The sequence below is a fragment of the Lissotriton vulgaris genome, chromosome 4_1 (genome assembly GCF_964263255.1).
Source record: "Lissotriton vulgaris chromosome 4_1, aLisVul1.2, whole genome shotgun sequence".
NCBI classification, from domain to species: domain Eukaryota; kingdom Metazoa; phylum Chordata; class Amphibia; order Caudata; family Salamandridae; genus Lissotriton; species Lissotriton vulgaris.
The window spans coordinates 887,323,297-887,395,385 of record NC_141691.1 but is presented as its reverse complement, the minus strand read 5'-3'; positions in this window follow the sequence as shown (position 1 = coordinate 887,395,385).

Genomic DNA, 72,089 nt, shown 5'->3' with positions numbered 1-72,089 from the left:
TTGTCATTTGGAGTCTAGGGTCTATAGGAAGAAAACAGCGGGCAACAGCATTTTACATGCAGCTAGCGCGCACCCGATTCACCTCATCTCCAGTATCCCATACGGGGAAATGCTGCGGTTAAGACGCATATGCAGCAACCCCGTGGAACTGGAACAGGCACAAAAGGAGAGTAGGGAGAGATTCCTCGAAAGGGGATACTCCGCAAAAGTGTTAGACAGAGCTGTGCAAAAATCCTTATCAATAAGCAGGGATGAACTCCTAATTAGAAAAGCTGATAGAGAGCCGCCCAATCAGGCCGAAACCAGATTAGATGCAGTTGAGCCTAAATGTTTTAGATTAATAACAGGATTCACTAGACAACACCTGCAAATAAAGAAAATAGTGAATAAACATTGGCCCATTGTGCTAAGAGATAATGTTATAGGCGAGAGCCTGCCCAAGACTATCTCCATGACCTACAGCAAAGCCCCCTCCTTAAGGGACCATATAGTCCAAACTAATCCGGATCCCTTTACAAGAACTGAGTGGTGGCAAAGGAATAAGGGGTTCTACAACTGCAAAATCTGCAAAGCGTGCACGCATGGTGAGAACACCAAAACCTATAGGGATGGATTCACTGAGAAGGAATATGTTATCAATCAAGTACTAACATGCAAGACAGAATATGCTATATATGTCTTGCGCTGTCCTTGTGGCCTGCAGTATGTTGGCAGCACCAGGAATGCTGTCCATAAACGCATTTTGCAACATCTGCGAGCGATTACAAACATGGACAGCACATACCCTGTTGAGCGCCATTTTAAGGACCACCACCAAAGCAACAATAGTGGTCTAAAATACTGGGTTATTGATTCTGTCATTAACACTAAAAGAGGCGGAGACAGGGAGACCAGGCTTAGAAAGCTTGAGACAAAATACATCCTACTACTTAATACCAAGGTGCCTCATGGGTTGAATGTGACTGAAGATCTTCACACTTGCTTGCTCTAGTAGACTTAAGATATTAGAACTGTGTGCTCTCCCCCACGTGGATAATGTCCGCGGTACTCACCCAGCTGGGAGACGACCGGGACAGATCCCGTGGGGGCTGCGAGCAGTCACAGTCCTTATGAAACAATACTGAAAGAATAAATGCTGCTATTGAACACAATGATAATCTATTTATTATTATTTTTCACTGTGCACGTTTTTAGCAACCAGGTCAAGAACCATTGTATTATAATGAAAACGTATAGGATCTTTTCCATTAGATTGCTTGTTTATATATTTTTTTGAATTAGTTTGGGTTATGGGCTTCGGACCCTTTATGGGCCTGATTTATTTATTTATGTTAACTCGTTTTAGCACTTGAAAAAAAGCTTTTTAAACATAGTAATAAAGTGCATCTATAGAGGAAGTCTTCTTTAATATGGAATTGTATGACTGTTGTAATAGAAAATCTACCCGTAAAGTAATGAAAGCCTTAGCGAAACAATTTGCAAGAAATATTGTAGAGAATAGAAGTAATTACATCTTTTCCCTTTTTTGAGCAATGGGTTTATGTGTAGACATATTTTGTATACAAGTGAACTGAATCAGGAACTTGGTATTCTGTAATATGCGCATTTGCACTATGCTAATTTTGCACACATTAATGCACTTTTTGAAGCACTATTGGCACTTTAAAAAGTAAGCACATAGCACTTTATATGGATTGAACTCTGGTACCGAAGTTTCCTGAGGCAGTGAAAAGAAAAATTGGAATTCATGTTTACAGATATTTATACATGAGGCACAGGGGATTTACATATGTTTTTTATTCTTGTAAATAGGGCTTTTAATACGGATTTGATCAATTAATAAGTGTATTTTACAGTAATAATCGCTTTTAATTCTCTAGTCATACAATTTATTTAATGTGACGTTTACCTTGTTATATGAAATGGTTATAAATGTATTTTACATTCATTTGAGAAACAGACACATATAACACGAGGTTGAATTTGATGCAAAGTGTTTTTACTATGTTTATTATGAAGTTTGCACAGGTGATTTCATTTTACCACTCGCTTTCACTTTAAAAGGTGTACCTAACCAAGCAAACGCTGTCATGTGATCAAGGCTCCGCTGAGCCGAAACGTCGGTGACTCTTTCTGCTTAATAAAATCTTTTGATTGCACCTCGAGGTCCGTGTCCGGAGTCTGCTTGCTGTGTGGTACGAAGGAACGCGCAAGTTTGGTGACAAACGGTGAACAGGAGATATAGCCAGTGGGATTCGTCCTGGCTTTACACGGGACCCCCCTTGAGAATCGGTCGACGCTTTGGAATCGAATCTTTTCTCTGAACGGCGTTCAGGGAAGTTACAAACTCCGGTAGGAGAACGGCGTCTGACCCCCGGCTTCCGGTAATTGACCGGATCAAAGAGCGAAGGATTTGGGCGTCCGTAACTGTAGGCGGCTCGGGCTCGAGTCGGACGGAGGAATACAGATCGGCAAGGCGGGGGCGCCCAATCAAGTGAGCTCATCAGCAAGTGTTACAGCTGGGGAAGGGAAGAGGGCGAGACCGGAACCTTGGTTTGCTTGCCGGTTATTTGGAGAACGGCCAGCTTTAAAGGTACCGGAAGAATATACATAAATATTGCAGAAAGATGTCAGGTGACAGCGTGAGGGCACGGGAAACATTAGCTGCAACAATGTTTTCCGATGACACCCCAATCCCTGACAATATACAAGGGAGAAGAAATGCAGAAGCCAGTGGCAGCAGCAACACAACCATAATTAAGGAACTATTTAAAGTATTAGAAAAGAAGTCATTCCAGGAACAAGCTAAGTGGTGGGAGTCTAAGTCACTGCAACGTTATATTGAGGTAAATCGCATCCCACGGGGCTTGAGAATATTAACAGCCCCCACCTATGAAAACCCGAATGCCGATTTGATGAAGGAGTGGGCAGAAATTAATTTGGAAGCATCGCGACGCCAGGTGCAGGTGCTTATTAAATATGCAGATATTGACAGAGCCAAACTCCTCACGGAAATAGCTGCTCTGTATGAAGAAATAGATGGCCTGGGGGAAGAGGATGAAAAGGACAGACTTTTAAAAATCATGCAGGAACGTCTGAAAAAAGAGGAGGCAAAAATCGTGGCAAGGAAATCGTATAAGTTCCAAAGAGACAGGAATGACTACGAGTTGGGCCAGATCTTTACTTTTGCGCGAAAATTTGACACTCTTCGCAGGGGTGGAACTAAACAGCAACAACAATCTAATAGAAGGAACCCCCCAAGCCACCTCAACCCCGCAAGGAAAGAAGCAGGTGAAGCAAGTGATTCATCTAATGCCACAGTCAGTTCAGACCCAGATTCTGACTTGGAGGCAGATCGCCGTAGACAGACGGAAGCGGCAACACTACCGAAACTCACACCAGGCCAGGAGATTGTTTTTTTAGGCCAGGACAGGCGGAATACCCTGAGATCCCACACAAAAAACAGTCAGGAAAATCCAGGGCAAACTACAGGCGCCGCCAGAGGTCGCGGATGGCAAAAAAGAGGAACGCAAAAGAAAAGAGGTGGGGGGTCCGGACGGAGCAATGCCCCACAACTGGAGTGAAACCAGCCTCTAATCGCACTGTAGTCAACCTTACTGAACTAAAACTTACAGAGAAGGAGGAGAACATACTTAAACTTGGCTTGTCATATGCACCCCCCTGCGACTTTGATTATGCCAATACCAGATGCAATGTCTATAAGGCAGTGAGAAAATTGAAACTGCGTAAATTCTATGCCTTGAAAAACAAGGAAGGAACAACATTGGATGTGGAAACCCAACAATCTGAGGCATCACAAGGAACACGCATCATAAGTGAGCTTTGGGAAACAGAAGGTATGGGTTACGTAGCAACTAGCAGTACCAATGGAGCCAACAAAGGGATGGATGAGAGTGGAAACAGAATATCCACAATTACGGACTTTAGAGCACCATCTACCTTCTATCCCATCCTTCTTAGAGATAACATAGATGTTTTCCAAGAAAATGTGGTTATGGATCTGAAAAAGTTGCAGGTTAAAATTGGGAACAAAAAACACAGATATACAGCCCAGCAGCAACAATATAAAGCACTGACTGAGAAACTCAACAAAGAAAAGAATGTGGTAATCAGAAGTAGTGATAAAGGGGGCAATGTGGTCCTCATGACTAAAGCCAATTATGATAAAGAGGCCTACAGCCAGCTTAATGATTGTGATTGCTATGAGAAAATTAACAACCGTGAGCTCCTGACCATCAAGGAAGAATATCACCGAAGACTATGTAAGTGGCGATCAGCCAAACTCATTACTGACAATGAATTTGATTACCTAAAGGTTGAGCACCCTGTAACACCGATATTGTATTTTCTACCCAAAATACATAAAGACCCGATCCATCCACCAGGAAGGCCAATAATATCAGCAAGGGGGAGCCTTCTTGAACACACCTCTATCTATATAGATTACTTTTTACAAGGTTATGTTCAAAAATTGGGGTCTTACATACGTGATACAGGGGACTTCCTAAACAAAATCAAGGAAGTACAGATACAGGAAGGGGATTGGCTGATAGCCCTAGATGTAACGGCGCTATATACCAGTATAAAGCATAGTGATGGTCTTGAGGCAATACGATATTACCTAGCAAGAAGAGAACCAGGCAATGAGAAACACAGTAAAATGCTGTTGGACATGTTAGATTTCTGTTTGTCAAACAACGTGTTTCTATATAATTTCCAACTGTACCGCCAGAAACAGGGGGTGGCAATGGGGGCCAGTTTCTCCCCAAGCTACGCATGTCTGCACATGGGGGCTTGGGAGGAACTGGTCCTGGGGCTAGGTTTCCAACACATCATTAGGAACAACCTGGTAGCATGGTTCCGCTTCATTGACGATTTATTCGTCATTTGGAGAGGCAGCCAGGAAGAGGCCCTTAAATTCATTGAGAACATCAATGACAACCCCCTGAATCTCAGATTTACCGCAACACTCAGTCAAGAAGCTATCACTTTCTTAGACTCTGAGCTCTATGTCAATGGTTGTCATTTGGAGTCTAGGGTCTATAGGAAGAAAACAGCGGGCAACAGCATTTTACATGCAGCTAGCGCGCACCCGATTCACCTCATCTCCAGTATCCCATACGGGGAAATGCTGCGGTTAAGACGCATATGCAGCAACCCCGTGGAACTGGAACAGGCACAAAAGGAGAGTAGGGAGAGATTCCTCGAAAGGGGATACTCCGCAAAAGTGTTAGACAGAGCTGTGCAAAAATCCTTATCAATAAGCAGGGATGAACTCCTAATTAGAAAAGCTGATAGAGAGCCGCCCAATCAGGCCGAAACCAGATTAGATGCAGTTGAGCCTAAATGTTTTAGATTAATAACAGGATTCACTAGACAACACCTGCAAATAAAGAAAATAGTGAATAAACATTGGCCCATTGTGCTAAGAGATAATGTTATAGGCGAGAGCCTGCCCAAGACTATCTCCATGACCTACAGCAAAGCCCCCTCCTTAAGGGACCATATAGTCCAAACTAATCCGGATCCCTTTACAAGAACTGAGTGGTGGCAAAGGAATAAGGGGTTCTACAACTGCAAAATCTGCAAAGCGTGCACGCATGGTGAGAACACCAAAACCTATAGGGATGGATTCACTGAGAAGGAATATGTTATCAATCAAGTACTAACATGCAAGACAGAATATGCTATATATGTCTTGCGCTGTCCTTGTGGCCTGCAGTATGTTGGCAGCACCAGGAATGCTGTCCATAAACGCATTTTGCAACATCTGCGAGCGATTACAAACATGGACAGCACATACCCTGTTGCGCGCCATTTTAAGGACCACCACCAAAGCAACAATAGTGGTCTAAAATACTGGGTTATTGATTCTGTCATTAACACTAAAAGAGGCGGAGACAGGGAGACCAGGCTTAGAAAGCTTGAGACAAAATACATCCTACTACTTAATATCAAGGTGCCTCATGGGTTGAATGTGACTGAAGATCTTCACACTTGCTTGCTCTAGTAGACTTAAGATATTAGAACTGTGTGCTCTCCCCCACGTGGATAATGTCCGCGGTACTCACCCAGCTGGGAGACGACCGGGACAGATCCCGTGGGGGCTGCGAGCAGTCACAGTCCTTATGAAACAATACTGAAAGAATAAATGCTGCTATTGAACACAATGATAATCTATTTATTATTATTTTTCACTGTGCACGTTTTTAGCAACCAGGTCAAGAACCATTGTATTATAATGAAAACGTATAGGATCTTTTCCATTAGATTGCTTGTTTATATATTTTTTTGAATTAGTTTGGGTTATGGGCTTCGGACCCTTTATGGGCCTGATTTATTTATTTATGTTAACTCGTTTTAGCACTTGAAAAAAAGCTTTTTAAACATAGTAATAAAGTGCATCTATAGAGGAAGTCTTCTTTAATATGGAATTGTATGACTGTTGTAATAGAAAATCTACCCGTAAAGTAATGAAAGCCTTAGCGAAACAATTTGCAAGAAATATTGTAGAGAATAGAAGTAATTACATCTTTTCCCTTTTTTGAGCAATGGGTTTATGTGTAGACATATTTTGTATACAAGTGAACTGAATCAGGAACTTGGTATTCTGTAATATGCGCATTTGCACTATGCTAATTTTGCACACATTAATGCACTTTTTGAAGCACTATTGGCACTTTAAAAAGTAAGCACATAGCACTTTATATGGATTGAACTCTGGTACCGAAGTTTCCTGAGGCAGTGAAAAGAAAAATTGGAATTCATGTTTACAGATATTTATACATGAGGCACAGGGGATTTACATATGTTTTTTATTCTTGTAAATAGGGCTTTTAATACGGATTTGATCAATTAATAAGTGTATTTTACAGTAATAATCGCTTTTAATTCTCTAGTCATACAATTTATTTAATGTGACGTTTACCTTGTTATATGAAATGGTTATAAATGTATTTTACATTCATTTGAGAAACAGACACATATAACACGAGGTTGAATTTGATGCAAAGTGTTTTTACTATGTTTATTATGAAGTTTGCACAGGTGATTTCATTTTACCACTCGCTTTCACTTTAAAAGGTGTACCTAACCAAGCAAACGCTGTCATGTGATCAAGGCTCCGCTGAGCCGAAACGTCGGTGACTCTTTCTGCTTAATAAAATCTTTTGATTGCACCTCGAGGTCCGTGTCCGGAGTCTGCTTGCTGTGTGGTACGAAGGAACGCGCAAGTTTGGTGACAAACGGTGAACAGGATATATATATATATATATATATATATATATATATATATATATATATATGTATTACCTAGTGGCGGTCGCCAGTAGGTAGTTATAGTTAGGATTGGCTACCATAGGAAAACCGCAACATTCTATTGGGAATAACTCTGGCGCCGGTTGAGGAATTTGTGTGTAATTTTCCCAAATTTTGGCCAGCTCCGCTGCGCTCCTTCCCTGAAAGGTTCTGGGGGATTCATCAAGTGGGGGCTAAGAAAAAAGGGGGCTCCCAAAACGTGTTTTCCCCACATTCATTTCCATAGGACGGTCTGACAAGTCTACAGCCCGAACCGCTGAACGGAATTACGCCAAACTTGGCAAAATTGTAGGGACTAGTACGCAGATGTGCCTTTGCTATGTTTGGTGAAAATTGCTCCCGTGGTTTTTACGAAAATTAACTTCAAAAACACATATATATCTATAGGCGCGCTCTGAGCGCTCACAGGTGTGGGTACCGGGGAGCGCACCGGGCGCGCTTCGGGAGTGCGTGAGCGGAAAGCTGATTGGCTGTCGGGTGTCTGTCAACATTCTAAATGGTCCGGAGAGTCCGCCATCTTGTGTTTCTGTAAAATCGAGACACAAGAGGTGAAAAAAGAAAGGGGGGAAGATTAAAAGGGGGCAGAGTAGACACCCCCTGACCCCCTATGTTTTCTGAGAGGGGCCTAGAAGGACCTTGAAGAGCAAAAAAACTTTTATTTTTTTTTAAATTTTCGTGGGGTAAGCACTAGGTGCGCTCCCCGGTACGCTCTCCGGTACGCGCACCCTGAGCGCACCACGGGGAAAAACTGTTTTAAAAAATAGAGTAAAAAAATAATGTAAAGTTTTTAGAGGTAAGTTAGCTCTGAAAAGAGCTGTTGTGTTAAGTGGGTGTTTTTTGTACCTACAAGTAGGTACCAATGCAGAGTCTTATATTCAAGAGGAAAACTCTATTCCCCTCATATGTAAAATGCACACCATCTCTCCTATAGATGTCTTGCATGTTGTAACGCAAGTTGTTGTGGAAAATGGAACCCATACCATAGTCTCTGAGGTAAGCAGAAACAGATTTATTTACATGTTTCCTTGCTTTCTCAATCTGTGGACAAAATTGGTTGGACCAGTTCCATTTTTGCCTTTGGCATATATTAGAAAATACCAAGGCACTTTTTGGAAAAAGTGACATCAATTGTCCAAAGATGTCCTTTAAAAGCATTTCCAGACTGTTAGACCTGTCTGGCCCTTCGCGTAGTCCCTCCAATCTATTATTTATTGTGTCCCCTTTTTGCCCCTCATGCCTTTGTATTTTTTGTGTCCACTAGATTTTTATGGTGCTGGCCTGGGGGGATAGGTGCTCTTTTACCCTCATAGTTCTTCACCTTAGGCCTAGGCGCCTTTACTGACAGGAATTCACCCAGGTTTACAAAATGGTGGCTACCAACTGCCACAACTGTCACACCTGAGAACTGTCCCATAGGGTAGCATAGGGCATTCCAGAACCTTCTGGTCCCTTCTGGACCTCTGAGGGTCAGCCTATAAAAGGCGGAATGCTGGGCAACCATTTTGTCTTGCAGAGTAGGCTGGCTAGAGTGAAGGCTGTAGCATAAGGCGGGGGCTGGATCAACAGAGGGTTGACTTCCCATGATAGGGTCGCTCCTTACTGGTGCACCACCCTTCTTCCCTTGTAGTTGCTGACCTGAACCTGCCTGAGGGAAACCTGTAGACCCTGGGCACCTGTTCCCATCTGGTCCCAGAGGAGAGAGTGGGTGTGGGAGGTTACGCTGGAGTGAAATTCCTTCTACCGCCATTGAGAAAAAGGGACTTGGTGCAGATTAAGAGAGAGGGATTCCTGTGTGCCTTGATTGGAAGCCACGAGAACCGAGAGTATAGGAGGACTTACCAGACTTCCAACCGAGATTTCCCCCCCCTCTGTGGTTACCTCTGGTGTTAACTCGCCTCAAAAGGGGAAGTGGGATCTTCCTGGTTGGGGCTTAGAATCAAGTGCCTGGCGCAGTGTCGCTGAGGGAAACTGTCCGTGTGGTGAAGGGTGCCCCCATCTCTCTAAGCCTGGTAACTGAGGCGGTGAGATCGCGTTAGGAACCTCATCCCCTACTGCTCGGCGCAAAGAACTGTCCGTGTGGTGAAGGCTGCCCCATCTCGCTGTGCCCGATAATTGAGGCGGAAGGTTCGTTTGGGGAAACTTCACTTCCAGGCACTGCGCAGGTCTGGCGGACTGAACACAAGTCCCGGGGCTTGGGCGGAACCCAAGGAGGAGGTCCCGCGCAGCTGAGGAGACTCCGACCGCGAGTCACTACTCGCCCGCGCATGCCCAGTCACTCCGCTTCCCTCACGGAAGGCGGAGATTTCACCGGTGGAGGAGGCGGCCGGGAGGTAAGCATCGGCTTCTTTCCGCTTGTGTGCCCTCTTTCCCTGCATCCGCTCTAACAAGGAGGAGCGGTCTGGTGCGGGAGAGGAGGGACGAGGGGCCGCGTCAACTGCCTGGAGCGACTGGTTCCTTTTGTCTTCCCTCCCCTGACGAACGGAGACACAGGCCCAGTGGGCCCAACACAAAGGAAGTAAGGAGAGGTTGAGAGGGGGAACTTGGAGGCCATAGATTCACTTACAAGGAGCAGAGACATTTGGTTGGCCACACGAGGATTGGGCTAACACTGGGCAAAGCCCGTCAAGATTCTTGAAAAGATCATCTGAGACCTAATATTGAATGCTGATTGTACACCTTTAGTAAATATATATATATATATATATATATATACCCACCCCCCCTTGAGATAGCTCTAGAGAGGAGCTTGCATAGAGTAGTGAAGTGAGTAAGGCTAGCCAATTCTTCTGGAGACAAAGGTGGAGAGGGGGTAAATGTGTTATTCACTTACAGAGGAGTCAAGTCTAGTAAAGTTTAGAGGAGTGCAGACACTGCTCCCTGGAAACTAATGTAATGTGTTGTTAAGCGGGAAAGCTGAATAGTGAGATATTTTGGCAACTTTGAAGATCTTAATAATTTCACTGTTTGAATGTGATGTATTGAACTGTATTATCTGAAGATGAACCATAGCTAAGAGAGCAAAGAGTATTTTGGAATTGTTTGATGTTACTGCTGGGTTGTCTGCAATCTTTACACATGTGCCTCAATTAGAGATTGTCTTACCCTACCCTAGGCCAGGCTACCCTAGGTGACCTGACAACATTAGGTTCTAACAAATTGGTGTCTAGCGGTGGGTTGGTGACTGTGGTTGCGACTACTCTGCAGTAACTGAGTGTAATCCACTAACCTACACCTGGAGTTTTCTCCTAGCGGCCCTCCTAATTTTTACTTTTGCTTTTTCCAAATTTATTCCTGGTGGTGGGGTGGAGGTAGCTTCAGGTTGCCCTTGTAACTCTATTCTTTTTGCGTGGTTAACCTTGTATTGCCTTTTGCAAAATTGAATTTGCACTGGAAGAACTGGACACTTATTCTGTCGCCCAGCTAAAAGATTTCTGCCAACAAATGGGGGTGTTTTTTAAGCGTGGTGCTAAGAAGGGGGAACTCCAGACCAGTTTAAGGGCTTGGGTGGAAGCCCGCAGAGAAGGGAAGGAGGGGGATGAAGGGACAGACCGGGACACGGTCATAGAGGTAGAGGGATTATTCCACTCAGAGGTGGACAACCTCCTCCCAGGACCAGTGTCCTACTCTAGGAGGGGCAGTAGTGTCTCCGGGGAAGCTTGACCGAAGCAGAACTCACTGACAGGAGGGAAATGAGGCAACTGAAATGGGAGTTGGCCAGGCTAGAACAGGAGAGGGAAGAGCGGAGGATGGCTCATGAATTCAAACTGAAGGAGTTAGAACTCCAAGCCCTGCAACAGGGACCCTCTCCTACTCTGAATGGTGGCAGCGAATCTAGAGAACCAGCCAGGGAGTCCAGACCCTATTTGCCTAAGGACCTAATTGCTAGCTATAGTCAAGGGGATGATATAGCCAAATGGTTGGCTGCCTATGAGGTCTCCTTAAGAGCCCATGGGGTGCAGGAGAAGCACTGGGGTGGTGGGTTGTACAAGTACATGCCTCCTACCGGTCGGGACACCTTGCTAGCCTTAGAACCAGAGGAGCAGACCAACTACCCCACCATGAAGCTAGCATTGATCAGGAAGTTTGGGTTAACCCCAGAGAAGTATTGCCAGAAGTTCAGGGGGAGCCACAAGTTAAGCACCCAGAACTGGGTGGACTTCCTAGATTATGCAAGGAAGGCATTGGAGGGCTGGGTACAGGGCAGTGAGGTGAAGGATTATGAGGGGTTGTATGATCTTTTTTTGAAAGAGCATCTACTCGAGAAATGTTTTCCCGAGCTGCGCCAACACCTGGTGGACAGCAAGCTGACCAACCCCCGGAAGCTTGCAGAGGAGGCGGACATCTGGGCAAGTACCCAGGTGTCCAAAAAGGGGACTGGAGGGGATTCCCAAATAGCCGGACAGGGCGCCCCTCAGAAGAAGGAGGGGGAAGATAAAAAGCGGGAGTTCTCTAAAGGTCCCCAAAACAATTTTCAGGGAAAGGGAACAGGTTTCACCCCTAAGGCTAACCCGCCCAGAAACCCTCATCCTGGCCAAAGCCAGCAGCCAAGGGTTGTCCACTGTTTTGAGTGTGGTGGTGGTGGACATTATAAGGGAGATGTCAGATGCTCAAAGAGACCACCCCCTCCCACCGGAGGAAAAACCCCGGGAGTAGCTAGTGTAGCGCTCGGGGAGGAGTTGCCCTTAGATAAGGGGGGTGAGTGGGCGGGTGTCACCTTAGTGTCCCTGGGAGAACGGGAGATGGTTCCTAAGATCCAGGTGCCCCCAAATACTGCTAAGTATGGGCAATGGATCACCCTCAATGGCCAGAGAGGGGAGGCTCTGAGAGATACAGGAGCCAGTATGACTATGGTGAGGAGTCAACTGGTGTCTCCAGAGCAGGTGGTTCCCAATGTACTCCACCCCGCCGCGATGGCTGACGGCAGAATGGGCCACTATCCCGTGGCTGAGGTTCCCTTTGAGTGGGAAGGGGTTGCAGGTTCACTTCGAGTTGCCGTAAGCCCTGCCGTGCCAGTTGATTGTCTGCTGGGGAATGATATGGAGCACAACGCTTGGAGAGAGGTGGAATACCGGACGCACTCTGCGATGCTGGGTACACCTGACTGGGCCTGTGTGAGCACAAGGTCTGCGACTGCCCGGAGAGGGAGTTCGCCTGGGTTGAAGCCTGGAACAATGGCCCAACCCGCTGCCAAAAAGGGACAGACCCAAAGACAGGAGAAGCCTGCTTTGGCTTCCACACCCATGTGACAGATCGGCCACCTGCGGTAGTGGACCAGGAGTCCGTGGAGGGGAAAGTAGTCTCTATGGAGGACCTGCCCATCCCTGCTGAGTGGCATGTGGAGAGAGGGCCTACCAGAGAGGAGTTCTGTAAGGGCCAGAAGGAGTACCCTACCCTTGAGGGACTGAGGCGACAGGCTGAAGCCCAGGCAGCAGGGGACGTTGCGGGACACTACCACATTTACTGGGAGGATGGACTCCTCTACAGTGAACCCAAGGTACCCTTACCTGGATCATCAAGGGCTTGGTAGTCCCGCAACGATACCGAGCCTTTCTGCTGGAATTTGTTTATGCAATACCCTTGGCAGGACACTTAGGTCAGGACAAGACCTTTGCTCGGCTTGTCCCCCACTTTTACTGGCCTCAGATGAAAGTGGCGTCCAACACCTACTGTCAGACATGTGTATCCTGCCAGGGCAGTGGGAAAACAGGGGTGAAGCTGAAAGCTCCCCTGGAACCACTTCCTGTCGTTAGCACCCCCTTTGAAAGGGTGGGCATCGACATTGTAGGGCCATTGGATCCACCAACCACAGCTGGTCACAGGTTTATCCTGGTTCTGGTGGATCATGCCACACGGTACCCAGAGGCAATTCCTCTGAGGACTGTCACTGCACCTGTGGTGGCTAAGGCCCTAATGGGGATCTTCACCCGAGTGGGTTTCCCCAAAGAAGTTGTGTCTGACAGGGGGACCAACTTTATGTCAGCATACATGCGGGCAATGTGGAAAGAGTGTGGAGTGACCTACCGGTTCACCACTCCCCATCATCCCCAGTCCAATGTATGGATTGCCGAAGCACTCTAACTTGAGTATATAGATTGTTCGGTAACAATTTACAACAAATCAAACACCAATTGACAGAAGTGACAAAAGGTTCCAACAGATGAGTGAATCTTGGAGTCTTTAATGAAGAATACAGCCAGCCGACACGTGTTTCATCGCCTTCGCGATTCCTCAGGGCTGAAACAAACAAATGAGTAGCATCTAGCATATTGTTTGAGCAGATGGATTTACATACAAGACCATAGTGTATGGTCGTTACAAACAGACAATAAATGCTTCCTCCTGCAGTGAGCATACAGTGATTTTTTCAAATTTGTTTCACTAGTGCCACCACAACACATCCGTGTCGAGATTGGGTGTATACTACCGATATTCTATAAGGACGTGGATATATGTGATAGTGATTGTGATGGATATGTGCAGGCATAAAATAACAATCGTGTATCTGGAACGGCAAGCAATGACACGTGCTTTACGTCGCAGCGGAAGTGTCCTATCCGTGTGCGGCTCAGTCATCCTACATGCTAATTCCTTGTGAAACAGTGAAAACATGTGTCATTGTGAAAGCATACCTAGATGGCCGTGTCAACGTCAGAAGGTCTGCATGTTTGTTGAAAAGGAAAGACAAAACCGAAAAAATCTCATCACTAACTGTACTTTAGTGATATTCAGGCAAGATGTCACCAAGGTGAGACTGTCCGCCAAGTACGAAATGCAGACTCACCGCTCAGCTGGTGATAATTCCGACCCAGCCGGGCCCTTGACCAGTTGCACTAGTTCGAGTGCGTCCAGCAGCGGTAAATATCTTTGTTTCTGTGACAGAGTAAAAGTAATATATGTCACCTCAAATACGTGGTGTCTTAATCGTCATCACGGTGCCCTGAGATGGTCTTCCCATATGTAGTCTAATGTCACAAAGATTATCTCACTAGAGCCATTTTATTCGAAATACCAGCGAGAAACTTCCCTTCCTTTAACTGCTACAAAAATAATCCGCATTTTAAGGAATTTGGTGCGTGTCGTGTGATACCCAGAAAGGTACTACCATTCTACTTACATGAATATTGTAATCAAGAAGTATAAGTGGGGCTCGGAGATCACCGGATATAATTCACAAAGTTTTGTGAGTTCCGTTTTCGAAATAGATACTGTTAAGAAAAATTACACTTCCGTCAAAACATTGCTATAATTAGCCATTACTAGGTAAAGTTACATCCTGGAAGATCTTAGCATGATCTTACCTCTTGGAATCTTGTACGAGGATACCGGTTGCGGTTCCTGTCAAGCGTGCACCAAGCTAAAATGAGAATAAGTCATAGGGGTATTTAGACTTATGGTTGATTGCGGAGAATGATTCATCGTGTAAAATCCTAAGTTAATATATGTGGACGATCGCGTGATTCACTTACCCGTGTGTGGCTCTCCGAATGCGTCCGGCGGGTGCACCTCCTCCGAGCCCTGTTCCTGTTTGGACACGTGACTGTGTCCAAGCCGACGTGTATGCGCGTCTTGACGTGATGCGTTCTTTAGACTAGAACGCGTATGAGTACAGCAAAACCGTCCATATTGGATGGTCTCTTTTGCTACATCTATTTCACTTACGTGGTTAATATAAACAACGGTATTGTAATATTCTCCTACCGTATGAGATGAGAAAAATATATTGAACGCGAATATATTGTTATAGATATGCGATAAGTTGGTCGCTAATTTAAAATCATAAGAAACGCTCAAGCCGAGTGAATACAAGATTATATACACACAATTATGCCGGTGGGTATGTATCATTGGGAACTCGGGTATTTCCAATTGTAGATTCGTGCTAAAAAGTGCAGCGTGAAACTAGATTTTGACATAGTTTTCAATAGTGAAGTGTGCACCGTGGTTGAGTATGGTTGCTTTAAGAGTGAATAGCCCAATCATACTGTGACTTCATATCACATAAAATTGCGTACAGTATCATTTGCTAGTATTTTCGGTCTCATAACAGTATTTTTCAGTACAGGAGAGTCATCCAAGCGTTAGGAAAGATCTAAATGTCGAGAAGTCCACGTATTCACAAACACAGTTCTGCAACATTTTTAACTTTCATGACAGTCCAATGCAAATGCAATACCATAGTACCTTCATTCAATCACCCAGAAAGTACTGCATTTCTTGGTCATAATTTAATCCTAACTCCACAGATTTCAAGCGCATAATCCAGATCGCTTCAGTGCGTCTAAGTCTCAATTCTCGATTCCCACCCCTTACTGCCAAAGGTACAGTTTCTATTCCAAAAAATTGCACATTTTTGTTTCTTTGATCTTTTTGGCAGGAAGCTACGTGTAATGCTACTGGATATTTGGGGTCACAATTAACAATGGCTCTCACATGTTCCATCATTCTCTCTTTCAATTGTCTAATGGTGCTCCCCACATAATGTTTTCCGCATTCACATTCAATAATATAAATTACGAATTTGGTTGTGCAATTGATATTACTCTTGATAGTGTAACACACTCCATCAGGGCCCATGAAATTTGTTGTGCCATGTTTTGCCCATTTACACATACTGCAGAATCCGCATTTGTGGAAACCTAGACCACGTTGTGTCAACCAGTCAGCACTCCTTATGTCCCGGGGTACTGTGGGACTCAACTTGCTCCGTAATGTATTCCCTCTTCTAAAAGAGATTTGTAGTCGCTCTGTGATGTACTCGGTCAATGCTTTTTCAGATTTCAGTAGACTCCAATGCTTTGTTAAGCTTCTCCGTAAATCAGAATGGAGTGAATTGAAATCAGTGACCATTCTTATGCAATCCTTATTGTCAGTGTTTAGCTTTTGTCTGGTAGTTAGAGTGTCTATTCTCCTAACCCTTTTAATTCTTTTTTCAGCTTTTTCAATAATGTTATTTGCATAACCCCTTGTATGGAATCTTTCCTTCATGCTAGTGAGACATCTCCCGAACTCACAGTCCTCACTACAGTTCCTTCTTGCCCGAATAAATTCGCCAAAAGGTATGGCGTTAATCTGGTGTGAGGGGTGTGAGCTTGAGGCATGCAAGACTGCATTGCATGCTGTTGACTTCCTGAACAGTCTACTGTGCAGACAGTTAGAGGATATATAGAACTCAATGTCTAAGAATTCTATATTCGTTTTGCTCCACTTCATAGTGAAGCTAATCTCCCAAGTATTATCATTCAGGTATTTAAAGAAATTTTGTAGTTGTTCCTCTGAGCCTGACCAAATAAGGATGCAGTCATCAATATATCGACCCCAAAATATTATGGAGTCGATATATTGAGCACCCCTTTTGCCCCAAATTAAATCTGCCTCCAGTGCGCCCATGAATAGGTTAGCAAACGAGGGTGATATCTTAGAGCCCATGGTTCAGGTTTGTCCACTCGCCGATTAGCACCTAGGACACTCATTGTATTTAGAACTGTATGCGTATGAACTGGCAGTGCACCCATCTATAACTGATCTAAAAACCTTCTATTCCCTAGTTAATCCCCAGTCCAATGGACTTGTAGAAAGGTTCAACAAGACCTTTAAGGGCATGATCAGAAGTCTGCCTGAAGGCCTGCGGAGGAAATGGGACGTCCTCCTACCCTGTTTGCTATTTTCCTACAGGGAAGTGCCACAGAAGGGAGTGGGCTTCAGCCCCTTCGAGCTTCTGTAGGGGCACCCTGTCCGCGGTCCTTTCAGCCTGGTGAAGGATGGATGGGAAAAGTCTCCCAGAAAACCCCCCCAGGATGTGGTGAGCTATATGCTGGCCTTCAGGAGCCAAATGGCGAAGCTGTGGAAGCAAGCTTCTGACAACTTGGAGGCCAGCCAGGCAGTAATGAAGGAGTGGTATGACCACAACGCTCACCAGGTGGAATTGGAACCTGGCTAGAAAGTGTGGGTGATGGAGCCTGGAGAGCTTAGTGCCCTCCAGGATCGCTGGACAGGCCCCTTTGAGGTGTTGGAAAAGAAGGGTAAGGCCACATACCTGGTGGACCTTAAGACCGCACGACAGCCCCTGCGGGTGCTTCATGCCAACCGACTCAAACCCCACCATGAGAGGCCCGAAGTCATCTTAATGATGGTGACTGATGGGGGAGAGGAAGCGGAAAGTGAGCCTCTCCCAGACTTGTTCTCGTCTCAAGAAAAGGATGGGTCAGTGGAGGGAGTGATTCTCTCTCCCATCCTAACTCCTGAACAGCGGGAAGACTGTCGCCAGATACTGGAGCAGTACTCTACGTTGTTCTCCCTTGTCCCGGGAAGGACTCACCTGTGTACCCATGATGTGGACGGCTGTCCTACAAGGTGAAGGCCAGCATCCATGGTGAGGTTGCCAAGATGCTGGAGCTAGGAGTTATAGAACCTTCCAGCAGCCCCTGGTCTAGCCCGGTGGTTCTAGTGCCAAAAGCAGCTCCACCAGGCACCACTCCAGAACTGAGGTTCTGTGTGGATTACCGGGGACTAAACTCAGTTACAAAAACTGATGCCCATCCGATCCCCAGGGCGGATGAATTAATTGACCGGCTAGGAGATGCCCAATACCTAAGTACCTTTGACCTCACTTCAGGGTACTGGCAGATCTCCTTGACAGATGGAGCAAAGTAAAGGTCAGCCTTCTCCACGCCTGAGGGACACTTCCAATTTTGTGTGATGCCCTTTGGGCTCAAAAACGCCCCTGCCACTTTTCAGCGGCTGGTGAATCAGGTCCTCTCCGGAATGGAGGGTTTCTCCGCTGCTTATCTGGATGACATTGCTGTCTTCAGTAGCAGTTGGGAGGACCATTTGCAACATTTGCAAGCAGTTCTCCAGGCCCTGAAACAAGCTGGATTGACAATCAAGGCCAGCAAATGTCAGATTGGGCAGGGGTCGGTTGTGTACTTTGGACACTTGGTGGGTAGGGGGACAGTGCAGCCCCTGCAGGCAAAGATTGAGGCAATCATGGCCTGGGAACCCCCCAAGACACAGACTGAGGTCCGAGCTTTCCTGGGCCTCACAGGCTACTACCGTCGCTTTGTGAAGGGGTATGGCACCATTGTAGCGCCCCTCACAGAGCTTACCTCAAAGAAACAACCTCGACGGGTAGCTTGGACAGAGGCTTGTCAGCAAGCTTTTGAAAAACTGAAGCAGGCAATGTGTGCAGCACCGGTCCTGAGGGCCCCAGACTTCTCCAAGGAGTTCATTGTCCAGACAGATGCATCAGAACATGGCATTGGGGCAGTGTTATCGCAACTGAATGAAGAGGGCCTGGATCAGCCTGTAGTCTTCCTATCCAGGAGACTGCTTCCCCGGGAACAGAAGTGGAGTGCCATTGAGAGGGAAGCTTTCGCGGTGGTGTGGGCTCTGAAGAAGCTGTGGCCATACCTGTTTGGCTCGCACTTCCTGGTTCAGACTGACCACCGACCCCTTCGCTGGCTAATGCAGATGAAGGGGGAGAATCCCAAGTTGCTGAGATGGTCCATCTCCCTACAGGGAATGGACTTCCGGGTGGAACATCGGCCTGGAGTGGCCCACGCCAATGCAGACAGTCTCTCTAGGTATTTCCGCCTTAGTGATGAGGACTCCCAAGGGGTTGGGTAGCTCTCCCCACTTTCAGCTGGGGGGACACGTGTTAGACCTGTCTGGCCCTTCGCGTAGTCCCTCCAATCTATTATTTATTTTGTCCCCTTTTTGCCCCTCATGCCTTTGTATTTTTTGTGTCCACTAGATTTTTATGGTGCTGGCCTGGGGGGATAGGTGCTCTTTTACCCTCAAAGTTCTTCACCGTAGGCCTAGGCGCCTTTCCTGACAGGAATTCACCCAGGTTTACAAAATGGTGGCTACCAACTGCCACAACTGTCACACCTGAGAACTGTCCCATAGGGTAGCATAGGGCATTCCAGAACCTTCTGGTCCCTTCTGGACCTCTGAGGGTCAGCCTATAAAAGGCGGAATGCTGGGCAACCATTTTGTCTTGCAGAGTAGGCTGGCTAGAGTGAAGGCTGTAGCATAAGGCCGGGGCTGGATCAACAGAGGGTTGACTTCCCATGATAGGGTCGCTCCTTACTAGTGCACCACCCTTCTTCCCTTGTAGTTGCTGACCTGAACCTGCCTGAGGGAAACCTGTAGACCCTGGGCACCTGTTCCCATCTGGTCCCAAAGGAGAGAGTGGGTGTGGGAGGTTACGCTGGAGTGAAATTCCTTCTACCGCCATTGAGAAAAAGGGACTTGGTGCAGATTAAGAGAGAGGGATTCCTGTGTGCCTTGATTGGAAGCCACGAGAACCGAGAGTATAGGAGGACTTACCAGACTTCCAACCGAGTTTCCCCCCCCTCTGTGGTTACCTCTGGTGTTAACTCGCCTCATCAGGGGAAGTGAGTTCTTCCTGGTTGGGGCTTAGATTCAAGTGCCTGGCGCAGTGTCGCTGAGGGAAACTGTCCGTGTGGTGAAGGCTGCCCCCATCTCTCTAAGCCTGGTAACTGAGGCGGTGAGATCGCGTGAGGAACCTCATCCCCTACTGCTCGGCGCAAAGAACTGTCCGTGTGGTGAAGGCTGCCCCATCTCGCTGTGCCCGATAATTGAGGCGGAAGGTTCGTTTGGGGAAACTTCACTTCCAGGCACTGCGCAGGTCTGGCGGACTGAACACAAGTCCCGGGGCGTGGGCGGAACCCAAGGAGGAGGTCCCGCGCAGCTGAGGAGACTCCGACCGCGAGTCACTACTCGCCCGCGCATGCCCAGTCACTCTGCTTCCCTCACGGAAGGCGGAGATTTTACCGGTGGAGGAGGCGGCCTTGAGGTGAGCATCGGCTCCTCTCCGCTTGTGTGCCCTCTTTCTCTGCATCCGCTCTAACAAGGAGGAGTGGTCTGGTGCGGGAGAGGAGGGACGAGGGGCCGCGTCAACTGCCTGGAGAGACTGGTTCCTTTTGTCTCCCCCCCCCCTGACGAACGGAGACACAGGCCCAGTGGGCCCAACACAAAGTAAGTAAGGAGAGGTTGAGAGGGGGAAGTTGGAGGCCATAGATTCACTTACAAGGAGCAGAGACTTTTGGTTGGCCACACGAGGATTGGGCTAACACTGGGCAAAGCCCGTCAAGATTCTTGAAAAGATCATCTGAGACCTAATATTGAATGCTGATTGTACACCTTTAGTGAATATATATATATATATATATATATATATATATATATATATATATATATATATATATATATATATATATATATATATATATATATATATATATATATATATATATATATATATATACCCACCCCCCCTTGAGATAGCTTTAGAGAGGAGCTTGCATAGAGTAATGAAGTGAGTAAGGCTAGCCAATTCTTCTGGAGACAAAGGTGGAGAGGGGGTAAATGTGTTAATCACTTACAGAGGAGTCAAGTCTGGTAACGTTTAGAGGAGTGCAGACACTGCTCCCTGGAAACTAATGTAATGTGTTGTTAAGCGGGAAAGCTGAATAGTGAGATATTTTGGCAACTTTGAAGATCTTAATAATTTCACTGTTTGAATGTGATGTATTGAACTGTATTATCTGAAGATGAACCATAGCTAATAGAGCAAAGAGTATTTTTATAAAACAGCTCATATTTTTACACAAAGTTTGGTGTAGCGTCATTTTTAAGTGGAATTGCTTGATGTTACTGCTGGGTTGTCTGCAATCTTTACACATGTGCCTCAATTAGAGATTGTTTCACCCTAGGCCAGGCTACCCTAGGTGACCTGACAACATTAGGTTCCAACACAGACCTACCCCAGTCAAAGTGCCCAAGTCATTTCCACCACAGTGCACAATTAGAAGGTCAGGGTGTGGTAAATGCATAAAGGATTTTACCAATGGTATCAATTGGTGACTTCTCAATCCTCTCTGTCCAATCCATACAATGTCCACATTTGGTAAATCAAGATTGTAAATACCTCTATTAGCTGCGTAATTTTGACTCCAGTGGACACAGCTATGACCCACAAACCAGACTTTTTTCATTTTGAAGGTGGATGTGCTTCTAGTCAGATGAGTTGTGGAAATGAAATGGCAGTTTGATTATGAAAAAAAGTGCTGGGAAACAGTGCAGTTAAATAACCAGAAATGATTGGTGCTTTGTTAAAAATCACCACTTAAAATTAGGGTGCATGCTTTTGTTTTTTGTAAGAAGTCATTTCAATGGTTGAGAAAAAGTCCTTTAAAGAAACATTGCATTTCATTAGCTAGTAGATTGAGAGGTCAAACAACTTTGAAGGATTGTTTTGCAATTTAGTATGCTGAACTTGTGAACTGTGTGCTGGTTTAAGAGGGAGTTACCATGGTTACTTGGTGAATGACTACTGGGGGGATGGGTGAATGTTTCAAAGTCATGAAATGTACAACCAATTTAAAAGTGCAGTTTGGTTTTGAATTTGTGTGGGAACAATTTTTATTGGCTATGTACAAGAATATGGCTCTGAAATGAGAAAGAATCTGGGCCATTATTGAAAGGCTCCAGTGAAGGAAGCATTGTTCAGAGATTCTTGTTAAGAATATCTGTTGACTGTGACTGACACTGTTTGAAATCGTCCAAAGCATTTTTAAAGGTGAGTAATGATTCTTTTAAAAAAGATAGAGAGCTTAATGATATTTGACTAGTATCATAGTGAGTGTCTGTGTGAATTAAGGAATTATATTTTTACCCTTTTCCATAATGTTAGCTGTGTGTTTATAAGGTAGACTTCTTTATAAATTGTTTTTTATGCTTGGATTCAATGCTGGTTTAGAAATTGTGTAATGTTTTCATTGGACTTGTAAATATGCTCCTTTTTTAAGCGCTTTGTGCAACCTTTAGCATGGGTGGAAGCAGTGAATGTATGTATGTATGTGTGTAGGGATAGGAGTAGCAGATACAAAACCATATGAAATGGTGTGGGAGATGCATAAAGTATTTCAGTAATGGTATGAATTGAGATGGAATATAAGATAAAGAGGGGTATATTTACAAGACTTTTGCGCAATTTTTGACATGGGCACAAGCAGAAAATGCATGCAGAATATTAAAATATGCATCCAGACAAGAATATGAAATGCCATGAGAGATGTTTAAAGCTTTTTTTTAATGGCATAAATTGAGATAGAATATACAAAAAAAGAGAAGCATACTTACAAGCTGTGTGCGCACTCTTTGACATAGCTGTGTGTTTATAAGGTAGACTTCTTTTTAAATTGTTTTTTATGCTTGGATTCAATGCTGGTTTCGAAATTGTGTACTGGTTTCATTGGACTTGTAAATATGCTCCTTTTTTGGAAGCGCCTTGTGCAACCTTTAGCATGGGTCGAAGCAGTTAATGTATGTATTTTTGTGTGTAGGGATAGGAGTAGCAGATAGAAAACCATATGAAATGGTGTGGGAGATGCATAAAGTATTTCAGTAATGGTACCAATTGAGATGGAATATAAGATAAAGAGGGGCCTATTTACAAGACTTTTGCACAATTTTTGACATGGGTACAAGCAGAAAATGCATGCAGAATAATAAAATAAGCACCCAGACAAGAATATGAAATGCCATGAGAGATGTTTAAAGCTTTTGTTTATGGCATAAATTAAGATAGAATGTACAAAAAAAGAGAAGCATATTTACAAGCTGTGTGCGCAATCTTTGACATAGCTGTGTGTTTATAAGGTAGACTTCTTTATAAATAGTTTTTTATGCTTGGATTCAATGCTGGTTTCGGAATTGTGTAATGGTTTCATTGGACTTGTAAATATGCTCCTTTTTTGGAAGCGCCTTGTGCAACCTTTAGCATGGGTGGAAGTAGTGAATATATGTATGTATGTGTGTAGGGATAGGAGTAGCAGATAGAAAACCATATGAAATGGTGTGGGAGATGCATAAAGTATTTCAGTAATGGTATCAATTGAGATGGAATATAAGATAAAGAGGGGAATATTTACAAGACTTTTGCGCAATTTTTGACATGGGTACAAGCAGAAAATGCATGCAGAATAATAAAATATGCACCCAGACACGAATATGAAATGCCATGAGAGATGTTTAAAGCTTTTTTTAAATGGCATAAATTGAGATAGAATGTACAAAAAAAGAGAAGCATATTTACAAGCTGTGTGCGCAATCTTTGACATAGCTGTGTGTGTATAAGGTAGACTTCTTTATAAATGGTTTTTTATGCTTGGATTCAATGCTGGTTTCGAAATTGTGTAATGGTTTCATTGGACTTGTAAATATGCTCCTTTTTTGGAAGCGCCTTGTGCAACATTTAGCATGGGTGGAAACACTGATTTGTTTGGGAGGGATAGGAATAGCAGATAGAAAACCATATGAAATGGTGTGGGAGATGCATAAAGTATTTCAGTAATGGTATCACTTGAGATGGAATATAAGATAAAGAGGGGCATATTTACAAGACTTTTGCACAATTTTTGACATAGGTACAAGCAGAAAATGCATGCAGAATAATAAAATATGCACCCAGACAAGAATATGAAATGCCATGAGAGATGTTTAAACCTTTTTTTTAAAGGCATAAATTGCGATAGAATGTACAAAAAACACTGATTTTTTTAGGAGGGATAGGAATAGCAGATAGAAAACCATATGAAATGGTGTGGGAGATGCATAAAGTATTTCAGGAATGGTATCAATTGAGATGGAATATAAGATAAAGAGGGACATATTTACAAGACTTTTGCGCAATGTTTGATATTAAAGCTGATACAGAGATAGTGCATTGGTTTCATTGGCATATTTACAAGCCGCATGTGCAATGTTTGACATTAAAGCTGATACAGAGATTGTGTATTGATTTCATTGGCATACTTACAAGCTGCGTGTGCAATGTTTGACATTAAGCTGATACATCCACATCCATTTAAAATCAAGCTTCACTCACAGTGTGATCTTAGGCACATGTCCACGATATTACATGTAATCTACCATCTCTGTCTCTGCAAGCAGTATGTGTGTCTCTGCACAAATTATTTCTCTGTATCTACAGGCCCAAAACAGGCCACCTATATATAAACAAGATATAACATTAATTAGTAAATTATATCTAACATTGCGGAAGTGGCTTGTAAGTATGCCAATGAAACCATTACACTATCTCTGGACCAGCATTAATGTCAATCATTCAGAATTTATGGGAAATGTGTGACACATCTGAATGCCTTCTTGATGGAACCAAAGTAAACAAGCATTGAAAATGCAATAGATATGGTGTGATGTTAGGCACATGTCCACGATATTACATGTAATCTACCATCTCTGTTTCTGCAAGCAGTATGTGTGTCTTTGCACAAATTATTTCTCTGTACCTACAGTCTAAAAACAGGCCACCTATATATAAATAAGATATAACATTCATTTGTAAATTATATTTAACATTGCGCAAGCGGCTTGTAAGTATGCCAATGACACCTTTACACTATCTCTGGACCAGCATTAATGTCTGAATTTATGGCAAATGTGTGTCACATCTGAATGCCTTGTTGATGGAACCAAAGTAAACAAGCATTGACAATGCAATAGATTGCGGTTTTTTTGTTTTCCACAGATTATAATCATCTATACAAACAAACAAAAAGATGCCTTCTAAAACAATAAGAGAAAAAAATTATAAGAGAAAATTAAGGTCTAAGGAAAAAGAAAATCAAGAACCAACCAAAATAAAATAAAATAAAATCTTCAGAGAAAAAGAAAAATGCTCCTGGTAAGCAAAGTAAACATTTTCTCAGGAAGTTATTGAAATGTCAAGCAAAAAAAAGTTTTTTAACTAAGAAGAATGAAACACCTGTACTTTCAAAAAATACAGGATGTCCTTCTAAAAATGTTAGATGTGTAGAAGGAGACGATATCTTGCAAAGCAATAGAAGAAGCAAACAATTTTCTGACATTCGTAGACGAATGTTTTACAACAGAATTGTATTAAATTAATTAAACAATGTAAAAAAGTATAAAAAAAGACTGCATTTTACAAGAAAAAAAACATAGTTAAGATCGTGGATGAAGCATTTAAAGTGAAAAATACATTGTTTTGTTTAGTAATGAATAGAATTCGTACACTTGATAAGATAATCAATGTGTTTAAATCAAAATGCAAGTGGAGGAGAGTAAATAATCAAACTAATTTCTGTGATGTTTTTTCTGGAGAATGGAAGCATAGTTCAAGTTCTGAGCCATTTTTTAATGAAGAAAGTTACTTTCAGGATAATGATTTGGTACATGCAGTTGACACCAGTGGTCGAGCATATGAGGTGAAGAACGGTTGTCCGGTTGAAAAAGAAGAGATTGTGCTTAGAAATACAGAAGAGGTGTTAGCTGATGAAGTTTTAGGGAGATGTCCTAAGGCTCCAGTATAAACATGGTATTGTAGTAGTATTTGTAGTGTCCGACAGGAATCATTTGATTTGTTTCGCACTTTCTTATGGACATATACTAAGAAAAGTGTGAAACAAAAAATTAAAATTATACAAGAGTTAGATCCTTGTAGAGTGAGGGAAAAAACAGGTTTGCATGGTCATTCACTGGCTTGTCTTTCTAGAAAAGTATGTCAGAGTATTTTTCACCATTTTAGGATGTTAGCAGTGTATCATAATAAAGTGAGGAAATTAGTGAGAAGGTTGTACCATGCAAAAAGTCCAGCACTTAAACTAAAACAGTTAAACAGTGCTCTTTTGCATGGAACTGAATTAGATGTCAAAAACATTTGTGATGAAATTGAATTTTGTTACTTTGGTGAAAAAGAGGTTATTGCAGAAATTGATCCAGTAATGGAAGGTAATGTAGAAGAGAATGTAGAGATTTTAAGTACAGAAAAATTTGAAAATGAAATGATAAAGTTTAAAGTCAATTCAAGTGAAAGGCCCAATTTTTCTTGTGTTTGTTGTCGACGGACTCATTATAAGCAACAGACTAGATTAGTTGATTTATATGTAGAAAGCAAAAAGATAAATAATAATGAGTGGAAGGATTTTGCAACTTATTTGTTGGTTGAAAATTGTTTTGATTTGGGCTCTGATCAACCTATTTGTACATATTGCTATAATAAATTAAATGAAAACAAAATGCCTGCTAGAGCTGTTCATAATAATCTGGAGTTGGTAGACATTCCTTCTGAATTGATGGCTTTAAATACCTATGAGTCTATTCTGATTCATTGTGTGCATCCTTTTCAGACTATTGCTCGCATGGAGCCTAAGACAGGGAAATTGCCTCCTTCAGATTTACAGAGAGGATTAAAGGGAAGAGTTGTTTTTTGCCTCTAAATTTTAAGAAAAATATTGATACAATTGGTGTTGAAAAAGTAGAAGAGGAACCTCTGGTTATTCTAGTTAATGGTGTTCCGACAAAAAGTAAGAAAATCTGGCAAGAATTAGTGGATGTTAGAAAAGTCAAAAAGGCAACGTTGTATCTGGTAAAAAATAATCAGTACTATAAAAATGTATATGTGGGAGATGAGGAAACAACTGTACAAGACGACACTGATGTCTTTCCTGGACAAATGGAAAAAGTTGATGTCTCTAGAAGTGAAGAAATTTACGAACATTATAGTGTTTATCCATTGCATTCCAAAGAAGTATTGGGGAATGCTATTGACTTGTTTCAGATGAAAAAAGCCGAAGGAAGTCCCATTAGTGTATGGGAAGAAAGTTTAGAAGCTCGTTGTTTTCCACAGTTATTTCCAACAGTTGAAGGTGGACGATATGACAACCGACCTGTTCAAATTCCTGCATCTGAATACCGGACTTCAATATTATATGCAGAAGATCCAAGGTTTCGTTCGTCAATGCATTTCATATTTGTTCCATCTACTGTTTGAGAGTGACTTGTCTGGACTTTCCTATGCAGTAAACCATATACTGAAAAGTGGAACACATCTACAAAATGTTTCAGCAAGGGATTTTATGGATAAAGTGAAACTGCAAGACAGTGTTTTGGAATCTCAGCTAATTATTCTCATGGCATGTCAGCGTGGTACTAATGAGTATTGGTACCGTTGTCATGGGGAATTGAAATGTATGCTAAGAAACTTAGGAACTCCTACATGGTTCCTCACTCTTAGCTGTGCTGAGTATGCTTGGGAAGACTTACTTGAATTTCTGCGAGAGGCAAATAAAAACATTGAAAATATTGAATACAAGACACCTGGAGAACTGTGCTCTTTGGATCCAGGTAATGTATGCAGGTATTTCAATCATAGGTTTGAAGCTATGATGTCTTTTATTACAAACAAAAAAATCCTCCGCTTGGTGAGGTTTTGGATTTCTTTTGGAGAAAGGAGTATCAAGCAAGAGGTGCTCCTCATATACATATGCTGCTATGGATTAAAGATGCACCAAAATTTGGAACAGATTCAGATGAGAAAGTGATGAGTTTCATTGAGCAGTATTCTACATGTGCTGTTCCGAAAAGTACAGAAGAAAACAATTTAAGACATCAGGTTTTACGCTTTCAAAGCCATCATTGTGGGAAATACTGTCGTCGACAATACAAATCCAAGGACAAGTTCTACACGAAATGTCGTTTTGCATTTCCACGTCCAGTAACATCGAAAGGAAGAGTCAACAATTTTATGTCTTCTCTGCGACATACTGTGACAAGGAAATCACCCAAAAATACATACAACCTAAGAAGAAATGAGGAATCCAAATACATAAATGACTACAACCCAGTCATTTTGTCCATGTGGAATGCTAACATGGATATTCAATATGTGGCTGACAACTCTATTGCTGTGGCTCGATATGTGACGTCTTACATCACAAAATCAGAAAAGACAGAACTGAAGGAAATGTGGGAGGAAATTTCACATGAAAAGAGTCTAAGCAAGAAATTATACAGTTATAGTCTGAAGATGTTGTCGCATCGAGAAATTGGAGCATATGAATGTTCTGATTGGTTGTCATCAGCAATTCTATATGCCAAATCTAGAACCATCATTTGGGTGAGTCTAGGTCTTGCTGCAACACGAAACCGAGTTTTGAAATCTGTACAAGAAATTGAGTATTTGGCTGAGAAAGAACCAGACAGTACAGATATTTTGAAGACAAACATGTTAGATACATACTATCCAAATAGAAGTACTCACCTTGAGAATGCTTGTCTCTATGAAGTTCTGCAAACCTACATTTTTAAAAAGAACGTCACAGATGACATCAATAAAGCTGTATATGCTGTAATTGGATGTGAAGGCTGTCTAGTAAAACAAAGAAAAGGCCATTTGATTAATCATCAAAAATTGAGTTGTGATTCTCCAGACAAAAGGGAATTTTATTACTTAGCTCTTTTACAACTCTTTAAACCTTGGCGTAGAGAAGAGGAACTACTTGGAGATTTTCTTACTTATGAAGATTTGTTCAATGCAACCAAGGATACCATAGAATGTCCTGTTTTTTCAAATTATCTGCAAATATTGAATGAGGAAATTCAGCAAGAAGCTACAATTGCAGCAGAGATTGCTAGAGACAGTTCTCAAGACAGTCAGAGTCCTGCTTCATTGAGTCAGGATCCACTAGGAGGACCAATTATACAAAATGAAGCTACCACTGCCATGGATGAAGTTGAAAGAGCCATGGAACAAGCTCAGGAGGATGGAGTTGACTTAGAAGATTTGGAAAAAGAACTAAACGTTGAGCAGAGACAAATATATGATCAAGTCACACAACAAATTGAGCATGGTTTATCTCATGAGAAAAAAGACTGCTCATGTACATCATTTGAACCTATCCGACTGTATGTGAGTGGAGAAGCAGGAACTGGGAAAAGTTTCCTGATTACAGTGATTGCAACATATTTGAAGAAAACAACGGAATCATCGCTCTCTTGTGTTGTTACTGCTCCAACTGGGTTGGCAGCACACAAAATTAAAGGGATTACTTTACATCACTTATTGATGCTGCCAGTGAAGCATGATAACAAATTACAATACCACAAGCTATCTGGAGAAGCTTGTTGTGAAGTTTCAAGAGTCTTTAAGAAAATGAAACTTCTTATCATTGATGAAGTGAGCATGGTGTCAAATGTAATGCTTGCTTTTGTGCATTTAAGAATGCAAGAAACTCTTAAAACAGACTATGATGTGTTATTTGGAGGCAAACACATCATTGTTTTTGGAGATTTCCTGCAACTAACTCCAGTGAAAGGACAGCCAGTGTTTAAAATGCTTATGCATGAAGATACCAGGAAGTGCTTAGGAAGCATTGGAAATGTTAACATATGGCTAAATTTTAAATATGCAGAACTACTTCAAAATATGCGACAGGCAAAGGATAAAGATTATAAAAATATTCTACAAGATGTAAGAATCGGAAAAGTAAGTGAGCATGGGAAAGCACCTTTACATGCACGATTAATTTCTAATTTGTTTCCAAAAGAAAACATTCTCCCAGAGAATATTTTTAAGAAAATTCCTGAAAACAAATCTGTCATATGCTTGATGCCAACTCTGCAAGAATGTTCAATCTTCAACACCAAAATGTTAAAGTTGGAAAATCAAGATATTGTGAAACTGGAAGCTATTGATAAAATAGAACATGAAGGAGCAACTATTATTTTGTCGGAGAAGTTAAAATCAAAATTAGATTCTTTAGAGAAGACAATATCTAAAACTGCTGGTATGGAAAAGACTCTGTATGCATCTTTAAATTGTCGTATAATTTTACGACGTAATTTAGATGTGGAAAGAGGTTTAGTAAATGGAGCAATGGGTCATGTTGTGGATTTTGTGAATTACCGAAATAGAGATGGAATTGAAATTATAAAAATTAAATTTGATGGTATTGAAAAGTACAACAAATCTGTCGTTTTTCTGCTCGTTTTTTGCTAGTGAAAGATTTATATGTACGCAGAAAACAGTTTCCTGTTTCTTTGGCATATGCTGTAACTATTCATAAATCTCAAGGTTTAAGTGTTGATAGTGCTTTGGTGAATATTGGAAATTCTGTGTTCAAGGAGGGCATGGCATATGTTGCTTTATCTCGAGTCAGAACTTTATCTGGATTGTTCTTGATCGATTTTGATGAGACAAAGATTAATGCAGATCTAAATTGTGTAAAAGAATATAATAGGTTAAGAAGAGAGTATGCTCCAAATTTACCTCAATATCCTCTGCTTGAAAAGCATGTGGTTGGCCGAAAAAGAATAAATGAGAAAAATTGTAGTGATGTTGTAGCAAAAAGAAAAAAGTAGATGAAACAGTAATTGTAAGCAGAAACAAAATGGATTCAGTTAAAGATGATGTTGGATTTCAGTTTGAAAATAGTTATGGTGTCAACTGCTATGCTAATGTAGTGGTTAATGTTGTTTTTTTTTCTCCAAACTGTAAAAGAACAGATTGCTGAAAATCGTGATCAAACACTTTGTTGTTTATTAAATTCTGTATTAGAGAAATGTAGCAGTGATAGAACAAAAATACAAAGTGTTTCTGAAATTCGAAAAGTTTTAGACATATGTTCTGGTCTAAATCAATTTACACAGAATATTCAGCAAGATTGTGAGGAATTTCTAATGTATATGCTTGTTGTGAAAGGTGAAAGTGTAGATGTAGAAAATCGTTTTGGCCTTTCTTATAAATGGCAACATGACCGTGACAATTGCTCCTTTTCAAGTAGTACTACAGTAGACACTGAAAGATTTATATATTTATCTTTACCAAACTGCAAATCAGTGTCTTTTAATAATCTAGTTAGAGAAGCAAATCAAAATATGGTCTGTACTCAATGTAAATCTACAATGCTATCAGCTTTATTTTTAAGAAGATATGGACAGTATGTTATTTTAATGTTCCAACGATGTAGACCTGATGGAACTAAATTGACAACATTAATTAAACATTTCGTGGCTTCTCAATTATCAATTTCAGGAAGAACCTTTACAACTGCAGCAATTATTTACCATGATGGTCCTTCAACAACATCAGGACTTTATACATGCTACTTAAAATGTCAAAAAGGGTGGAAGCTCTTTAATGATACTCAATTGAGTTTCAAACCACGTTTGCCTTCAGACTTACTAAATTCTTACCTAGTGTTCTTACAACCAAAGTTTTAGGGAAGGTAATTGGCCTATGAAGATTACAGCAGTTAATATAACTTAATTTGCTCTCAAAATTACTTTCTGAATGAGAGTGATGAAGATAATAAAAAACATGTATTTTTCATAGAGATAGTATATTTTTATCATATCGTTTGTGCTGTGAGTATTAGACAAATTATTTATAAAAAGTAAGGTAGAGGTGGAAGTAAAATTCTTGTTTCATAATGTAAAAGGTGTTGGAGCTTTTCTTTGAGAAAGTTGGGTAAATGAGACATTAAGACAAAAGTGGACTCATTTACATAGAAAAGGACTTTCCATATACTACTTGGCCTCGTGGAAAAGTGGATGGATCAAAAGTGAGTTTAGATATGGTTTTAAAAATTTTACATTACATAAGAAATTATTCAATGGGATTTTTAAACACAATCATTTAGATTGTGTTTTTTTTTTGCCCGCTGTTATATGATGAGTACTATTGAAGTCACTGTTTTAAGTAAAATTCAATATATTCTGAGAACAGCAAAAATAAACCATTTAACATGATGTTGAAATAATTTTGTAATATCAATTATTATTAAATATATATTATTTTCCCATTCTCTTATGCTCACTCACTTATTTCCACCCTCTATCACTCCTCTTAACTCACCCTCACTGGCCTTTTTTCACTCTCCCTCACCTCTCTTCCCATATTCCACTTTCTTCCCTTATTCTCATTAACTACTCATTCACTGCCTTTTCCCTCTCTCCCATTCACTATTTTCGAGCTGTCAGTCAGTCTACTCCACTCCCCCTCCCCTTGTTTTCTTTCTTTGTTTCCTTAATAATTCCCTTTATCTCACTCACGTTATAACACTTCCCTCACTCCTTCTCTCACTTCCTCTGTCCTCTCACATCCTCACTTACTTTCTCTCACTTCCTGTCTCTTAGTTTCAGTCTTTCGATCCTGTTATTCTCTCACTCCTCTTTCGTCATCCTTACTCCCTAAAACTCACCCACACTCCCTTACTTATCTTTCTTTAATCTCTTACTCAGTTTCTTTCTGCCAGTGTTTCCTTCACTACCTCTATGTTCTTACTCTTTCACTTCCTTTGTCTCAAGCTCATTTGCTTGTATTGTAAAATATATATTATAAATATTCTAATTTTTTTTGTCTTTCACAGATATTAAATTTAATGGAAATATAATATTACATTTACATTACTTATAAGGTAAGTTTGATGTACAATATTTATTTTCTATATACTGTTTTCCATAACCTCACTACTCTTCTTTGATGCTCCCACACCTCTGTTCCTTTATTGCGCTTGCCTCACTTATTCTGAATCCCCACATTAACTCTCTTTTTTCACACTGTTCTCTTACACTCACCTTTTTCAGGCCTTCTCTTTCCTCTCTCTTCTCGTACTTCTTTGTTTTATTTTTTTCCCTTCCTTTACTCTCCTTACTCCACTTCATTAACTTCTTCTCTTACTCCCTCTGTCCTCTTGGTGCAGGTGTAATGTGACACAGGGGTTTACAAAGTGATGCATCTACCTACATGCGTCACTTTGTAAATGTGACTCTACAAGGTGGAATTTTTACACCACTGGTGCGTCACAACAAGTGACGCACCAGCGGCGTAAAAGTGACGCATGGCCTCATAAAAGAGGCCCTCAAACACACCACAGGGCAAAACAGTGTAAAAAATTGTAGTAAAAAAATCATTGCCAGCAATGCATTCTTTCACATGGGCAAGCCCATGACCTTACCTTATGTAATGTGAGAGATGTTAACATTGTGAGAGTCTACCTTATAAACACATAGCTATGTCAAAGATTGTGCACGCGGCTTGTAAATATGCCTCTCTTTTTTTGTATATTCTATCTCAATTTATGCCATTTTAAAAAAGCTTTAAACATCTTTCACAACATTTTATATTCTTGTCTGGGTGCCAATTTTAATATTCTGCATCCTAAACATCACTGCTCTTTTCTTACCCTTCCACACCACCGTTCCTTTACTACATTTTCTTCACTTATCCTCATTCCCTTTGTGGGGTCTCCTCTGGAAAGTACAGTATGGCAGATCTTGCACTCCACCTTTGGAGCATTATATTTCACTGTCTTCTGAGAGTACAAAAAATGGTGGCAATAGTATACATTAGAGAGAGACAGTGAGAGAAAGAAGGCATGAGATGAAGAAGAGATATGAACCAGCATTGGAGAAAATATAGTGGGAGAAGGGAAGTAACTGTGAGTAAACTTACTATGTAACACAGAAATGTTGCACTCTATACTATAAGTCTCACTTAAGCATGGGCGGAAAATCCGTTCCGCTCGCGGATTTTCGGTAAATTCGCGATCCTCGAACGCTCGCGAATTTACTGAAAATCCTCAAATTCGCACGCAGCGGATTTTTTTTTCTTGGTGCTACAATTTTGCGGCGTGCGGCGTAAGTTCGCAATTGCGAACATGTAGGTGCGGCGGGCAGCAACAATCTCGCACTCGCGAAATTACAAAATTTGCAATTCTGCACAAGAAATCCACTAGCAAGCAGCATAGACCTTCTGAAAATGATGATTTTTATCAGAATAACTCCTCAGGTTGACATTTGCCTGCCCTTTTTTGAATTTGAGGCCTTTTGACTTTCTTTGGATCACTTTTGGATTAGAAATCAACTTTCACAAGTAAGTTTGTTTGGGGCATTACATTTGCTGTTCTGCAGAAAAACGAGTTATGCTAAACTGAAAGCACTCAGCAGGTGCAAAAGTTCAAATTCATCATTAGTAACCATTCCCTGTAGTGCTTCCTGACTGGGGCCCCTCCAGAGTTCAGTTGCTAGTTGCAACAATTGTATGACCCTGCTCTGACCCTCACAGCCGGATCATAGAATAGCTACAAGTAGGCCACAAAGGTCCTGGAAAAAAAAATTGCACTGCAACAGAAAGCAAATGACAGATAAGGAAGCAGGTGCCAGACTGGAATTTTAAAACAGTGACACATTAATAAATCAACCCCAAATTAATTCATGTCAGTTGAAGCAGGGCAGGTGTGCTTGATGATGAACCAGAGGGTGGCATTGATGTACCAGAGGGTGGCATGGGTAAAACTGAGGGTGGCAGTGTTGAAACAGAGGGTGCTGTGAACCTGTGATGATGAACCAGACGTAGAAACAACATAGTCGCGACCGTTGCATGCCGACAAGTAAGTTCGCAATTGCAAACTGGTACAAAATTCTCGCGAACTGGCAGAAACCCTTGCGAACACTATAAAAACAAAAAAATCCGCAAATTCGCGAGAATTCGCGGATTTTGCGGATTGCGAGTTCGCAAATAAGCAAATTCACGAACGCCAGATTCGCAAAATTCGCCCATGCTTAGTCTCACTTTATACCACAATCATTTTGCTACTATCTCATAAATTACAAATAGAATAATACAAAATGTCTCAAACAATTTATAATTTCTTAATATAAATCTATTCTTCAGAATTTTCATAATTTAGAAGAACTTCTAACATTAACTGATCAGGAATCCCCTCATCAGAAGTCTCCATACATGAGTCCTGAAACTCAATATAGTCCAAACATTGGATTAATTCAGCATCCAAAGTCTCATCATTAAAATCTTCCATTTCATCTCCTGTCAAAAAAATGTCTTCATCATGGATAGTGTTATCAACAGGATCATTCAAGACCTCAATAGATCTCGCCTCAACAAAAGTCGCAGAAATTTCAAAATTAATATCAACGGTATCCTCATTCAGATCCATATTCTTTTCAAATTTCTTGCTGTAAATTGCAGGAAAAAATCACTTTAATTTTTTGTTTTTAGTAATAGATATCAAGTATTAAATTCCCCTTACAAATTAACAACTCACCTTTTAGATGCAGTTGAAGAGTTAGTACTGTGTAAATTTCACTCTAGAAATAGAACCCCAAAAATTCCTCACAAATGTTCCTCAAAGAGTACTATCACAAAATGGCTGTGTTTCCCTCTCATTTCTCATGTATATTCATGTAGAAAACCAATGAAACTTCATCACACAGAAATTCAAATGCAAAGAAACATTTTAATTGGTTCTAAATTTCAAAACCTTATTGGTTCTTGGGTGTCTGTAAACATTCTAAATGGTCTGCATAGTCCGCCATCTTGTGACTCAAAAGAACAGAGACACAAGAGGTAAAAATAAAGGGGGAAATATTTAAAAGGGGGCAGAGTAGACACCCCCTGACCCCCTAGGTTTTCTGAGGGAGGCCTAGAAGGACCCTGAAGGTCAAAAAAACATTTTTCTTTTTTGACATTTTCGCGGGGTAAGCCCTGGGTGCGCTCCCAGGTGCGCGCTCCGGTATGCGCACCCTGAGCGCACCACGGGGAAAAAAAAATAATTAAAAAAAAAACATGGTAGGTTACAAAGTTGATATACAAAGGAATTAGCTTTTAAAAAACCTTTGAAATTCACTGAAAAAAACATAGGTTTCACACTCGTTATAGTTAGGAAATAGCATTTAATAAACCTTTGAAATTCACTGAAAAAGATCATAGGTTTCACACCAGTTATAGTTAGCTGAACATTTTACTCACACAAAACCATTGAAATTCCCACGTTATAGTTAGTTGGACTCACTATAACTCGGGCGCCCGCAATCAGAAACACACAGACACTGGATGATGTAATCAGTGATGTCATCAGTGATGTCATTTGAGATGTCATCAGTGATGTCATCAGTGATGTCACTGACCACGTCATGAATGATGTAATATGTGATATCATCAGCAGTGGATAGCGGGCGCGCGAGTTATAGTGAGTCCAACTAACTATAAGGTGAGAATTTCAATGGTTTTGTGTGAGTAAAATGTTCAGCTAACTATAACTGGTGTGAAACCTATAGTTTTTTCAGTGAATATATATATATATATATATATATATATAACCTACTCGCCAGTAGGTAGGTATATTTAGGACCTATTATGCATAGGAAATCCGCAACATTCTATTCCCAATAACTTTGGCGCTGCTTGATGAATCTTTGCGAAACTTTCCAAACTTTTGGCCAGCTCTGGTCCATTCCTATCCTGAAAGTTTTGGTGTGATTCGTCAAGTGGGGGCTGAGAAAAAAGGGGGTCCCAAAACATGTTTTCCCCACGCAATTTCCCATAGGACCTTTAGCCAGAGCTACAGCATGAACGGCTGAACGGAATTATACCAAATTTGGCAAAGAGGTAGGTAGCCCTCAGTTCAGACTTGTGCCTTTTGCTTAAAGGGTGTCAATCTGTTCAGTAGTTCCTGAGAAAATTAAATTTAAAGTCATTTATATATCTATGGACACGGTGGATCCGCGGTGTGTGCGAGGATTGTCATCGTACCATAAGCGCACCCTTCTGAGCACGCGCTGAATGCTAATTGGCTGTCAAGTGGTTGTCAACATTCAAAACTAGGAACTGTTAGCAGCCATTTTGTGCCTCAGTAAAGCGAGCATAAGGAAATCAGTGGAATATGTGTGCAAAACTTACAAAGGGGTAGGGTAGAAATAATTTTACCCTCTAGACCTGCTTAGGGGGTGCCAGAAGGACCCCCAGGGCCCACAATTTTTTTTATTTTTTTTAACCTCGGCAGGGTGCGCGGACTGTGACCTAAAATAAATAAAATAAAACAGAGCTTTTTTTATAATTAGCACCCGGAGGGTAAATACCGGGGGCAAAATGAATGAATTTTACGGGGGGCCTTATAATTAACCTCCGGGGGGTAAATACTGGGGGCAAAATTATTACATTTTATGGGGGTCCCAGAGGTGTCCCCCAGCCGTTGGGGATTGTCACCTCCCCTGGGCTAAAAATAAAAAATGGTGGGAGGAGGGGTCCAAGGTCCCCAAAGCCGCAGGGACCACCACCCTCTGGGGCTTTATGTATTGTGGGAGGGGACTGTGTGGCCCCCTTCTTGGAGCACTCGAGGGCCCGTTACCCCCCGCGGCTACAAAAAAATGGTTGGGGGGTCATGGGGACTGCATGGCCCCCCTCTTGGAGCACTTGAGGGCCCCGTTACCCCCCGGGGCTACAAACTACAAAAAAAAATGGTTCGGGGGCTGCAAGGTCTCCAATGCCTCGGGGACCACCACTCCCCAGGGCTTTATGTATTGTGGGAGGGCCGGCTCCTGCAATGTCCCGAGGTGTCCATCCCTCACTCCCATAGCAGGGAAATCTGCTCTCTCTTTCAAAATGTAAATGAGATTGCTTTGCCACATGGGGAGCTGCATGTTAGTAGCTCCCTATGTGGAAAAGCAATGCCGGCTCCCAAACGCGTAGAAGTGGTGCACCAAAGACGCTGGAGTTGCGCACCCTTCAGATGATGAGCCATGCATCCGCGCGTGTAAACCAGGGTACTGCAATGAGTGCTGCGCTGGGTGCGCAACTTTTAATTTTACCGTTAAAAAATAGCCCCTATCAGAAATGTATGATATCCCTGGGGTCCCTATTCCCTGGGTCTTATAAAAAATGTGTGGGACCTTGGGGGGAGCCACATTGTTCCCACGGTCCCGCCGGCTCCTCAGGTCCATCGGGAGCCAGTATTGCTTTTCCACATGGAGAGATGCTAAATTGCATATGGAAAAGCAATCTGGTTTGGATTTTGAAAGTGAGAATAGATTTCACTGCTGTGACTTTCAAAATCCAAAGTAAGTTTGGTATGGGAGGGCGGGAGCGGCGAGACTCTCGCCCTCTAATAGCAAACAACAGTGCCCTGGGGGTAGGCATCCCCGGGAGACTGCAGGAGCCGGCCCAGGGGCGTGGCGGTTCCCAGGGCCCTCGAGGGCTCCAGGCGGAGGGCCACGCAGTCTGCCTTCCACAATACACAAAATCCCGGGGGCGGTGGTTCCCGGGGCTTGAGGGGGGTCATTGAGGTCCCCACACTTCTAATTTTGTAGGGGGTGGGCTTGGAGCCCCCCACAACCATTTTTTTATAGCCCTGGGGGTGGCTCTCAGTCTTGTATAGGAAACAGCAATGTTGAGATAAACTTCCGGTAAGATAACAAAGGATTTTGAAGTCCATTTTCGGTGTTTTAGTTGTACTTTGCAGGCGTTAAAGCAACAACAATTTTAACTCTGTCTTTGTAAATATGCCACTAAGTTTGTAATGTCGACAATCTCGTCTTCCATTTAAATAGGCACGAAGTATTTATTGAAGTTCATTGTGAATCGTGAAACAACACTGTCTAATTGTGATTGATAAAGAAGTGAATGAGTTGTGTACTTGTTGTGCTCGTAATGTGGATAGAGGCATGTTTACAAGTTCATTGCATTCCTATTGCATTACTTTTAAGATGGGAAAAGTGACACGAAAGTGGTGCAAGGGTGTTGTAAATCTGGTTTGGATTTTGAAAGAGAGAGCAGGGTGCATCTGTAGGGTAAATGCAGGTTAGTGTAGGGGTAATAATTACTATTCTAAGTCCAGGGGGGTGCATCTGTAGGATGAGTGCATGTAGTGTAGGGGTAACAAATACTATTCTAACTCCAGGAGGGTGCATCTGTAGGATATGTGTATGAGTAACAATTACTATTGCAAATCCAGGGGGTTGCATCTGTGGGGTATTTGTTGGATAGTGTATGAGTAACAATTACTATGAAAAAGAAAGGAGTTAAAGGAGTAGGAGACACGCACTTTCACAGTGAACCTGGAAGAAGAGAAAGTGACAAGAGATGATCTCCGACATGTTTAGGCTTGAGAGCCTGGTTAATCATTAAATGGGGTCTGGCAGATAAGTGCGTACTTATTCTGCAAGAAGCCTTTCGGGGTATTGCGAAAGCAAGTCATATTTAATAATTGCCTCTCACTGCGTGTACTTGCAAGGTCATCTGATTTGCTCGTATGTTAAAAATAGAAACTTTCTACAATTCTTTTTCATTGGTTGTGAAGCATTGTAAGAAGACGTATTACTGACCAATCCCTTTCCTTGCGCAGATTTTGAAAAACATTTGATTGGCTGTTGTGTGGTTAACTCTACCTTCCTGATCCTAATGTTGATTAGCTTGTTTTTTCTATGTGATGTTACGATACCCTCACCATGTATGTAGCCCATATGGTGACGCACTTTATTTTACAATGCGTCAAACCCTTCTTGATAATATGCCCCCAGTTGTGGTAGGGTGTTTTTAATTTAAACTGTCTACCGTGCTTATGAGTTTGTTGACTGTGAAGGTATTTAAAAATAGTATTCAATTTTCTATTCTATCATAATTGTGCTGACTTGGCTTTATAGTTCGGACTGGACTGTTCCCATGGGGCACAGGGTCAGAGCTGATTTGCATATAGCCAGTGTCTAACCCAGGGTGGTGTGGAGTGCCAAAAAAACGCTGGATTTAGGCCCAGATCCTTGTACTGGGGTGAATGTATGACATTGTTCTACATTCTGTCCATCAACTGTGTTTTTTGCAATTTTCACCCCGAGTGTGCTGGATATACTCAGACGTGAGTCCCAGGCTCTCCACACCACTGGAGTCAAGCTATCCAGGCTGAATGAAGGCTGATAGCCAGAAACCGGTCCTTGGATGCTTGATTCCGGTCTGGGAAAGACATGGCTTGGTAGTTTGGACTGGACTGTTCCCATGGGGCACAGGGTCAGAGCTGATTTGCATATAGCCAGTGTCTAACCCAGGGTGGTGTGGAGTGCAAACAAACAATGGATTTAGGCCCAGATCCTTGTACTGGGGTGAATGTATGACATTGTTCTACATTCTGTCCATCAACTGTGTTTTTTTGCAATTTTCACCCCGAGTGTGCTGGGTATACTCAGACGTGAGTCCCAGGCTCTCCACACCACTGGAGTCAAGCTATCCAGGCTGAATGAAGGCTGATAGACAGAAACCGGTCCTTGGATGCTTGATTCCGGTCTGGGAAAGACATGGCTTGGTAGTTCGGACTGGACTGTTCCCATGGGGCACAGGGTCAGAGCTGATTTGCATATAGCCAGTGTCTAACCCAGGGTGGTGTGGAGTGCAAATAAACAACGGATTTAGGCCCAGATCCTTGTACTGGGGTGAATGTATGACATTGTTCTACATTCAGTCCTTCAACTGTGTTTTTTGCAATTTTCACCCCGAGTGTGCTGGGTATACTCAGACGTGAGTCCCAGGCTCTCCACACCACTGGAGTCAAGCTATCCAGGCTGAATGAAGGCTGATAGCCAGAAAACGGTCCTTGGATGCTTGATTCCGGTCTGGGAAAGACATGGCTTGGTAGTTCGGACTGGACTGTTCCCATGGGGCACAGGGTCAGAGCTGATTTGCATATAGCCAGTGTCTAACCCAGGGTGGTGTGGAGTGCAAAAAACGATGGATTTAGGCCCAGATCCTTGTACTGGGGTGAATGTATGACATTGTTCTACATTCTGTCCATCAACTGTGTTTTTTGCAATTTTCACCCCGAGTGTGTTGGGTATACTCAGACGTGAGTCCCAGGCTCTTCACACCACTGGAGTCAAGCTATCCAGGCTGAATGAAGGCTGATAGCCAGAAACCGGTCCTTGGATGCTTGAATCCGGTCTGGGAAAGACATGGCTTGGTAGTTTGGACTGGACTGTTCCCATGGGCACAGGGTCAGAGCTGATTTGCATATAGCCAGTGTCTAACCCAGGGTGGTGTGGAGTGCAAAAAAACGATGGATTTAGGCCCAGATCCTTGTACTGGGGTGAATGTATGACATTGTTCTACATTCTGTCCATCAACTGTGTTTTTTGCAATTTTCACCCCGAGTGTGCTGGGTATACTCAGACGTGAGTCCCAGGCTCTCCACACCACTGGAGTCAAGCTATCCAGACTAAATGAAGGCTGATAGCCAGAGACCGGTCCTTGGATGCTTGATTCCGGTCTGGGAAAGACATGGCTTGGTAGTTCGGACTGGACTGTTCCCATGGGGCACAGGGTCAGAGCTGATTTGCATATAGCCAGTGTCTAACCCAGGGTGGTGTGGAGTGCAAAAAAACGATGGATTTAGGCCCAGATCCTTGTACTGGGGTGAATGTATGACATTGTTCTACATTCTGTCCATCAACTGTGTTTATTGCGACTTTTTTCCTTAGGCTGGAGTACTTTGTCCTTTCATTAAATATATATTTCTTCAAACCATCATTGAAAGAAAAATGCACAAGTTTTCTGAAATATTTTTATTGAGTCTTCTATATTCATCACATGGGTGAAGTGCAAAATCTTTCTTTCATTCATTGGTATCACGCGTTGGACCACATTTATTTTATTTTGTCATAAGCACTCATTCCTTAGTGTTGCGCCATCATTTTATTTAAATGTCTGGGCTTTTTTTACTTTCAGATAAGGTAGAATAGAAATGCTACCACAAACATTCCCTCACTACTTCATCTTTCTTTTTTTATGTACATTTCATTTCAATATTACCTTTAACAATCATTTTTAAAAATGGAAAGAATTAATAACATTTGAAGCCCCAATTATATATTATTTTTTTCCAAAAAAGTGCTTGCGAAGATACTCCTCCTGTTTTTCACGAGTGAAAATTGGTGAAAGCACTACTCAACATAAATACTTTTAGCCCGTCTATAGTTTATTTATAATACATTTTTCAATCATTAAGAAATACTTGTATACTAAAAAAAACTATTATTTATTATGTTTTGAAATCCTCTGTTGAAAGTCATCCAACTCTAGTTGAAGGATCATAAAGTTATATATAAATTAAAATATACATTAACAATATGATCCCTCTGTGGAAATGAAAGATAAATTCAAGATGATGGCATGGCTCCTAATTATTACTTTGCACGTAGTAATTCCTTAATTAACTTATATTTCTTGTAGTGTTCTTTCGTTAACTTGTTATTATATTACATTTAAACTTAATCATACCACATTCTATAATAATTTACATATATTTGCTTTATTTTTTAAAAATATCAAACATATACCCATTCAGATAATTTACCTCTCTTCGATATTCTTTCCATCCTCCGTCGAAAGTCATCCAACTCTTCTGGAAGGAAGATGATGTTTAATGTATTTTTAAATATACATTAACAATATGTTCGCTCTAAGGAAATTAAAGATATTCTCAAGATGCTTCTGCAGCCCCGAATCAGTACCTTGCTCGTAGTTTCTTCACCCATATTGATTCTCTGAAACGAAACTAATTATCCCACGGGTGTGGTTTATATACTTTTTGGTTACTTAGCACTCTATGGGATCAGTTTATTGCTCCTCCCACTTTTGATTCACATTTTTCAGTTGACAGGTGTTCTCATTTCCACTGTTTTAGTGCGTCACGTGTTTATGTAAATGTGCCTCTTTCCATACTTTTTAACTTTCGTATATATTCTAAAATGCTTTATTTAAATTAATTTTTCTTAATAAAGCATTTCTATAGGTTTCTTTTTTTTAATATGAGTATTAACATTCAAACTTTTTTTGTTTTATCATTCTAGTAACTTCCTTCTTTTTTGTAAAACTTGTTTTATTATTTTTCATTACCCTAAACCTCTATTTTCCCTGCATCCCGTGCCAGAGATACTCTCTATTAAACTTGAGTATTCTAATTTATATCCGACTAGTAATTTGATTACTCCAAGTTTTAATTCATTTATTTATCTAATATTTTTAATCTTTCTTTATACACTGCAAGGGATACTGTTATTTGTCTAGAATCACACTATGAATCAGTGTCCATTTGGCAAAACTGAGAGAGAATGATTTGGTTGGTTGATGTGTTTGCAGTTACAAAAGTACATATACTCTTGCAGTAAGCCAGGTTTTAGGGTATGCAGTGCTTCAAACTACTATGTATTATGCATGTAGTGGTGTAACCACCTTCAACTTGTGCTTCAGGCCTACAATTCCCCAGTCCCTATCTTTATACTCCAGTGAACACAGTGTGACTGCTTTTGCAATTTCAAAATGAGTCTTTCAGTACCGTGTAGTAATTCATTCACTAAAGTAAAAGTCAACCAATTAAGAATTCACCCAGTGTCTTTACTTATATTAATGTAATCATTCAGTCGGTAAGCATGCACTCATGCAGTGAGCCAGGCTTTAGGGAATGGAGTGATTCAAAGTGCTATGTATTATGCATGTAGTGGTGTAATAACCTTCACATTAGTGCTTCAGGACTACAATTCCACACTCACTATATATACCAGGGGTCTCCAATTATTAGTTCAGGAGCTACTGGTAGCTCACCAGCACCCTGAAAGTAGCTCTCAGAGGTGAAGCCAAACCAAGCCAATCTCAGAGATTCTGTGTATATTAAAGAAGGTAGTACTGCTCATTGCACTCACCCTAAGAGTTACAGACAGCCAAACCAATGGCAGGGGCTGTTGATAACACTCAAACACACACTGTGGTGGCGTATCATTTAATCAATTAGGGATGTATAGAGCGCAGTACTCACCTGTGAGGGTTTCCATGCGCTGGAGGAGTATGTGGGGGGGATTTGTGCAGCTCTGGTGGTTCGAAAAGCCAGGTTTTATGGCTGTTCCTTAATGCTTTCGGTGTGGGTGTTCATCTGATGCTGAGAGGGAGTTCATTCCAGGTCTTGGCATGATATAGGAGAAGGTGTGTGCCTCCTGTCTGGTTATGTGGATACAGAGGATTTTGGACAAGGTCTGGTCAGCGGAGTGGAGGTTTCTTTTGGGGGTATAGAAGGAGATTGAGGTTTCGGAGTCTGGTGTTGTGAAGGACTTTGTAGGTGTGTGTGAGCAGCTTGAAGGTCACTCTTTTTATGAGGGGGAGCAAGTGGAGTGCTCTTTTATGCTGGATAATGTGTTCTTGTCGTGGGATGCTGAGGATGAGTCTGGCTGAGTTGTTCTGGACAGTTTGAAGTTTATGGAGTAGAGATTTGTTGATTCCGGCATTAAGGGTGTTCCCGTAGTCCAGCCTGCTGGTTATGAGTGCTTGGGTGATGGTCTTCCTTGATTCTGTGGCGGTGGGTCTATTTGAAGGTCTTACTGAGTATGTGGCGGGTGTTGAAGCATGTAGAAGCTGCAGCATTGGCCTATGGGTCTGTCATATGAAACATGTTTATCCACTTTAAATCTAAGTTGGGGAGACTTACTGCTGTGGTAATACCATTTGTGCCACACTGCAAGTGATTATTTGAATTTTACTTGATTAGAAGCATTTATTATTGATAAATCTTTTCCTAGAATTCTGCTAATAACTTCACCTGGAATTTTTGGGTGGTTACTACTGATAATTGTGCTTAGGGTGGTCATAGTATAATGTTAATACATACCCCCAGCACAACCCCTAAACTTCACAAATACCACTACACTACCCTAAACCACTACCCCCAGCATGAACTTCTATACTACATAAACACCACTGCGCTAATTTAAATCCTAAAACACTACCCCTACAGTAGACGAACACCACTGCACTATCCTAAACCTTAAAACACTACCCTCAGCATGACCCCCTACACTACAGAAACATCAGTGTACTACCCTAAACGCTAAATCTACCACCAACACGACCCCTTACTCTACACAAGACCAATGCACTAACTAGGAGAATTGTTTTCACATCTGCTCATTTTTTATCTTTCAATATATGCTACATTGCATAGCATACATTGTAGGAGAAAAATGCCTTCACTGATTGTTTGTTTTTGTGCAGGAAGGTGTGTCTTCCTGCACAAAAACAAACTCCACACGACACAGATATTCTTGCGCCATGGTGCAAGGGTGCCTGTATCACCACATGTCTGCAGTTTAAGCAGCAGTGCAGAGGGAAGGACAGATTTCCAACATATTTATGTACATTTGTTGCATCTCTGTGCTTCGGGAGTAGCTAAGCACGCTGTAGCTAAAGAGCTTACAGTGTCATGCTACAGCAGTTCCTTATAGTTCTGCAATTATACATTCACCATATATGACAAATGCATTCTTTACTCAATTATGCAGTATGTATACATTTATACATTTATGTAAACTTTCACACACCAGCATATACATTTAGCTCTTTTATTAACCAGAGTAGTTAGTTCTGAAAATAACTTTTTTTTGTTTTTTTTTACTTTTATATATTTTTTTATTTTTACAATTTTGTTTGTTTTTTTGGGTTTTTTATAAAGAAAAAAAGTCAACAGGACGAACAAAACCATGAACTTTGAGGGAAAAAAACTAGCATTGATGGATATCAATTGCTCTGCAAACTAGGTCTACTGATAACAAATTAAATGATTGCACTTCACGCACTGCATTCTAACTTTCACGAATTGGGGACGTATGTCTGGTGGTGATGTTGAAGGTGATGCTGCAGAGGTACTTGGTATTGCCGGTGGTGGAGGTACATTTTGGCGCAGTCTTCTACATTCTTCATGAACATAGTTGACAGGATGTATGGATTAGAGGTGATTGTGCATAGTAGAAGTGCCACAGGAGTATTTCTTGTTTGGATCTCCTCTGGACAGTACTGCCTGGCAAATCTTGCATGTTTCTTTTGGTGGCATTAGATTTCCTTTGCCCCTCTGGAAAAGTAAAAAATGTCCATACGATGGATGTGTATCTTTTGGGAGGGTGAGCTTCTGGTAGAAATTGTTCAGTAACAAAATCATCAGAATCAGATCATTGCTGCAGTGGTGTAGCCATTTTTGATTCCAAAAAAGAAGTTCAGGTTTCCAATGAACAAAAAGTGACGTTCTCTTTAGGATAGGTTTTCTAGTAAGGAAGGTCTAAGAAGAGTAATTGAAATGGCTGGGGTTCTTCAATAATTAGTACAGTAAGTGCTATAAACCAATAAAATCTATTTTTTTTGGTCACATGGGATCCGCGTTGGGTGCATACACGCAATACGCATCTAGCGAGACTTCTCAAAATTGCATTTAAAAGTAATATAAGTTTATTAAAACTAAAGGAATATTAGTTTTCCTCTTAATATTTATAATAAATACATATATATATATATACATATCTGCTTTTATATCAAAAAATTTCGCAGAAGTCGTGCACCCACCGTGTTGAACACGTACATGACGCCATGCGGAAACGCGCGCATGCAATGCGACGTGATACGCATATGTTGCGCATGCGCTTGAAGTCACGTACGGGTTGCATAGCAATCACGCATGAAAATATGCAGCAATCGCACACCCTACGTGCATCTTACAGAACAATTGTAAAATGGAGTCTACAGAACGTAGACAGTTGCGCTTTGGGTGCGGGACTGCTCAAGAAATTGTAAAAAAAAAGAAAAGAAAAAATAATATTAAAATATTTAAAAAATATGTATATATTATATTTTTTTAGCAATATATATATTAAAAATGTGTAATGTAATCTAACAAATAAGATATCTAAAAATAAATATATTTAAAATACATTTGTAAATCAGTATCAAAGAAATAAATATAACAATTAATAGATTAAAAAACTGTTATTAAATAAATCTTTCAAAATCACTTAAAAAACCTTGGGATTCAGAAAGGTTATACTTTGGAATAATCTTTTTAAAAAAACATTGAACTTCACTGAAAAAGCCATAGGTTTCAAGCAGGTTATAGTTAGGAATTATCATTTAAATACCTTAGAAATTCACAGAAAAAGCTATAGGTTTTAGGGGTGTTATAGTTAGATGGACATTTCACTCATACAAAACCATTGAAATTCATGTTTTTTTTCTGTGTATTTCTAAGGTTTTTTTAAATGATAGTTCCTAATAATAACCAGCTTGAAACCTATTGGTTTTTCAGTGGCTGTATATATATATATATATATATATATATATATATATATATATATATATATATATATATATATATATTACCTACTGGCGATAGCCAGTAGGTATATATAGTTAGAATTTTTTCTCTATGGGACTTTTGAAAATTCTATGTCTAATAACTTTGGCGTTTGTGGACGGAATCGGCTGAAATTTTCAGGAAAATGGCACATTTTGATTCTGAGCAGCCCCTGAAAATTTGGTGGAGTTTCGTCAAGGGGGGGCTGAGAAAAAAGGGGGGTCCCAAAACGCGTTTTTTCCATTCATTTTTCCATAGGGCGGTTGGACTCACTTTTAGCTCGAACGGCTGAATGGATTTGCACGAAACTTGGCAAAATTGTAGGGACTGTTAGCCCGATGTGCCTTTGCTAGGTCTCAATATATGTGCTCCAGTAGTTTTTGAGAAATTAACGTTCAAACCAAGATATATATCTGTAACAGCGCTCTGGGCAGCGATCCGGTCCGCTTACTTTTCGCTTATCGGAACTTTGCGCGCAGAAAGCTGATTGGCTCTCCGGTGTCTGTCAACATTCTAAACAGTCCGGAGCGGACGCCATCTTGTCTCTCGGTAGGATCGAGAGAGAAGAAGAGGTGGAAAACGAAGGGGGAATTTAATGAAAGGGGGCAAGGTATCCCCCTCTTGACCCCCTAGGAATGTTGTTGGGGTTATTAAAGGGTCCCGTGGGGAAAATAAAAAAAAAATGATTTTTCACGGTAGAAGCGCGGCCGCGAACTGGTAGCGAAACGGGAATTCGCCATTTTGTGCTTCGTTAATTAAATGACTAGTTATAAGTGGGTGCGGGAGACGTATCCTAATCCCCTATGTTTCCTGAGGGTGGCTGAGGAGGCTGATATATGTTGATACATCTCTTCCAGCGGCTGTGCGTGAGCTTTTTTTTTTTTTGCTGCGTGACAGTCCGGAGCGGCCGCCATCTTGTCTCTCGGTAGGATCGAGAGAGAAGAAAAGGTGAAAAACTAAGGGGGAATTAAATGAAAGGGGGCAAGGTATCCCCCTCTTGACCCCCTAGGAATGTTGTTGGGGTTATTAAAGGGTCCCGTGGGGAAAATAAAAAAAAAATGATTTTTCACGGTAGAAGCGCTTCACGGGCCGCAAACTGGGCCGCAAACTGGTAGCGAAACGGGAATTCGCCATTTTGTGCTTCGTTAATTAAAGTACTAGGTATAAGGGGGTGCGGGAGACGTATCCTAATCCCCTATGTTTCCTGAGGGTGGCTGAGGAGGCTGATATATGTTGATACATCTCTTCCAGCGGCTGCGCCATCTTGCCTTTTTTCGAATGCCACAATTTTGTCGTGCACGGCAGCCATTTTAGATGCCAGGCTGGTCCCAGGCTATCACCTAACCCTGCAGATGTAGTTTATGGCCCCAGCTGTAGAGAATTCAGACATGCCAATCCTCCTGATTCAGGCGTGTGACTACTGATTTCAGTGCTAGTCTCCCGCCTCCCGATTTCTGCAAGCAAAAACCCGGGGGCATATTACGAACAACTAGCGATAATTTTTGTCTCTAACTTGTTTAGAGACAAAAAATATCGCCGCACATCGGCGATTTTTATCGCAGATAAACCTTGCTATTATCGCAGAAAAGTCAGCGATATTCATGTATTATCGACCTAATGCTCTTAGCCATGTTATCCACCTCCCATTGGATAACATGGCTAAGAACTGCTCAGGGCAGGTGTTAGATTTTGGAGATATTCGCGCTTAGCGCGAATATCTCCAAAAGTTGGTAATAGAAGGTAGCGATGTTAGGGACTGTTTCCAGTCGCTAACATCTTGGCACGCCACTTTGCATGTCATTAGTGATAAGTATCACTGACATGCAAAGCGGGGCCCAAGATGGTCGCTATCTCCTTTTAGCTGTCACTAACTGGTGTTAGCGACAGCTTGGTAATAGGGAAATAATTTTATCTCCGCTTTCATGGCTTTTAAAGCCAAAAAAGCGGAGATAAACCCCCTTGATAATATGCCCCACGATTCCTTGGGGGTTTCAGCTGACAGGGCTTGGTATTGTGTTACATGGTAATTTTTCCATGAAACGTCAGAGGGTCGATGCAGGGGTTCTAGAAGAGGTGATAAACCATTTAAGCCTCATGAACAAGCGCATGGTCTTTTAAAGATTTGTGAAGTACTCGGGGCGGCGGTGTGTGTGTGCCCTCTTTCAGGAGCGGGCGGGGGGGCACTGCCAGCAACTTGCCAGGTCAGGTAGTGTTCAACACGTGCATCACCCTTTCTCTGCCTGCTATTGCGCTCCATGCTTCGGAAAGGTAAGAAAAAGAACGTGCATTTGAGTTTGAAATGTCCGATCCTGCAGCAGCACACTTCCAAAGCCCACACATGACAATAACCCGATTCAAGGCCCCATTCACCCGTTTTTAAAAAAATAGATAACACTCCAACAAAGTAAGGTTATAAAACTTTATTAACTACTAACTTTAACGAACGGAACAAAAACTAAAAACATTTAAACATTTCTCAACACAAAAAGCAACAATGGTTAGAAGCTGTCTTTTGTGCGAATAGTCCCAAGGCAGCACAACGTGCAGAGTTCTGGACGGCACCCAGGTGATGTCGCCTGGGTGCCGCACTGGTTTAGGGATCCTACAATGCTGCTCCGAAAATTGGCGTGGGGCGTCCCGGGTGGGGCGGGGGGAGGCCTCGTCAGTAGCGGTCTGTTGTGCGAATAGTCCCAAGGCAGCACAACGTGCAGAGTTCTGGACGGCACCCAGGTGATGTCGCCTGGGTGCCGCACTGGTTTAGGGATCCTACAATGCAGCACAGAAAAACAGCGTGGGGCGTCCCGGGTGGTGCGGGGGGAGGCCTCGTCAGTAGCGGTCTGTGTCCAGTGTCACATGGCTGACACAACATGTACGACAGGCACCCAGGTGATGTCCAGTAAACTGCCGCACTGGTTTTGGTATCCTACAATGCTGCTCCGAAAATTGGCGTGCGGCGGCCCGGGGGGGGGCGTGGGGGAGCCGGCGTGAACGGGCCTCCCCAGGTGGCGGCCATCTAGCTGAGTTGCGCTCGCTCTTGCGGCCAGAGCGTCTCGCTCACCATGTTGTTGATTTGCTCCCACTCTTGCAGTGCAGCGATAGGCGGCTGCCACATGGCTCTTAAAATGGCGGACAGCTCCTCGGTTTTAGGCCTGGTCCACTGAAATGGCCCTGGGACACTTTGGAACTCGGACGCTTGCCTGCTAGGGCTTGGGCTCCATTCTCGAAAAGCGTCCCCTCAGCCGTGAAGATTGTATAAAAGTCTTGGGGGCCCCCGACTCCCGCAGGCTTCCGGTGGGGAGCGGCTGCCATGATTGCTCGCGGAATGACCACGACGGAGCCACGAGATGGTGGTGCTCTCATGCTGACGCCAGCTTCAGTCTGAATGATCCAGAAACAAGGTGGGGCTTTCATCGTTTGGGAAAAAAAAATGTTCTAAACCAATGAAAAGTGTTATTTTTAGGTCATATGACCAAGCCTTCCATCTTTAGGAAACCAAAAGTAAAATGAACCAAGGAAAGTTTTATAAACAAGTCACATGACCTGTTATGCGGCATAGGGCTACAAAAAGCGTAGAAAATCCGTTGGCACGTGAGGCGGCGTCAGTAGCGGACCGATGTGCGAATAGGCCGAAGGCAGCACAACGGGCCGAGATCCGGATGGTACCGAGGTGGTGTCCAGCAAATTGCCGCACTGGTGTGGCCATCCTACAATGCTGCGCCGAAAGACGGCGTGTCCAGCTGAGTTGCGGTCACTGTTGCGGTACAGTGACTCGAACGCGCCGAGATGCGGATGGCACCGAGGTGGTGTCCAGCAAATTGCCGCACTGGTGTGGCCATCCTACAATGCTGCGCCGAAAGACGGCGTGTCCAGCTGAATTGCGGTCACTGTTGCGGTACAGTGACTCGAACGCGCCGAGATCCGGATGGCACCGAGGTGGTGTCCAGCAAATTGCCGCACTGGTGTGGCCATCCTACAATGCTGCGCCGAAAGACGGCGTGTCCAGCTGAATTGCGGTCACTGTAGCGGTACAGTGACTCGAACGCGCCGAGATCCGGATGGCACCGAGGTGGTGTCCAGCAAATTGCCGCACTGGTGTGGCCATCCTACAATGCTGCGCCGAAAGACGGCGTGTCCAGCTGAGTTGCGGTCACTGTTGCGGTACAGTGAGTCGAACGCGCCGAGATCTGGATGGCACCGAGGTGGTGTCCAGCAAATTGCCGCACTGGTGTGGCCATCCTACAATGCTGCGCCGAAAGTCGGCGTGGGGTGCCCCGTTGGTTTATGAGGTGATGTCAGTAGTGGACCGATGTGTGAATAGGTCGGAACCAGCACAAGGCGCCCTGCACTGTTGAGCCTTTTTCAATGCCTGTTTTTTGTTGTTTCCCCTCCATCAAAAACAAAACAAAAATACAAGGCGCCAAGATCCGAATGGCAAGTCCTGGATGTTGAGTGCCTCAGTTGAGAGTTCTGAGCAGTGCTTGTAAGACTGTCTGAAGCTTATTTGCACCTGCTGCAGCTTCACTAGGTCCGGCGGAACTTTTTGCCTTTTCCTTTCTGCTTCTTTTCCTACAATGCATTTCATCTGAAGACACGACGAGGTCCCTGAATGTGTGCAGGGGGACGCTATTGATTGAATGAAAATGGCGGCTTGAAACAAAGCTGACTCAAGCGTTACTGTTGGTGCTATACAGACAAAAATTGGTTTTCAGTTTGTACATTCTTCAGGTTTTTTTTTTCCATCCAAGTCTGATTGAGAGTTTGTAGAAAAATGGCTTCAGATTTTCCACATACTACTCTTCAACATTCTTCCTAAATGTAACAATGTGAAACTCACTAGGAGAACGGCTGTTTCTGTTTCCTTTCAAAATGCTGCCACCAATATTTTCTGAATGGAAGACACCATCTTGTAGCATAAAGGGCCGAAAGGGGTTCTGGTCTGGCCGATGGTTGGTGGAGACATTTTGACTATATCTTGGACCTGCCCGGCCTCGCCCAAAATGGCGCCGGTATAAATGGGACTCGTAACTCCTTGCCCGCAAATGTATATCTAGAAAATGTTATTGTAAGTGGCCCTGTCGTATTTTAATTACAAAATGTACGTCCACCGATTCCGCAACTGTTAGACACCTTTGTTCTTGTCACCTAATGGCCCGCTCGTTACGTTCTTCTACAGTGTAAATGTCTCCTCATCATATACGATTTCAGTTTGCTCCGTGGCCGGCCCACGTGGTTATAGGCCCGTATTTGTATACTGACATTTTCACAATAAAGGTTTTTAAAACAAAACACGGTAGTAGTATTTACATTTGTAAAGTTTTTACTTTTAGTGACTGTTTTCGAATCAGTAAAAGGCAAGTGAAATAAAGCAGTCCAATTACATGACGGATAAAAGGTATAATATGTAGGAACGCAGTAAAGATAAATGGTCAAGGGCAGTTGTGTTTTTCATGTCTGCAACATAAAGTGATCGATAAGAATCTGATAATCAGGCGTATCGGCGACTAAGACAGCAGGCCGAATCTCTTTTACTCAACGGCTCCGTCATGGAAGGAAGAAACGCCCTTTTTCTCGAAAAAGGAATATATTTTACTTGCAAGACAGTTGTAAATTTTCCGGGAAAGTACATTAGCCTGGAATATTATAACATATGTTTGAAAAAAAAATATTGTTCGAAAATAATAAAAAGCGTAATTTTTAGGTCATATGACCAAGCTTTTCATCATTAAATTAACAAAAGTAAAATGAACCAATGAAAAGTTTTATTAACAAGTCACATGACCTGTTATGCTTACGTTACGCGCTGCGCGCCGCGCCTCGGATCACTTCCGGGTGCGCTAACGCGGCGTGTCATAAAACGCATTACGCGACAACGTAGGTCAAGAATATAGTCTAAATGTCTCCACCAACCAGCGTTCAGAACACAACCCCTTTCAGCAGTCCAAAAAGTTCTGTTAAATGACAACAGAGGGGACAGGCAACAAGAACCATCAGTCAAAGAGGGGAGGGCAAGTTCTTCTCTTCCGGGTCATGTTGGGGCGCTACCGGAACTGATCGAATTGGTAGTCTATAGTGTTTCTGGATGTTTCAGACTAAAGCTGGCGTCAGCATGAGACCACTACCATCTCGTAGCTCCGTCGTGGCCATTCCACGAGCAATCATGGCAGCCGCTCCCCACCAGAAGCCTGCGGGAGTCGGAGGCCCCCAAGACTTTTGTAGAATCTTCACGGCTGAGGGGACGCTTTTCGAGAATGGGACCCAAGCCCTAGCAGACAAGCGTCCGAGTTCCAAGGTGTCCCAGGGCCATTTTAGTGGACCAGGCCCAAAACCGAAGAGCCGGCCGCCATTTTGAGAGTCCTGTGGCAGCCGCCTATCGCTGCACCGCAAGAGCGGGCGCATCTCAACTACATGGTGAGCGAGACGCTGTAGTCGCAAGAGCGGGCGGTAAACAGCTGAATGGCGGAAGAGGCACAGTGTAGCAAAAGCGGGCGGAATGGCAACTAAAACGATAAAGGGGCGCCCCACTACAGCTTGTCTTCAGGTCAAACGGATTGTGGGACAAGGTCCAGAATTGAAGAGTCATCAAAAGGCAAAAAGTTCAGCCGGACCCCGGGAGCCGGCCGCCTATGTCGGGGGCGATCTCAGGCTACACCAGTGCTATAAGACTTGGGGAGGGTGTCGGAGCCAAGCGTCTTCTCCGAGTCCATGGCCATCACACCGCCCCTCAGGGGCCTCCGTCAAGCTGTTTAGGAAGGTAACATATCACATTGTTTTCTAATGCAGTCAGGTCCACAAACGACACTCACTTACTTTGAGAATAGTGAAGCTGCAGTAGGTGGAAATAAGCTTCAGACAGTGTTACAAGCACTGCTCAGAACTCTTAACTATGGCACCCAACATCCAGAACTTATGCTATTTGAGAATGGTAGTGACATCGAAGCATCTCAGGGACCAAAACCATTAACGTACTTTCACGTATGAAAATCTTACTTGGGGAGGGGGCAGGAGCGAAGCGCCCCCTCCCGGTCAGCGCCACCACACCGTATGTTGAAAATCTGAAGCCATCGTTCTACAAAGTCAACCAAACTTGGATTGAAAAATCTAGAAAAATGTACAAACTGAAAACCAGTTTTGGTCTGCATAGCATCAGTAGCAACGCTTGAGTCAGCTTTGTGTCAAGCCGCCATTTTGATTCAACAAAGCACAGGCATTGAAAAAGGCTGAAATTCAGAACTCTAAACTATGGCACCCAACATCCAGGAGCTTGTCATCCAGATCTTGGAGCCTTGTGCTGTTTTCGATCTATTCACACATCGGTCCACTACTGACATCATCTTATAAACCAACGTTATGTAAATAGTTTTTTAATAAAATGTTTTACCCTGTTTCTTTGCTGGTGTGTTGTCTATATTTTTAATATTTGCATAGGGTTTGTCGTTATTTTGTGCGGGATGGGTGATGGAGCCGAGCTGTCTTGCAGCCCTCATGGTGTGGAGCTCAGTTCATCTCACTATTTTTGTATTTCTCATGAAGGGTTGTTCCTAATATTTCTATTTTAGCGAGGTCAAAAAGAGATCCAATTAGTGGCCTACTGATTTTGCTCGATTACTTTTATTTTTTTACACGATTTTTCACTATCTGCAAAGACTAAACAGAGTATTGCGACTTTGTGCTTGTTTGTAAATAGAGAATGATCCAAAGAGAACCAATTCTAAAACAGTAAATGCTTGGACAACAATCAATCAAATGGAGAGACAAGGAGGCACGACGGATTACAACGGGGGTAAAGGCCTGCGATAACTACCCTTCAGTATCTGCAAAGAGAGAGTACTACTAAGACAAAAGAGGGGAGGGGGGGGGGTGCAGCGTTCAAAGCACATCAGCGTGCATAAATACGAAAATGTTTTTATCTATCACGTACTTGACATTTTAAAGCTTTTCATATTTGCTATTAAAAAACCAATGAAATTCACAGAAAAAACCATAGGTTATAGTGGATATATAGTTAGGAATTTGCATTTACAAAACCTTGAAAATTCAATGAAAAAACCATTGGTTTTAGGCCATATATAGTTAGGAATTAGCATTTACAAAACCTTATTTTACTCGCATAAAACCATTGAAATTCCATATATAGTTAGAAGCGCTAACTATATATCGCGCACCCGCAATCCACTGCTGATGATGTCACATATTACATCATTCATGACATGGTCAGTGACATCACTGATGACATCACTGATGACATCTCAAATGACATCACTGATGACAACTCAAATGACATCACTGATGACATCTCAAATGACATCACTGATGACATCACTGATGACAACTCAAATGACATCACTGATGACATCTCATTTGACATCACTGATCACATCACTCATGTGATAATACAATGAACCTCTTCAGACTCTAATATAACCTTACATACACTCAGTATAAACAGACACTCACAGACTGTCACTCATCCATGGAGTTACTCACACACCTAGTCAGTCATGCAAAGAATCAATCACACCTCCATTTCCTCAACTATAAAGTTATACACATCTTACTTATTCAAACATATAATAACACATATTTATTCTCTTATATAATCCCTGATACAAGCTCACAGTGATCGATACAGCCACTCACACATTCACTGGCTCTTATGTTCAGTTATTTATATATCTCAACTCTCACATGTATTGTGTTTTACATACGTACTTACTTGCACATGTAGCAATGAGAAATCCATTCACTCACCAACACACCCATGCATAGTCAACCGCCCATATAGCTGTTTCCACATGCACTCTTGAACTCATACTCCTAGTGAATCAACTGCTTACACATCTATGCACAGAGTCACGCACCTCCCAGCCACCCACACACACACTCAGCCTCCCATTCAAATACTTGGGCAACCAATCAATAACCCATATGGCCACTCTTATAGCTACTGATCAACACATGCAGCAGCTTACACAACAACAAACATACTGATGCACAAATTAAGACAGTTTAGTCACTAACCCATGCACTCAGTGAGACACATTTAATCACTCACTCATACAGTCAGTCATGCACCTACTAAATTCTTCATCCAGACACTTATACATCCACTCATTCTTCAATATGTGAAACATATTTAAACTTTACAGACACATACAATCACTGGATGTTGTGATCAGTGATGTCATCAGTGATGTCATTTGAGATGTCATCAGTGATGTCATCAGTGATGTCACTGACCATGTCATGAATGATGTAATATGTGACATCATCAGCAGTGGATTGCGGGTGCGCGATATATAGTTAGCGCTTCTAACTATATATGGAATTTCAATGGTTTTATGCGAGTAAAATAAGGTTTTGTAAATGCTAATTCCTAACTATATATGGCCTAAAACCAATGGTTTTTTCATTGAATATATATATATATATATTAGTAGTTATAGTTAGGACCTAGTTTCCATAGGAAATCCAAAACATTCTATTTGGAATGACTTTGCAGCCGGTGGACCAATCTTCGTGAATTTCTCCAATAAATGGCCTGCTCGGTTCCGCTCCTTCCCTGAAAGTTTGGGGGTGATTCGTCAAGCGGGGGCCGAGAAAAAAGGGGGCTCCCGAAACGTGTGTTCCCCATGCAATTTTCCATAGGGGACTTTAGCTAGGGCTACAGCCCGAACGGCTGAAGGGAATTACATGAAATTTGGCAGAGAGGTAGAGTTCTGTTCGCAGATTGGGCTTTTTGTTAAATGTTATAAATCCTTTCAGTAGTTTCTGAGAAAATTGCAAGTAAAATCATAGCGATATCTAGAGACGGAGTTCAGCACGCATACGGAAATCTGTTTAATTACGAGCGCGAGCTGCATGCTGATTGGCTGTGAACTGTCTGTCAACACTCGAAACCAGGAAGGGTTGGCGGCCATCTTGTGGCTCGCTAGAACTGAATCACAAGAAAACAGTAAAACAAAGTTGAGAAATCAGGGAAGGGGTAGGCTAGAGACATTCTGCCCCTCTAGGCTTGCCCAGGGGGTCGCATATCGATGTTTAGGCTCTATTTTTTTTTTTTTAAAGAAAAATCGTGGCATACGCGTATGGAAATACGTAGAATTAGGAGCTGGATGCTGATTGGCTGTCAATACTCCAAACCAGGAAAAGTTGGCAGCCATCTTGTTTGTCAGGAGAGCAGAGTCACAAGAAAACAGTAAACGAAAGTTGAGAAATAAGGAAAGGGGGCAGGGTAGAAACATTCTGACCCTATAGTCTTGTTAAGGGGGTGGTACATGGATCTTTAGGCTCAATTTTCATTTTTTTTAAAATAAAAAATGGCGGGGTACTCGTGCAGTACTTGTACACGGTAGAAAAGGTGAAAAAAAGTAGAAGTTTGTTTTATTCATTAGGTCCCAGGGGGGAAATTACGGGGGCAATTTATCTGCATATTGTGGGCTTGTAAGGTGCCCCGAGCACTGGGGAACGGTACTCCTCTGGTTTTATTTTGAAGTATGCAGGGGGATTACGGTTCTACTCCCCGCAGTCTCGGTGAGCGGCATCCCTGTTGTGGGAAGTAATCGATGACACCAGAATAGATGAAAGATGTATTTATTATGAATGTAACAAGGGGCCACAGGGAGCCAGAAGATAAGGGTGCATTTTCAACAACCCCTTGGGTCTTTTAAAAAAATATATATGTTTTGAGCTCTCTCTCTCTCTTTCCCCGTACACCTCGCAGGGAACGCTACATTTCTGAGGCAGTGATATGTAAAATGAACTTCCAGCTCCGGGTACCTGCATTGTCTGGAGTTTTTTATTAATGTTGGGAGGGTGGGCTTGATAATACGTCGTTGTAAATTGTTATAGAAGCCGATGTTCTGGTGTTACCATGGGCTTCTATGGGAAATAACAAGGCCGTATTATAAAGCTCATTATTGCCGTTTTATCGGCAGTTTCCTGTCAATAAAACGCTGATAATTTTATCACCGGTCCTTGATAATATGCACCTAAGTTTACTGGTCAAAAAAAGAGAGCAATGGGTCATTTTATCAAGAAAAGGCAATACATTATCGCTGTTTTTATCGATAAAGCGGTGATAATGGGCTTGATATTATCTCCTTGTGAATTGCCATAGAAGCTCACGCTGACACTAGAACTTGGGCTGCTATGGAAATTTACAAGGGCCTATTATCAAGCCCATTATCGGCGCTTTAGCGGCAGTTTTCTGCCGATAAAAGCGGCGATAATGTATCTCCCTTTACTGATGATATGGCACTGACGGTGTAAGAAATTAGGTTACCCAAATCTCCAAGGGGGTAGCATTGAACCAAGCGGGCAGGCCAAACTTCGGAGGACATGTGAAGCACTCACGCAGTACCCACAGTCAACACACCTGGCACACCACAAAAGAGGCAGGACACCAGTTTGAGTTGGAAAATTAAGACGTTTAGTATCTCCAACCTGCAAGGCAAAAATGCATCAACAGTGGTATCATAACACGGCACCAACTGGCACCAGAGCCAAGTGTATCAAGGGGGGATTATTTACATGGGAAGTAAGGGCTGAGTCTGTAAGTCCATAGCTGAAAATAAAGAAGAATGTTTACATTGTCATTAACCCTTGGCAGGGCCAACTCAGGCTCTCATCCTCGGTAGTTTAATGCCAACCCAACCCCTGTAAAGGAAAACTTTAGGGCATCACAGTAAATCCCAACAAACAGGAACACCTGTATTAAATAAGCAGTGGGATATAACCAGGGGCCTGGACTGACACGTCAGGCCAACGTTTAGACCAACATTAGGCAGAACACCCAGTACGGCCTGCATCAGCATCTCTTGTTGAAGGAACATTACCCATCTTACATGACGGCAGGCATAGGCCTAAATGATGGGGCAGGACACCTGCACTTGCGTCCCCTGTGGGCAGAACATAAATCGCCCAGCATTAACATCAGGTAGGGGCCATACTTCTGGACCAGGAACACCTGTAATAAAACAGCAAGGCTTCCTCTACCATAAACCTAGGGTTATCAAACATCAGGCGGAGCAGGCCTAAATCAAGGGGCAGAAACCCATCAATCCCGAATGCACATATCACTAGACATCACATTAAGCCCGGAAGGTAACCATCTCATCTTATGTGTGTATAAACACTTCATTCAGCAGGGTCCGGGCTGGTCTAATCCCATCCACCAGGGGTCACCAACCTAGTCCTGAGCACCTGGGCATAAACATATAGTTTGGATGTCAGGCCTAAACATTTCAGGGAACATCAGGCAACAAGTAAAAATGTGCTTGTCATTAGTACCACCATAAGCAGGAGTAAAACATTTCATTAGGGTAAACCTAAATGTCTCCTCAGGCGTCTAACACATGGGGGGTACAACTTTTCCTTGGGGGGCCACTAGGATATCTTATATTTCCCCCCTCGCCTTCTGGATAAGCAGGGGTCTCTGGCAGCAGTTCCAAAGGGGCCTAGTTAGAATCCTGGCCCAGTGCAAAGGACTTCTTAGCACTGCCGAAGGCGGCCTTTACTCGGGCTCTGGGCACTTGGGCCCTTCTCAGTTAACCAGGGGGGGGGCGGACACCGATCCTGTGTCCCGTTGCCCTCTCAACCCTCCACTCAGTATACGTAAGGCCCCACTCACCGGCTGCTCCCAGACTCCTTTCTCTTGGGGACCTCAGCAGGTGCGGGGCTCCACCAGAGGAAGGGCAGGCACCGGCAATGTGCCTTGATGCCCCCTCCTCTCTCCCGTCGACAGCCGGGCCCCTCCTTCCTCACGGGGGCCCGGGACATAAAGGCAGCATCCGCAAGGCTTCAGGCTCCAAATGGGGCTCTCTTCAGCTTCGAGTAGGAGGGGCAGGCACCGGCAATGTGCCTCGATGCCCCTTCCTCCCATCATTCCTCTGACCGCAACGCTCGGGGCACTTCTCCCAGGTGGAGTCACCCGGGCCCCTCCTAGTCACGGGGGCCCGGGGGCTCAAAACTGCCTCTGGGAGGCTCAATCGGGGCTCCTTCGTCCTCACGGGAGCCCCGCAGTCTCTCTGCTCCTCCGACCGCCTCAGGACGGGAGGCGGGGCTAGCACCGACAGTGTGCCCCGGCCCCGCCTACCTCACCGGCCCCTTTCTCCGGGGCACAGACCAGCGGGGTGGGCTCCCGCTCCGGTCGCTCACTCCTCGGGGCTCCCCCTCGACCACGGGGGCCCCGCACCGGCGCTTCACCCGGGTCCACCGGTTACCTCACTGGGACCCGGGGCTTAGACTCGGCTTCTTCCTGCCTTCCCGGCCACCCGGGCCGGCAGCCAATCCTTGTGTGGCGTTGGCGGGGGCGGGCTGATGACGCGGCCGGGCGCCCCGTCACGTGATTGGTGTGAGGAAGGCTTCAGGGCCTAGCGCGGCCCTCTCTCCACTTCGGCGGCCTTCTCCTGGCACCGGGGGCCGCCGCAACGTAAACCACAACAGTGGGGGTCCCTTCAAGGCGGCGCCGGGCCGCGGCGGTGATATCGGCGGCACAAGGGGTAGGCTCCCTTTATTTAATTATTTATTTAGCGGACAGCGCGCCAAAACGAGGGTAGGCTCCTCAGTAAACGGCGCTATTCACAGCACACCGCTCCTCCCTCAGCCCACAAAGCTCTCAGGGCCAACAGCACACCGGGGGCCACACCAGCCCCAGCGCTTCCACACACAGTGCTATGCAGGCAGACCCTCACAGCGTCAGAGCTTCCACAGGGGGCCACAACTTCCTTGGGGGCATCAACCACACCAGAATAGCGCTTGATAGGCAGTACCTCACAAGGGGCAACAGTTCCTCCATGCAGCCCAGGGGCACGCTCCTCACCTCCTGGGGCTTCTGTCGCGCTGCGCTGGCGCAGTTCCAGGTCCAAACAGCGTCAGTGTCCTGGGTAGGGGCCCTTCCTTCCTCAGGGGCCTGGGGGACAGCAGAGGGGTGGTGCAGGGGTGCACGGCCCAGCTCACAGGCCCATGTGGCGGTAGCACCTCGCAGCAGGTCCCTTCTCTTTCTTGTCCCAGTTCTGATTGACTCTCTGGTGGCACATCCCCTTACTTATACCATCCTCCCAGGCAGTGGCAGAACCTTCTAGAATGTTGGCAAACCTGGCCTAAACTGGCTCAAGGGGAGGGGGTGAGCACCCTGGGTGCCAGACTTTCCCTCCAAAAGCTAGGGGTGGCTGGGTAATATTATCTAGACCGCTGACCTATGCCAGTCCGGTGGCAAAACCCATGGCCTTGGCATCCATTTTAAACACAGTACATTTCAGTCAGGTGCCTTTTACAATGGGGGAAATTCACGAATGCTCCCACCATTACATGGCTTCACATATTAACAAGGCGTCCCACACCACTCATGGCCTATACAGGTTGAATCCCATGGGGGAGACATTCCAAATTAGGGGGACAAAAGCGAAAAATTTCAGGGGAAAGGCCAAGTCCAACACAACTCCCCCCAGCCAAAAGTCAGGGGAGACCAATCAATGTCCAACAGACGGCCATAATATCAAGGACCGGTGTTAAAATTATCGTTGTTTTATGGGCAGGAAGGTGCCGATAAATTAAATGGCGGAAATGGTCTTGATGATACGCCCTTGTTAATTCCCATAGAAGCCCATGTTCTGGTGTTAGCATGGGCTTCTATGGGAATTAACAAGGGCGTATTATCAAGCCCAGACGCAGCCTCTGGAGGATTTTGCGGCGGGGCAGGGCAGGGGCAGGATGGGGGTGATAAAGAACGGAAGCTGGATGATTGTAGGCAAGTAAACAATTAAATTAATAAAATGAATTTCTGGCTATATTATCAACAACATAGGCGAAACAATATTGCCGCTTTTATCAGCAGGAGACTGCCGATATAGCGGCGATAATGGTCTTTATAATATGCCGTTGTGAATTGCCATAGCAGCCCATGGTAATAGTTGAACCTGGGCTGCTATGGTAATTTACAAGGGCCTATTATGAAGCCCATTATCACCGCTTTATCGGCAGTTACTGGCGATAAAAGTGGCGGTAATGGATCGCCTTTTGTTGATGATATGCCCCTTCATTTCTATGATAGTATGTAAAACTTTCCTTTTTGGTGTAGCAGTTGTACTCTCTACGCATGCGCAGCCTCGTTTCAAAGCTGACTTTTTTTTGTTTTTCTTCAAGTTCAACAAACAAAGCTTTCTTTATTTCAGGTATTAAATTTGGAGCTTTGTTTTCCCGGGTCGTGTGTGTCATCCTCTGTTGTACTTTTGTAATATATTAATAATCATATTTTATCTACATTTATTTGGAACGTAGTGTTGAGGCGCCAAAAGTTGATGAGGTACTCCGTTGACCGCCATTTTAGTAGTTTTTCACTGTTGTTTTTAATATATCTGTTACTTTCATTTTATTGTCCTCCTATTTTCTTTTTGATCGACAAGATTTCGAGGCAGAGACACCACGGTGTTTGTCCTTAAACTCTGATGTTATCAAACTTGGTCACACGTATACCTAAAAACTCATTTGAAGGACGTAAGTCAGAGCCATTACAACGCGTGTTCGTCAACACAAAGACATTATTTAGATTATCGCCGCTTTTATCGGGAGGAAAACTGCCAATAGAGTGGCGATAAAGGGCTTGATAATAGGCCCTTGTGAATTCCCATAAGAGCCCAAGTTAACACCAGAACCTGGGCTGCTATGGGAATTTCCAAGGCCTTATTATCAAATCCATTATCGCTTTTTTATCGGAATTTTTCCTGCCGATAAAAGCGGCGATAATGTATCGCCTTTTGTTGATAATATGCCACTTTGTTTCATGCCCTGCATCGCATTTTGTGATGCAGGGTGCAGGATGCGAAATTCATTTTATACATTTAATTGTTTACTTACCTGCAATCATCCACATTCCGCTGTTTATAATCCACCATCCTGCCCCTCCCCCAACCCACTTTCCTACCTTACCACAACTCCCTCCACGGGCCTCAGCTGAGTCAGTTACTTGTACTTACCTTAAGGATAATACATTTAAAAAAAGTATATATTATAAAATTGTCACCTGTGGAAGATACAAAAAAACACCGTTACTAGATATATTTTACAACACAAAATAATTTGTAAAACATTTCATTTGCCTTTTTTGCTGTTCTCAGAATATATTGAATTTAACTACAAACAGTAAGTTCAATAGTACTCATCACATAACAGCAGGCAACAAAAAGACAATCCATAAGGATATCTTAAAAAAACCCAGTCAACATTCTCAATAACAATATAAAAAATAGAAATAAAACATATCTTAAATGGGTTTTTTTAAGAGCAATTTCTTACGTAAATATAACATATCTCAAACAATTATAAAATAACAATAAATTCTGATTAATTTTCTTACACTGTAAATAATGTTACTTACAATTAGATGCTGACAAAATACACAGCAAAAAGTCCTTAATGGTTTTGCACACCTTTCCTTACGGCCAAATAGTATGCATCAAGTCCTTTGTTTGGAGGTTGTTCCATAGTAATCCTGAACGTCCGCCTCCCAGCGTTCTGATCCAAAACCTCCGACATCATCTACGGGTCCCCCAGGACTCATCCATCACTCCGATGCTGTTCAACATCTACATGGTCATCCTAACACAAGTAGCCACCATCACAACTTCAACAACATCTCCTACACAAAGAACACCCAGCTCATTCTCCTCCTCACCAAGAAGCCACATCCCACCAAAAGCAACCTCCATGGCACAATGAAGGACGTCACTAAGAACATAAATAGCAGCACTGTAAACACAAACTGGCAGAAGATGAGGGTACTCATCCTCAGACCCACTCCATCAGCCTCAGACAACTCCTGCTACCTGACTACAGTGTGAAGAGTACCAACACCTACCAACCATGTACACAACATAGGATTCAACCCCAACTGCTCTTTCTCCATGTGTAAGCAAGTCTACACCGTGTCCTTGTACTGCTATAACACCCTCCACATGCTCCGCCACATTTACAAATGGATCGTAACCAAACAAAGAAGAACAGTGACACAGGCCCTCATGAGCAGCAGACTGAAAGTGGAGGGGTGTGGCTCACTGGTTAGGGGCGGCAGACCCGGAAGCAGAGGACGGCCCGGGACCATGGTTCAAATCCCGACGCGGCAGGGTCGTGAACCAGGGTCAGCGGACTCGATAATTCTCGCCTCTGTGCCTACTCTAACCAGGGATCACACTCGGCAACTCTGGGCATTAGCTTGCCTCATCTCCACAACAGCCCCCCACAAATGCCGGGGATGCCTGGTTTCACCTTGGAGATACCCAGGAGGGAACATCTCACAGGGAAAGCCAGGACGTGTTCCCCAGCGGTCTATAGCGCCAGGACGCCTCCGGGTAGCAGTGCGCTTTACAAGACACACACATTTACATTTACACATTTACTACATTGTGGTAAAGCACTTTACACATGATTTCTAGCCAAACGCCTACAATATCTACAACAAATCCAAAAGACCACTATGTGACTGATCATCAATGTTCCTGGCTGCACCCACATTACCCACCACCTGATATACCTACACTGCCTCAATATCAACAAAAGGATCACCTTCAAGCTCCTCAGCCTCACTTACAAAATACTCTACAACACCAGACTAATGTACCTTAACAGCAGTAATCCTGAAGGGCAAATTTTGATCTTAAAATTTTGTCTTTAAAAATATTAGGTAAGAATTTGGGAACTCTTTTGGCAAACGTTGATTACAAACTAATTGAGTATCATTACACTGTATCCAACCTTTCAGACATTTTAAATAAACAATGAAATGTCCAGATGCGGTAGAAGGTCCATCATGAAAAATAATAGCAACAGCTTTAAAAGTTCTTCCTGATATTGAACATTGAACAGCTACAAAAGTTTTAATTAAAGTTTTCAATTTTGTTCCATCAGTTCTACAACGTTGCAGCATTAAAATAACATACTGTCCATATCTATGTATAAACAATGTTGATGACATTTCTGATTTACATTGGCTACACTCCATGTTTTGACTCGCTCCTCTAATTAGATTGTTAAAAGACACTGATTCACAGTCAGGTAAAGTCAAATATATGAATCTCTCAGTGTCTATGTCAGTGCTACATGTAAACAAACAATGTTGACAGTCATGATGCCCTTTATAAGAAAGGCCAAAAAGGTTTTCAACATCTATACCTTCATCTTCCAGTACACCAACAAAAACATTATAAAATTCCTGGCAATCTTGCTGTATATTCTGTGTAAATTGACTAGAACCAGAACATATGTCCAAAACATTTCGAATATTGGAAACACTTTGTATTTTACTTTTATCACTAGTACATTTCTCATAAACAGAATTCAACAATGAACAGAATCTTTTGTCCCGATTTTCTACAATTTGCTGTTGGAAACTTTGAAGAGAAAAAACAACATTAACAACTATAACTACATTAGCTTAGCAGTTGACACCAGAAGTATTTTCAAACCGATAACCAACATTCTCTTCAACACTGTCCTTTGTCTTTTTGTTTTGAGGCAGAACTTCATCTTGTTTTTTTTTCTTTCTCTACAGTTTCAGAACAGATATTCTCAAGTCTTCCTTTTCTACCTACCACACGCTTTTCAATCACTGGATATTGACCTACATTGGGTGCATATTCTCTTCCTAACCTATTATACTCTTTCACACAGTTTGTATCTGCAGAAACTTTTGTCTCATCAAAATCAATCAAGTACAATCCAGATAAAGTTTTGACTCGAGACAAAGCAACATATGACATACCTTCTTTAAACACGGTACTTCCAAAATTTATTAAAGCACAATCTACACTTAAACCTTGAGATTTATGAATGGTCACCGCATATGCCAAACAAACAGGAAACTGTTCACTGCAGACACACAAATCTTTTACAAGCAAAAAACGAGCTGCACAATGACTAACAGACAAATCACTCTCAAACAAACGATGAAACAAATATGAAATGCATTGTCGAAATCTTGCATCTTCTGCATATAATCTTGATTTCTGATATTCAGATGCAGGAATCTGCACAGGTCGTTCATCATATCGTCCTCCTTTTCCTGTAGGAAACAATGAGCTTCCAAGCTTTTTTCCCATACACTAATGCGACTTCCTTTTTCTTCTTTCATTTGAAATAACTCTATAGCATTCCCCATCATTTCTTTGGAATGCAATGGATGAACACTGTAATGTTCATAGATTTCTTCAGTTGTGGCCACATTCACTTTTTCAATTTGTCCAGATGGCAAGTCAGAATCTTCTTATACAGTTATTTCTTCTTCTCCCACATACACATTATATTGATTATTTTTTACCAGATACAATGTTGCTTTTTTCACTTCCCTAACATCCACTAATTCTTGCCAGATTTTCTTACTCTTAGTAGGAACGCCATTAACAAAAATAACTAAAGGTTCATCCTCTACATTTTCTACAGCAATAGTTTCAATATTTTTCATTAATACTTGCGAAGCTTTGAACTTCACATTTTTCACCCCATGCTCTAGCTCCTTTTGAGGCGTTTTGCTTTATCGCCCCCCCTGGTTCTCGCTCAGCATTCCTATCTTCCTTGAGTCATCTTTTGGAGCCTGTAGCGGGGGAAAATAACTTCACCATAATAGGTGACTTCAATTTTCACCTCGAGCTCAGTGATGATCCTGATACCACTGCCCTTCTAACCAAAATGGATGCAGTGGGTTTATATCCATTCTCCTACGCACCTAGCAGGGCATACATTAGATGGAATCTTCTCTAATCTCAATTCTCTTTCTATAGAGAAAACACTGCCCCTTACGTGGACAGATCACTCTGCTGTATACTTTGATATTTCCCCTTCTAGTCCCCTTTCCATCAAGTCCTTTAATACCCATACCTTTAAATCATGGAAAAGTATCAACATTGAAGACTTTAAGAACAAATTACACAGGTTGCAGGATATTAATACCTCTAATCCCGAAATAACAGCCACTTTATACACTAACTGTCTTCAAACTCTAGTTGATACCACTGTAGATCTACCAACAGAACATCTTATTCACCCCCTTGGTTCAGTGAATGTCTTAGGTTGGAAAAACATAGCTGCAGACGACAAGAACATAAATGGCATCAAAAATACGACTCTCATGAAAAAATATGTTATAAAGAGAAATTACCTAAAAATAAACACATGATTATTACTCAGAAAAGTCTATTCTTTAACAAGCAAATCGAGTGAGCACTAGACTCGGTCAAACAAATCTACCAGGTGGTCTCGCATCTCACTGGTCAGGATAAATCCACCCCTAAGGAGGCCTCTCAAGCTATGTGCGACACCTTGTCAACTTATTTTCAAGATAAAGTCTGTGACATTTACTCTAAATTCAATGATAATTACAGACCAATAGCATGTCTTCCCTTCCCTGCCAAAATCGTCGAAAAAATTATGAATAATCAGATCTCCGAATTCATTGACAATAACAACTGTCTTGACGACTCGCAGTTTGGATTTAGAAAGGGTCACGGAACGGAGACGGCATTAATAAAAGCATCTGATGAGATCAGAATGATCTTGGATAGAGGAGGCACAGCGGTGCTTATAATGCTTGATCTTTCAGAATCCTTGGACACGGTCGATAATTCCATCCTGATCGACCATGTAAAAAAATCCGGAATTTCCAGGAATGCCATCTCCCTTCTCTCCTCCTTTCTAGCTCACCGGGAACAATCTGTTTCCATGGGTGGCTACTACTCCTGCTCCTTCTCTCTTCCCTGTGGTGTCCCCCAGGGATCCTTGCTGAGTCCAACACTTTTTAACATTTATGTAGCGGATTTAGCGAGGATTATCAAAGCTCATCGCCTAGCAGTCACATCCTACGCTGATGATATGCAGCTTGTCCTGGCTATCAATAACAACGGACTCGAAGTAGCCAACAACTTTCAACAAGGAATGACTGCCATCAGTAACTAGATGAGCAAAAACTGTTTAAAACTCAACTCAGATAAAATTGAAGTCATGATATTTGGTAAGCTCACTCCTAGTTGGTCCCCCACTTGGTGGCCTCAAGAACTTGGACCCCCTCCTGTCCCTGTCACCAAGGTCAGGAATCTAGGAGTGATCTTCGCTAACAAACTCTCTTACATACACCAAGCAAACTCCATTGTTTCTGCCTCATTTTTCACCTTAAAAATGATTTAAAAAACTACAAACTTATCTCCCTGTAAATACCACAAATACCTTGATTTCCACTCTACTTATGAGACCAAGTCGCACTCTTAGATCCGCCAAGGCAAATCTCCTGGAGATAGCTAAAACTAGAAAAGCTACATGGGGAGACAGATCCTTTTCAATTGCTACGGCTAAATTATGGAATGCCCTTCCTAATCAACTTAAGAGCTCCCCCTAACTGACTCTTTTCAGGAGACATCTAAAAACCTGGCTATTTAACCAATAATCCATGCTATTTTACTCATAACTCTAGCTCTCCTACAAACTTGTGTCTAGCGCCAAGACACCCTCGGGTAATCGCGCGCTCAACAAGTTGTATAAATAAATAAATACAATTTAAATCTAAAAGCAAATATACAATTCTTCCCTTTAATCCTCTTTGTAAATCAGAAGGAGGCAATTTTCCTGTCTTTGTCTCCATACAAACAATAGCCTGAAATGGATGTAAACATTGAATAGGAATAGACTCATAAGTATTTAAATCCATTAGTTCAGAAGGAATATTTACCAACTCAAGATTATTATGCAGAGCTCTAGCAGGTATTTTGTTCTCTTCCAACTTGTTATAACAATATTTACAAATACGCTGATCAGAACCCAAATCAAAACAATTCTCTACCAACAAATAAGTTGCAAAATCCTTCCATTCATTATTATTTTACTTTTCACTTTTTAAGTACAGATCAACAGTCCTGGTCTGATTTTTATAATGAATTCGTCGACAACAGATACAAGAATAATTTGGCCTTTCACCTGAAATCACCTTAAAATGTATAATTTCTTGCTCAAAATGTTCTACACTGCACTGTCCTACATTCTCTTCCACATTTTCTTCTATTAATCTCCCACTTTCTGCACTGTCTTCCTGAGGACCAAAGTAACTAATCTCAATTTCATCACAAACATTTGTTACATCTGATACAGATCCACGCAAAAGAGCACTGTTCAACCTTTTTAACATTAGTGCTGGACTTTTCACGAAATACAGTGCTCTGACTTATTTCCTCATCTGAGTATGATGAACTGCTAACATCCTGAAATGGTGGAAAACACTTCGACATACTTTTTTAGAAACACAAGGCAGAGAATGACCTTGCAAACAAGTATTTTCTCTCACTCTGCAAGGGTCTAGTCCTTGTAACATCTTAATCTTTTGTTTAACACTTTTCTTGGTATAATTACGTAAGAAATTGTGTAAAAAATCAATAGATTCTTGCCGCACACTGCAAACACTACTACAATTCCAAGTGTACACTGGAGCTTTAGGACGTCTTCCTAAAACTTCATCAGCTAACACAGTCATGTTATCGAGCTCCCATTGGATAAAATGGCTAAGAACTGGTCTGGGCAGGTGTTAGTATTTGGAGATATTCGTGCTTAGCGCGGATATTTCCAACGCTACGCCTGCCTTGCTAATAGGCGATAGTGACGTTAGCGACTGCTTTCAGTCGCTAACTGGTTGGGTACGCCCACTTTGTACGTCATTAGGGATAAACATCGCTGACATGCAAAGCGGGTAACAAACTGTTCGCTATCGTCAAAAAGCTGTTGCTAACATCAGTTAGCGACACGTTGCTAATAGGGCAATAGAATTATCGCCGCTTAGCGGCTGAAAATGGACGCTAAATCGGTGATAATTGGCTATCGCCCCCCTTGGTAATATGCCCCTTGGATCATTGCAGGTAAGTAAACAATTAAATTAATAAATTTCAGGACATATTATGAACAAAAGTCAAAAGATAATTGTCGTTTTTATCGACAGGAGGTCTGCCACTCATTCACACGATGATGTCATCAGTGATGTCATAAGTGATGTCATTAATGATGTCACTGACCATGTCATGAGTGATGTAATATGTGACATCATCAGTAGTGCATTGCGGGGGAGCGAGTTATAGTTAGCTGAACTAACTATAACTGAGGAATTTCAATGGTTTTGTATGAGAGAAATATCCAGCTCGCTATAACATATATATATATATTACCTACTGGCGGTCGCCAGTAGGTATATATAGTTAGGATTTTTTCCCTATGGGATTTTTGAAAATTCTATGTCTAATAACTTTGGCGTTTGGGGACGGAATTGTCTGAAATTTTCAGGGAAATGGCACATTTTGTTTCTGAGCAGCCCCTGAAACTTTGGGGGGGGTTCCTCAAGGGGGGGCCGAGAAAAAATGGGAGTCCCAAAACGAGTTTTTCCCATGTTAATTTCCATAGGGCGGTTGGCCTCACTTTTAGCCCGAACGGCTGAATGGATTTGCACGAAACTTGGCAAAATTGTAGGGACTGTTAGCCCGATGTGCCTTTGCTAGGTCTCAATATATGTGCTCCAGTGGATTTTGAGAAATTAACGTTCAAAAAAAGATATACATCTGTAACAGCGCTCCGGGCAGCGCTCCGGTTCGCCTACTTTTCGCATAACGGAACTTTGCGAAGCGAAGCTGATTGGCTTTCCGGTGTCTGTCAACATTCTAAACAGTCCGGAGCGGCCGCCATCTTGTCTCTCGGCAGGATCGAGAGACAATAGGAGGCCAAAACAAAGGGGGAAATGACCATAAGGAGGGATAGTAGATCCTCCCTGACCCCCTAGGTTTTATGTGGAGGTTTTAAAAGGGCCCTGTGTGGGGAGCGCACGGTTCGCGAACCGGGAAGCGGCCCGGGGAGTGTACTATAAGGAAAAAAGAATGATAGAGTTTTCAAATACTATATGTTAATTGATTGTTGGTTTTGTTGATTATTTTTTAATTTATTTATTTTTAAAGCAATTTGTATTATTGTGATTGTGTTTCATAATTTAATAAACTTTCTAACATTTCACTGTCAGAAATGTCATTATGTTCATTGAACATACTTTGTAGTCTTTGAGGGTGTAAAATGTCCTCATTTTTAAGGAGGTCATCTACTGCTTCCACACATTGCAGTAGTTCTTGGTCCCAACTTTCATCCATAAATTCATTTTCATTTTGATCAATGATTTCTTGGCTGCTCTCTTCCAGGACAATTTGAAATTAAACTTTCTGTTCGCCTTCCACTTTGCCTGAAATTTGGATAAAAACAATATATATTAGTAGAGATAGGGCACTGCTGGGATTAATTTTAGATAGGCAGTTTGTATCAGTGAATTTATCTTTTGGCAGTGTATAGTATCAGAGTGGAAGTAGGAATATAAAAAAGTGTATGTGATTTAACGTAAGTAAATTCATAATTATACAAGAGAAGCCTAACTCCATCCATAACTATAACAGAGAAGTCTATCTAAATCTATAACTACTACAGAGGGATAGTATATAACTATCAGAAAAAGTTTACCATATTAATTTATAGTGCACAATATACTTCAGTTTTAAAAATAACAACTTACCTTTACAAACAAGTTGAAGTGTTTAGTGATAATTCAATTGAAATGTACAACAAGAAGTAGTAGTCAAAATGGCTGTGTTTCCTTCTCTTCCTTTATAAATATTCAGGTATATAACCAATCAAATGTCAGGTAATAAAACTAGAAAATGAAAGTAACATTTTCATTGGTTGTCAATTCCAACACTTCAGATGTGTTTTGTGAAGTAATTTACCTCACGGTATTTAGAGAGGTCTACAGGCTAAATGGCTAAATGGAATTTCAATCAAATTTGTGAAAATGAAAGGGATTGGTATGTAGTATGAGCTAATCTATATTTGGTGAGAGTGTCTCCAGTCGTTTTTCTGTAAATTACTTTCCCACCTTTTTTATTGGACCGCTTCCCGGGAAGCGTCCCGGTTCGCGAACCTTAA